This window comes from Emys orbicularis, chromosome 21, assembly GCF_028017835.1.
Source record: "Emys orbicularis isolate rEmyOrb1 chromosome 21, rEmyOrb1.hap1, whole genome shotgun sequence".
Classification (NCBI taxonomy): domain Eukaryota; kingdom Metazoa; phylum Chordata; order Testudines; family Emydidae; genus Emys; species Emys orbicularis.
In genome coordinates this window covers 1,614,162-1,684,282 of record NC_088703.1, presented here as the reverse complement: position 1 = coordinate 1,684,282, position 70,121 = coordinate 1,614,162, and the positions used below count along the sequence as shown (strand labels likewise).

The following is a 70,121-nucleotide window of genomic DNA, read 5'->3' as shown; positions in this document are numbered from 1 at the left end:
TTGGCACTGGCCACTCCAGCAGTGTCATCCCCGAGCAACGGGATGAGCATGTGGCAAAAATCACCTGGAAGATGGGGGTTCAATTCCCAGCTCGGCCAAGACCTCCATGGGTGATCTTGGGTCTGCATTGCCCTGGGCCTCAGTTTCCCCAGCTGTAAAATGGGTTCCTTTGTCTGTTTGGATTGTAAGATCTTTGGAGCAACGACTGGGTCGGGGTGGCACCCGGCCGAACGGGGGCCCTGATCTTGGTTGGGGTCTATGCAGCGCCCGGCCCAGTGGGTCTCTGATCCTGGCTGAGGTCTCTAGGTGCTACCATATTAAAGTAAGATGTTTTGCCAAATCAAAAGCCCAGATCCAAACACTTCTCCCTCGCACTTGGGAAAGGCTTGAAGCTGGATCTGAACTCCCAGGAGGTCTATTCCCTCCTCTGAAATGAACCACACTCTCAGGTCTGGTTCCCTTGAAGTCTGGATCAAAATTTAGCTGCTGGCACAGTCCAAAAGGAAATCCCAGCTCCTGACAGCCATGAATTTTGAGCCCAACATTCCTCTCTCAAACTGCCCCCTAAGTTAACTGGGGGCACAGCTGAGAGTCCAGTGCAAAAAGCCCCCAGATAACTTAGGGCTACATTTGCGGGTGGGGATGCGACTGAGAAATCAGCAGGGAAACCTGTCCTCACTGAGCAGATTAAACCCTTTAATTACCTTGATCAATCTGCCGGGCCAAACTCAGGATCAAACAGCTGCTTCTGCTAATCTCAGAAGCAAAGTCAACAGGGCTTGTTTTCACTCCTGGCGCCACACAGGAGCCTGTCTCTGTCTCTCGAGGGGCTCCCAAGAAGCAAAGCAAACCACAGGCTGACTCACTGGGGGGCGGACAAGGAAGCTGATAAATCAATATTGACCCAAAGCACTCTTGGCACACAATAGATCTGCAATAGATGAGGTCATTACCTCTCCCAGAGTGCCGAGGTGCCTGGGGGTTTGACCCAGCCCCTCGGAAGAGGGGGGAAGCGCCCCGGCCCTCTTGGGAGAGATGGAGGAGGGAAACAAATAATGATCTTTTTGGTCAGCTTCCGTGGTTAGGGGCCGTGGGGGCTGGGATCCGCCTAGATGAAGGGCACTAGGAACTCCAGGGAGGAGGGCTTGGGGGAAAAGGACCCTGGGCCTTTCGCTTCTAGAGGCGCTGGTCTGGCCCCAGACTGGGGCATAGGCTGGCTCAGGGAATAGGAGGAGGAGTGGGGGGGGGTCTCTCCCCTCTAGGGTAGCAGTTTCAGTCTGACCCCAGGTCAGGGAGGGAGCAATTGGCATTGATCCTGGGGGGGGGTTCGCCTTCCTCTGCAACAGGTTAGTTGCAGGTTTAAACTAGTGTAACTGGAGTCACTTGAAGTCTTTAAATCCTGATTTGAGGGTTTCAGTAACTCAGCCAGAGGTTAGGGGTGGGTGTAGGGAGACCAGCAGGGCCGCCTGGGATGGGGGGGGGGGCAAGTGGGGCAATTTGCCCAGGGCCCCCACGAGAATATAGTATTCTATAGTATTACAACTTTTTTTTATGGAAGGGGCCCCGCGATATTGCTTTACCCCAGGCCCCCTGAATCCTCTGGGCGGCCCTGGTGACCAGACAGCAAGTGTGAAAAATCGGGATGGGGGTGGGGGGTAATAGGAGCCTATATAAGAAAAAGACCCAAAAATCAGGACTGTCCCTATAAAATCGGGACATCTGGTCATCCTAGGTGGGTGAGGTTCTGTGGCCTACAGTGTGCAGGAGGGCAGGCTAGATCAGGAGGTCTCAAACTGGGGGTCAGGACCCCTCAGGGGGTTGCGAGGCTATTACCTGGGGGGGTCGCGAGCTGTCAGCCTCTACCCTAAACCCCGCTTTGCCTCCAGCATTTCTAATGGTGTTAAATATATAAACAAGTGTTTTGACTTGATAAGGGGGGTCGCACTCAGGGGCTCGCTGTGTGAAAGGAGTCACCGGTACAAAAGTCTGAGAACCACTGGGTTCAAAGGATCATGATGGTCCTTTCTGGCCTAGTTCACAGCGTCCAGGCCTAGTTCAGGATTGAGCGTGGGGGTCTAGTGGCCAGCACAGGGGACTGGCAGCCAGGATACCTGGGGTTCTCGATTCTGCGTGTGACCACAGGCAAGTCACATCCTCTCCTGGCAGCCAGGATTCCTGGGGCTCTCGATTCTGAGTGTGACCACAGGCAAGTCACGTCCTCTCGCTGTGCCTGGCTCTCACCGTGTAAAACACTTACCTCAAGTGGCAGGATGATTTGAATTCATATTAGGAAAGTGCTTGGAACTTTGCGGACAATCAAAGCGCTCTTGAGGTGCCGCCAGATTCTGTGCGATGCCCTTTACCAGAAATTCAGCAAATCAGTAGCATCAGACCCCAAAACCCACGCTGGGGAGAAGAGATTGCTGACTGTTAAGTGCGTGATAATACGCAAACCCCAGCCTAGGTACATATTTGCCTGCGAGAACAGAATGGTGCAGGTACATAACCTGCGTTATATTTATTTTAAAGACGTGAATAGTATTTACTCAACCCAGCAGCGTGGCTTCTCCAGCAGCCAGCAAATAACAGCCGGTCTTAACACCGAAACACACCAAAATATTTACCTGGCAGCAGAAATTGTTCTGATCTCTCAGCCAGGTAAGTTCCAAGGGCCTGGGCCCGAAGGGCAGCGCTGCCAGCTTTCGTGAGTCTCGCTGCATTTTGTTGTTTTCAGATCCCCAGCTCTTGGAGTCACGTGACTGCGTGAGAATCTCCGCTTTCTTTTTTTTTTTTTTTTTGTTAACCAAAGGTAATTGTCGAGCCCTCCGGGCTGCAGAGAAACGCTTGGAAACGTGGCCTGAGCACCCCAAAAGGAAGTGCAACAAATACAAAACCCAAAATTAATTAAAAAAAAAAAAAAACTCTTGATTTTTTTATTTTTATTTTTAAACCAGTCTCATAATCTTTGACCATTTGGAGTTGATCCTCTGGGGAAGCAAAGTGAGGGTGGAATGTAAATTAGCAGGATTGCAAACGAACATCAGAATGGCCCGAGTGGGTCAGACCAGTGGTCCGTCTAGCCCAGTATCCTGTCTTCCGACAGTGGCCAGTGCCAGCTGCTTCAGAGGGAATGAACAGAACAGGGCGGTCACCGAGTGATCCTTTCCCTGTCGTCCAGTCCCAGCTCCTGGCAGTCAGAGGTGTAGGGACGCCTAGAGCATGGGGCTGTGTCACTGACCATCGTGGCTAATAGCTATTGATGGACCTGTCCTCCATGAATTTATCTAGTTCTTTCTTGAACACAGTTATGCTTTTGGCCTTCACAACATCCTCTAGCAAGGAGTTCCACAGGTGACTGTGCATTGGGTGAAGGAGTTCTTTCTTATGTTTGCTTTAAACCGGCTGCTTATTCATTTCCTCAGGTGACCCCTGGTTCTTGTGTTCTCTGAAGGGGTAAATAGCACGTCCCTAGTCACTTTCTCCACACCAGCCATGATTTCATAGACCTCGATCATACCCCCCTGCCCCTTAGTCGTCTCTTTTCTAAGCACTGTTCAGCAGGGGTCAGAATTAGAGGGGTCAGGTTGGATTTACACTCCTATGGGTGAGGGGCCAGCACATTAGGTACCAGTTATTTCCCACGGGGACAGATTTTACCCTCAGGGCCCCTTGATTTGGATTGATTTGGACCAAAGGAAAACCAGACACCGAAAAATGAGCATAGGGTCACCAGACTGGTGCAAGATGGGAGACGTAGCCTGAGCAGGGAGCCTGGCCTGGGGGTGAATTAGAACTCTCATTGTGCATCCTGGTGACATTTCAGAAGTGAGAGAGTTTTATTTTCAAATTGTTTTACTGAAAACGTGAACATTTCCCTGAAACATTTTGATGAAAACAAAACAATTTGTGTGTGTGTGTTTTGTCTCAATTTTCCATGGAAAAAAGAACATTTTCCAACTAGTTTTAATGGTACAGCCAGACAGGACCACTATGATCATTTGGTCTAGTCCAACCCCCTGTATAACACAGGTGTTGGTACTTATATGCCAGATCTTTGATTTTGTTAATTCTACTAAACCCTTAGCTTCAATGAATCCTGTAGCAAGGAGTTTCAAAGGCTAATTATACCTGGTATGAAAAAGTATTTCCTATGGATGAATGGAGAAATACAACCAGAATAGCAGTTTTTTTTAAGCAAGGGAGCAATATTTTATTTAACTCTTTGCCTTTTACCTGTCTCTAAAGAAGTTATAAAATATAAACACAGGTGTGATTTTAAATATATATATAATATAAGTACAACTGCAAGTGTGTAGACTGTCCCTGATTTTCAATGTTATTCTAAGAAATGAAATTATCAAGTTAAAAAATAACCAATAGATTTTTCCAATCTACATTTTTCTTTAAAGGCGAATAAATAAATGGATTTGGAAAGCATTATTAAGTACAATTAAAAGGATTATGTGATGAGTGTGATCATATTAGAATTGTAATATCTAGTTCTGATGCAGTGCATTCTATCTGTAGATCTCCAGGCTGTTAAAAAAACACAACAAAAAACGTTTATTTTCCCAATAAAAATGGCTTTTAGACCAGAATGAACATTTGAATGGAGAATTTTCATTTAGGCCAAAATTTTCTAGTGGTGTGTTTTTTTGTTTTTGGTTTTGGTTTTTTTCATAGATTCCGCGGCTAGCAGGGACCGTTGTGATCATCTAGTCTGACCCTTAAAACACAGGCCCAAGAACTTCCTCAAGATAATTCCCAGAGCAGATCTTTTAGAAAAACATCCCAGCTTGATTTAAAAAGTGTCAAGTGATGGAGCATCCACCACGACCCTTGGGTAAATTGTTCCAATGATTAATTACTGTCGCTGTTAAAAATGTGCCTTATTTCCAGTCGGAATTTCTCTACTTCATCTTCCAGCCACTGGATCCCGTTATACCTCTCTCTGCTAGATTAAATATTTGTCCCTCATGTAGATACTTATAGACTGTAATCAAATCACCCCTTAACCTTCTCTTTAAATAATTGGTTGAGTTTGTTTTATTTGTTTTTGTCAAAAAAAAACAAACCCAAATCCTGAACATCTTTTAGCAAATATTGTCAGTTTGGGGTTCAAATGTTTGGGTTTTTTTTTTATTTTTTTGAAACCCAAATATTTTTATCTAAAACATTTTTCAAATTAGCTTGTTTCAGGATGAAAAAAAATCCAGAAAAATTTGGCAGAGATTACAAAAGAAAGAACATACCCAGCATTTTACAAAGGTGTTAAGGTGTCACTAGCCCCAGCTGTCCCCCGCTAATGCTGCCACGCAGTGACCAAACCAAAGTGTCTGTGGTAAAAAGAAATGCCTCGTGTTTGTGTTCTTTGTACCCTGGGGAGAGCAGAGTGGAGTAAATGGGATGTGTGTTGTGAGCAGCTCCGCTGGGGTTTCTATTCTCAACCTTTGCAATCAGGCACCATTAGCTACGTATCCCATGCCAGTTCTGAAGGCTCCCTCAGAGGCGGATGCAGCTCTGGCCTAGCCCACTCCAAAATCCCACCCACACCTGCAAGCAGGTAAGTTTGGGGAATTAATGGTGAAGGCTAGAGACTTGGGTTCAGTTCCTGCCTCTGCTGCTCCGCGTGTGACCTTGAACAAGTATTTCTGCCCTCAGATCCCTAGCTGTGAAATGGGACACATCAGGCCGCCTTAGAACTGGGAAAAGCTGGTTTTGACTCAAACTTTTTTCGGTGGAAAAATGGAGATTTGGATTGTGCAAAATTTTCTGTGAACTCGTGTTGAATTTGTGGAATGATCTCAGTTTGGGAAAATAACCCCCGCCCCCCCAAATGAAGCTACCACGACTTGCTAAACATGAGGCTTCTGTTGTTGGCCTTGGGCTGACAGTGTGCAGTAGTGTTGGGGCTCATGGCCAGGCCTTGGCCTCTGAGACCATCTTGCCCAAGTCCGGGGAGGTTGTAATGGGCCTCTGGAGCGGATTTATTCTCCAACTCGGGATCTGCAGAGCCATAGTCAGCGTGGGAGGTGACGGGGCTGCTGGCGCAGGTCTTGTGGAGCGCTGAGATTGGGCTATGCGGCTGCTCCAGGTCCCGCTGCTTGGCTTGCCGCTTCATCTTGTAGCGGTGGTTCTGGAACCAGATCTTCACCTGGTTGGGGGTCAGGTGGGTGACCTTGGCCAGATGCTCCCGCTCAGGAGCAGTCAGGTATTTCTGGAGCTCAAACCTCTTCTCCAGCTCGTAAACCTGAGCCTGAGAGAACAGTACCCTCCTCTTCCGCCTGGACGTGTTCTGGAGAAAAAGGGTAGATTTGGCCACCTCCCCGATATATCCCAGGCAACCAGTGCTGGGCATATTAAATCCAGACGGTCTCATGTACCTAGAGACTGGGAAAGGAACGAGAAAGTTGGGGTCACTTTGGCGCCGAGCCTGTCAATGGGCCCCTGCTCTCAGGCAGATCCCCAGTGAAATCGACGTCCTCCCTATAGAATTAGGTTGGACTGGATGGGGCAATGTGTGTCATCAAGTCTGCTCTCCTGGGTTCCATCCGTGTGGATCCGGAGCGAGGATTGGGCCCTTGGGTTTTAAATGTTCATGTAAAAACAGCTGGTGGCAACATCACTTTCAAATATTAATCAGAATTATTTAGCATAATAATTAACTGCTCCCAGTAGCTACGGAGCAAGGACAATGAGAAACATCCCGCCATTGGTTTCAATCAGGGCTTAATTTGTGCCGAGCCCCAGCACCTCTAAGCTCGGCAGTTCATCGCGCCGGCACCTCTGGGCTTGGTGCGTCAATTACAAAAGTAAAAAAATTGCTTGAGCCCCGGCACCTCTTTCATTAGAAATTAAGCACTGATTTCAATCAGGGCCGGCTCCAGGCACCAGCTTAACAAGCAGGTGCTTAGGGCGGCCAAGGGAGGCGGCACCTGCGGCAATTCGGGGGCGGCAGGTCCCTCACTCCCTCTAGGAGCGAAGGACCTGCCGCTGAACTGCCGCCACCGATCCTGGCTTTTTTTTTTTTTTTTTTTTTTTTTCAATTGCCGCCGCCGATCGCGATCGCGGCTTTTTATTTATTTATTTATTTATTTATTGCTTGGGGCGGCAGAAATGCTGGAGCCGGCCCTGATTTCAATGGAGGTTTCTACTTAAAAATCCACCGCCCAAGCAGTACTTGGCAATTGCATAGGGTAACGCTTTTTATCCCAAGATCTCAGAGCACTTTACAAAGGTGGCTCGGTGCCATTAGCCCCATTTTACAGAGGGGGAAACGGAGGCAAGGAGCGGCAAGCAGGGGATAAGTAGCATTAACTCATGAAGTGAAACTAGCTGATGCATCCGAAGAAGTGAGGTTTTTACTCACGAAAGCTTATGCCCAAATAAATCTGTTAGTCTTTAAGGTGCCACCAGACTCCTTGTTGTTTTAGCTGACATGGTTACTTTCAATCTTGGGATTTTTAAAGTCGAAAAGAACTGCTGGTATCACTAGTCTAAACAGTCTGAATTTTAAAAAAAAAAGCTTTGATGGTAACATTTAAAATATTAGGGTTTTACGTTTTTGTTTTTTAATAATTATTTTAAATCTGTGGAGTAGAAAGGATTTTAGAGCACTCAGAAAAACCAGCTGTTGAACAGCAAAGCTAGTTTAAACCTTAAACTATAGAAGGGTCTCTGCAACAACTTTGGTATCATTAGGGTTTTATTTTAAAGCAAAACATGTGCCCGCCATGCAAATAGATTCAATGTTACGCTGGCATATGTAACTGTGAGAGAGGTGACTGGAAACGTAATTATAGGGTTGCATTTGGGGGAAGTAAGGAAATACACAAGCAAACGTGCTGAGTTATTATTTGACACAGTTTGTTCTCTTGGAGATTACAATGGATTCATGATAGAGTCCCAGGTCAGAAGAGGCTACTGCAATCATCCAGTCTGACTTCTTGTTTTACACGGGCCAGAGATAAATAATAAATAATTCCCCCAAATAATTCCTGTTTGAACGGAGCGTATCTGATGCTCTCCATCCAGTTTCCTCGGCCCACCACCAGAAGGAATGCTCTGAACTGCCTGGCAATTATTTCCAGGTAGCCAATTCGATTCCCTTTTTGAATGTTCCAGATCTGACAAGGAGATCTTAAGTATCGGTTTTAAATATAGAGCCATGATGGGTTTCTATTAGGAGGGGGGGAATGAGTAACTGATTGTTCTTAGATAAACAGCAATAGGTATTAGCTATTAGGTAAACTCTGAGTTGCTTAGCCAGTGTCAAGGAGATTGGGGGCAGATTCCCAGCCCCATTGCACCATTGACTGTGATTTACACCAGTTGAGGATCTGACAGTCACCCTTGTTGGTTTCATGGATGTAAAATAGGACTTTGTTCTGTTGATCTCTTTGAAGTTTGCTCCAGAGTCACACTGCTATGAAGGAGATCGGAATCTGACCCAAATATTAATTTCTGAGCCTGAATCAGCAAGAGACAGAGGCAAACACATACACCAAAATATCTCACCAGTGCCCTAGGAAATCTGCAACAGTCAGCTAGGGAATAACTTGGTCACTTTCCTGTTTAGAACAGCAGCTAGATTATAAACCACAGGGGATAAATTAACCTTGATACGTGCCTTTTAAGCAACAGGATTTTAAAAGCATGAGAATCCAAACTGTGCATCAGCTGATCTTAAATTGTGGCTTCTTTTTTGAAGGGAACACATAATTCTATGGCATGTGTTCTACAGGTCAGACTACATGATCACAAAGGTCCCTTCTGGCCTTGGAATCTATGAATTATATAAATCCTAGTGATGTACTTAGCAGCGCAGCATGTGATCAGAATCAGTTTCCTGGGGATCAGATAAATGGGGAAACACTCGGACAGGAAAAATTCAAAATATTCTAGCTGGGTGGAGTACAAGCTCTTAGCTGATGCTGCTTTCTTTATTTCTCAACATCAGTTTCCCTTAGAATATCAATTTAATAATAATTTACAGGTTGTATTAATTGTGTTTTTATATTTGATTGCTACATATTCCTGGGGGTTTGCTTTATATGTATATGTTAACATGCCACTTTAATAATAATAATAATAATGATTAATAATAAAACCTAGCTCTTGTATAGATTCATAGATTCCAAGGCCAGAATGAACCACTGTGATCTAGTCTGATCTCAGGCCAGAGAACTTCCCCAAAATGATTCCCAGAGCGGATCTTTTAGACAAACATCCCATCTTGATTTTAAAATTGTCAGTGACGGAGAATCTGCCACGACCCTTGGTCAGTTGTTCCAATGGTTAATTACTCTCCTCGTTAAAATTAATATAGCGCTTTTCATCAGTAGATTTCTGCTAATTAAAATGCTAATGTTTGAGCTAGTTTTCCTCTTGAAAGAGGACTTGTTAAAATCTCTTGTCTTCAAATAACCAAGTGAGATCTTCAGTTTTATAATGTAATGTTAATGTGCATATATTAATTTCCATTAAGATTTTGCAGAAACTCGGTAACATAATTAAACGTTCCTTTAAATTATACACAAATCAGCGATCAAAGTGGATTGAATTGGAGAAATCTCACTTAACAGCTGATTGTTTGGAGTTTTCTTTTTAAAAAACTACTGGGATGAAGTCATTTGCAGTCTAACCATTAGAGAAGGGTCTTTGGAATTTTAGATACAATCCTGCAAACTATCCAGTACCCAACATAACACTTACTGCTCAGTAAATCTATTAACGCCAATGTCCAGTCCTCCAACTGCTGTAAATCAAAGTCAAGGCAGCTGTGTTGATTTACGCTCGCCAAGAAGCTTGATTCTCTGCTCATACTGGTGTAGATCATGAGGAACTCCATTTAAACCTTTGGTGTAAATGAGTGGCTTATTGGCTTCAGTGGGGCAACTCCTGTTAGTAGCTAGCCTGACCGTATAGGGCTGAAGTTTGTTTGTTTATTGGGGTAGCGGCACAACTGGGGTGTTCTTAAAAATTGGAGGGCCAAATCCTGACACCCCTACTCAGGGCAAAACTCCCATTGACCTGAAGGGGCATTTAGCTAAATTTAGTCAATCCGGGGTCTTTCTTCATTCGTATTTTTCACATGCCGCTTGAGGATTTACAATTAGGTGTATTTAAGATATCGCTGTCTCTTTAGCTATCTCTCTATCCATCCCCATACACTCCATCTGTCCTAACGCACACACACTATCCAATCTACCTATTCCCATATAATCTATCTATCTATCTAATCTGAATTATAAAATCAATGTGTGTTTTTCAGAGGCAGGTGAATCAAAAGTCCTTTTTTTTTTTTTTTTTTTTTAAACCAGAGGCATTTACCTTGCCTTCTAGATCAAGCAAAATCAGTGCTACAATGGGGCTATTGATTTAAATTGCATGATGTGGCCCCGTAACAAGGGTTCAGTGCGGATTAAGGCTAACAAATAAAACAGTTCTGCGCTCCAGAACCAAATTGTGTTCACCTCAACTCCGATGAGTGGCTCCATTGAAGCCAACTCTCTGGGGAAGGTGAGCTGATATTGATCTGGTATTTCTAATGGGCCACGGGCTGTAGCATCTATAATCTGTGTTTCTTTCACTTACTTGGTGGGTACGGTCCGTCCTGCGTCTGCCCGTACCAATCTCCATTGGTGACCCCATTGCGGTAATTGTCCTGGTGGTAGGCTGGTAGGTCAGCAGGGCCTGGGAACGTCCCAGCGCAGTAACCTCGCATGGAGCTTTGAGAAACGCAGTGAGTGACGGAGAAACCAGAAGAACCCAGCGCAGGCTGAAGACAAGGCTGGTGAGTGACCTGCATGAACTGCCCGAACCCTTCCATGCATGAGGTTTCCATGGCTAAAAAAACCTCTTCGGCTCCTCTGTGGAACTTGGCTTGGTAACTGAGTTAAACTGGCTGGTCCCCAGAGCTCATGTGAAACCTGCCGGTCCTGAGACCTCAGAGGTGACTTTTTCTTTCTTTTCTTTTTTTTTGCTTTGGTGACTGTCATAAACCCCAGACTTTTGCTGGAGGTTTCAGGGTAAACCCAGCTTCTCAGCTTTCATCTTATGCACACACCTTATCAGGGCTTATGGGCAGCAGACGCCACAAGGAGAGGAGGGAAAGGGAGGAGGAGCCTTCCTCTTCAGAGCCTCAAACAATAGGGGTGAATATGCCACAAGCCTAAGTTAATTGCAACTCTGATCCGTTTAAAACTATGTGCAAGGCAGTGGGTAGGGGAGTGCTGAAAAGCAAGGCTCAAGGCAAGAGGAATCAGAGAAATCCACATTTAGGATCCTTGCGCCAGATCCTCAGCCAGTATAAATTGTCGTAACTCCATGGAAGTGAAGTTAGTGGTGCTGGGGATCCGGCTCATTGATTGCAATAGAGGGACCCCAGTTTGCACCAGCTGGGGATCTGGTCCCATTAGGGTGACTAGATGTCCTAATTTTTATAGGGACAGTCCCGATATTCGAGGCTTTTTCTTTTACAGGCGCCTCTCAACCCCCACTCCCTGTCCTGATTTCTTCACACTTGCTATCTGGTCACGCTAAGCCCCATTGATTTAGGCCTGCTGGGGATCTGGCCCCATTGACAGAAAACGTGAGAAGGGAAAGATCATGTAATCAATGCACTCCCTCTTTGATGAGAAGTGGGAGTATGGAGATCACTTGTTCAGCGCAGAGGCATTTGTCTCTGCATTTGTCTCCTTGAAAATGCTGCACCTTCGGGCTGGTCTACACTGAAAACTTGCGTCAGCCTAGCTATGTTGCTCAGGGGTGTGGAAAACCCAGGAGAGCCGGAGCTATGCCAGCCCAACTCCTGGGAGCCAGCGCAGTTCTTCTGTCGACCTAGCTACTGCCTCTCTGGGAGGTGGATTAACGCCCATCACTGTAGCGAGGGTCTACACTGAAGTGCTACAGCAGCGCAGCTGTAGTGGTTTAATTGTAGACAAGGCCTTAGATGGGTTTTGTGATTTTTTTTTTTCTCAGTATAAGGTAAAAATAATAAAAAAAGGGATTAAAGGTTGGCTAAGTTTCCACAGAAAGGGAAGACTTTAATTTTCCACAACTCAGGACTGAATCGGTCTTGTACACTCTGTGCATAAGAGAGCTTGTGGGTGTGAATCTGTTTTGTGATGTGTGTGCGTGAGACAGACCGTGTGTGAATCTGTTTTGTAGTGCATGCAATGGTAAAGTGTGAGTCTGTGTGTGTCTGTCTATTTTGTAGGGTATATGTACCTATGGAGTGTGTGTGCGTTTGTGTGTGAATTGTACCAGAAGCCTCATGCAAAATGTGGGTCAATTAATAACATGTGAAAATAGACACTCTTTGGAGAGTCACGGAGTAAATGATTGAAGTGAGAACACTTTTTCCCTGGATGTGGATGAAACACCCCGTGATCGTCCTTTGACATACACCATAAAAAGTAGCTGTGAACGATAACAAAAGATTGACCAGGTGACTTGTTTGGTAACATCATCCCTTGGGTTGCACCCCGCTCTGGGATGATGTCATTGCATGGGAAGACAATCCTAAATTCTTGTTTGATCTCATCAGAGTGGTCTTAGGGGGCGGTTCCCCTCCCCGATGGGGTTTGTATTTTTAACAATATGCAAATGGCAGTATTAATTAGTAGTTATAGACCTTTCATTTGCTAAAGAAGCCTGTGTTGGATGGGTGTTCAGGTTATCAGGGCTCAGATGATGCAACTGATCACAACTGTTTGTGCACTGTTGTTGTTTGTTGCAATCTTGCTAGGACAAAAACTCTGCTTGTGTATTTAGGCCCTGGCTCAGGACAGCACTTTAGCACTTGCTTAAAGTCAAGCTTTTGCTTAACGGGGATGCTAATCGGATTCACACACTACTTTGTCACTAGATTTAGCAACTTTTTGGTTTGCCTAGCGAGAAAATAAGTGTCAAACAAAGTGACCAGTGACAAATCTAGCGACTTTCACTGCCAATCAGAGTGACATTCAGAGAAAAGTCACCAATATGTATCGTCACAAAATCATTCACAAGCAGCTCAATAGTGTTAATAAAATCCATTCCATGCTCTTCTTACTACTTTCTTTTGCACACCAAGTCCATGTCATTACGTCTCAATTGAGCATGTCCTCGGAAGGAATCGCATTCCAGGGCTTCTTGGTCTGAGATCACTATAATCTGCTGGCGAGGAAAAGAAGTTTGTGGAGACTAATTAAATACTTTGCTAAAACCAGGTGCACTTTGGAGAGAGCAGCACATTAGCCAAATGTTCTTTCTCGCCCCTCCATAGTAGGTAGCGCAGCCTGTGATGCAGGGAAAGCTGGCTAATGAAGTGGGCAGGGTGGGGGAGGCAGGTTAGCCAGCGAGGAGAGCTGCTCAGATGGAAGGTGGGGTGGGATGAGACAGGGCCATGTACCCCAGTGGGGCAGGGGGCACCGTGCCTCCAGCGGAGGAAGCCCTTACTACAGGATCAAAGGTGGAGCTAGCTTGATCTTCGGCACCCCTTTACTCCTTCCCCTGGCTTGGCCTGGGGTTAGCTGCCCAGCTGCTTTCAGAAATCAAACCCTGGAAGCGGGGGAAAGGGGTCCGGCTAGCAGATTTTTGTTTTTAAATCTACTTTCTTGGCTCCTTGCAGTGCCAAGCTCAGGTCAGCGATTGTCCTCTTCCCCAGGCTCTGGGCCCTCCCTTTCACTAACCTGGTGGCTCAAATCCAGGCCGGCAATCTTGCTCATTGTAAGTATTTGTATGAGCTTTTGAGTTACCAGATATCTAGAGAGGTGGCGAATTGGATAAGGGAATTGTTCTTTGCTTTCTGAGATTTCATGAGATTGGCTTAAAATCATGAGATTATTTTAAAAATAGTAATAAATATTGGGCTCTACTTCATCTTCTGCTTTCTCCCCTTTTTGCTCACAGGGTGGTCAAGTTTCCAAGCTTTTTTCTGCTACATTGAGAGCTAGAAACTTTTATTATTATTATTAGTCACGATCACAGATTCTCCTGACTCCAGAAGGTGGGGCTTTCCACAGAACACCTGCTATCCCGAGCCTCATGACCAAAGCGTAAGAGTTGGCAATGCTGATGTAGGATGGTGTAATTTACACCTCCCTACAACGGCAACTGCAAAATAAAAAGGGGACTTGACTGTTTCTTCTGGTTAATATTTGCCCAGCGCTTTGAGGATTCAGAAGGGGCCACGTGGCCATGGAGTGTTATATCAGGTTGAGTTTAAAGGGGGAGGAAATTAATTATTCTCCACAGTTCCACTAGGAGGGGGTAGAATCTCCGGGTTGTTTTATGGTCACTGTTCCAGGTCATTGCAGAAGATGAGGCTATTCCGTTCTGGGGCTTGACATCCTCCTAATCGATTCAGCAACCCAGGGCATCCCATAGTGCAAACAGGGCCCTGTGAAAATTCCCACCGGAGCCGTACATTCAAATCTTTGTTTGATCTCATGAGGCCGTGCATAAAGGCTGCTCTGATTTAGCATAGGACATGGCTAGTCAGATTCCCCCAAGCCCCCTCTCCGCCTGGAGTTGGAAGCTAATCTTGTGACCCCAGGGGCTCGGACGCCACCCATCTCCTGTTCTGTGTCTGCGGGGTGGGTGATATTTGCGTGGCCTGCTCAAAGACTAATGAGATGGCGTCCGTGGGCTTTGGGAATGTGAAACCCATCACCCTCCCCACCGACCCTGGTGCCGGGACTGCAATGTCCCTCTCCAGGAGGAACCTTGCTCCGGATGTAGGACTGTAGCCCCAGTTTCTCTGCAGCATTGGGGCCATGGGGTTCCCTGTCCTCCTTGCTAAAGTCTTCCGTAGGGTGTGGGCTTGCTTGACTGGCTCCACCAGCCTTGTCCCCAAATCTTGCTTCGTGTTACTGCCCACCAGATTGCAGGCCCTGGCAACGGGGAGTTCTCTGCGGCAGAGAGGAAGGGTGGCCTAATGGTTTGGGTGATCACCTGGGACTAGGGGTGAATCCCCTGCTCTGCCACAGCCTCCCTGTGTGACTGTGGGTAAGTTTCTTAGCCCAGATCCTCAAAAGTATTTAAGTGCCTGACTCCCATGGGCTATATAAGTACCCTCTGACAGGAATGGCATTGGCGCTAGTGTCTGTTGAGCTGTATCTGCCCATGGAGCATTTGTAGAGCACCCAAAAGCATGCTGGGAGCTCAAACTTGGTCCCTACCCCAGACAACCTACAATCAAATTGAAGATGCGACGCAGAGAGAAGGCTTGTCTTGTGGTTAAGGCACTGGGCTGGGACTCTGGTGATTGAGGTTCAATCAGAGGCTCTGCCATGAACTTGGCATGCCTGAGTGGGGACTAATCTCAGTTGTTGGGTTTAGCAGGCAGGTGGTGTTGGTGGCCTGATACGCAGGAGGTCAGACCAGCTGATCTGGCGGTTCCTTCCGGCCTTGTGACAAAGATGGCTTTATGTTACATTTCCATCTGCCTTGATCCTGCGGCCAATAACATGGAGCAGCCTAAGGGCTGTTCTCAAATCCACTGGCTTGTAATGGCCAGCTAGGGCTCATCCTAGTCCCCTTGATACGCCTTCTCCCCCCGAATGAAGGTAGAAGGAGGGGGTGGGAGAGAGAGTTGTGCATTCTCTAGCCAGCTGAGGATTCCTTGGCCCTCAGTGGACAGGGGGGTTTGTGGGGTCAAGGCAGGACAGTCCAGCCAAATGCAGGACTGGGTGGAGGTATGTGTGTGCCCAGCTGTACCCAGGCCCTGGCCCGAGAATTCTGCTTTTGCACAAGTCTGACTTTGATAGCCGTGTGGGGAAAGAGCAGGTGGTGTGGGGAATTCATTTACGAAACCTTGAGTTTAAGGATCTGTAAGTTCTGGAAAGCTTTTTCTCCCTTTCAAAGAAATGCCCTAGCCTCTGGATTGTATCGGCTCCTCTCTACAACGCTTTCGTTATGGGATTGGCCCTCTAGCCATACGTTCAGGGCAAAGTCCCAGCTCTGGGGAGGGGAGAGGAGAAACTTCTTTCCTAAACTAATTGCGCGTTATTAAAATGATTCTTCTGGAAACACCAACGAATCTCTCCGCCGCCCCTTTGTTGATTACACCTGTCAGCATCAAGTGACAAGGAGAGCCTGGGGCGAGACCACTGCCCCGAAGGAGAAAGGGGGAGCCTTATGTGTCATTGCCAGACCGCTGCAATCAATTCTATACCCGTTCCCCACGAAACACAACCCTAGTGGTATCGAACCCAGTTTTGGGGGGGAGGCGGGAACAGCTAAGGGGGCTAGATTTACTGTGCGGAGGAACAAAGGGGCTGTAAACAGTCTCCTCCCCTCCTTTGCTTCCTGACAATGGACTCGTCGGAACGTTGGTGTTAAAACGGGCTGCGTCGCAGTGTTCTAAATTAGAACGCCCGAGGTTTCAGCGTTCCAGGCTAGCCTCCCCCCTTGCGCAAACGCTGCTGTCCCGGGCTCCTGCGGAAGCAGTTGTCATGGCTGTCCAAGTCCAGGTGGTTTATTGGTAAGCTGGGGTGGGGAGTAGCTGGCGGTGTTGTTGCATGCGTGGCCACAGCACCCGGCGCCGTGGGAGCGGGCCAGTCCGGGCCTATCAGCCCCTTGGGAGAGCAAGGAAACATGCTTGCGTTGCTGTTCATTGCCAGGGGCCGCTTACCAGGCCAGGAGGAAAGAGTAACATCCCCCCCCCCCTTTTCTTCTCTTGCTGTCATCAACTAAATGATGGGCCTCTCTGGCAGAGCAGCGTGGAATCAACTCTCTTGCTGGTGTTAGATGCCTTAAAGTGGGGGCGGGGGGGGGGGGAGGCAAGGCTCAAATGATAAGAGTGGCCTCGCCCGGACAACCATCGAGGCAGGACAAATGATGCGGCTCTGGGGGACGTGTGGATGGAAATTGCGTAAAACGTTCGGCCGCTGTAGGGTGACCTGATGTCCTGCTTTTGGGGTCCCATTCTTATATAGGCTCCTATTACCCCCCCACCCCCGTCCCGATTTTTCACACTTGCTGTCCGGTCACTCTAGGCCGCTGTAAGTTTTGTTGGCTGGTTGCCTTCTCTAAAGCTCGTCTCTCTTGCCAACAGAAGTTGGTCCCATAAAATGTATTACCTGCCCCACCTTGACTTTCTGACAGAGCAGAGAGCTGTGTCGTTTTTTGCCTGGAGTGACACAGATGCCCACAATCCGCCAGCCCTGCGTTGACCTGGGGTGGGGTATTTTAGAGGATGCTCCACAGGCTGGGGCGGGGAACATGCTGCTCTAGCAAAGTATCCATTAAAAGCAGCGAGACCGGATAACTCTTATTTCTCTTGCCCCAGTTGCTTAGTGGTCCTGACCCAAAGCCCACTGAAGTCAGTGGGAGGTTCTCCGTTGATTTCAGGGCCTTCAGGTAAAGCCTTGTAGGTTACTGGCCAGAAGACCACAGGACAAACTGTGGGGAATGACCCTGTGCTGCCCTCTCAGGACTGGTCTGGCTGGATGCCGGTTTCACGCCCTCTTGAACAGTTGACTGGGTTGGAGGGTATCTGGGCTGATACCTTGGCTGTTTGTGGCTTAAATTGAGAGCTTTTTAAGAAACCTGCACGGGTGTTGTAGGGGATTAAGCTCCTTCTATCCCACAGGGTGAATGAAGCTGCTTACAGCCTAGCACGCACTGGCTGAATGGTAGGTGGACTAATGCCACCTCTGTGCAGTCAGGTGAGTCCTCGTTTATATTTGGCACTTCTGCCGCAAAGCGCCAGCTAACCTCTGCCCACGTTCAGTCAGCCAGAGCTTGACCTGGGTATTGCCACCCCGGAATAGACCGGCATTTCTCTTGCTTAGTGCAAGACACCTTAATCCTGACCTGCTGCAGCCTTTGCTAAGCCAATCCTCGGCCAGGGTGCCTCTGTGCTGATCAGCAGCCCCTCCTTCTACAAGAGTAACCATGGCCTCCCCTATACACAACTCTCATGTCCATCAAGCATGACCCACAGCCCTCCCTGTGCCTATAGGTCCGGCCTCCCCAGGCACGGCTCCCCAACACCTCCTTCTACTCTGACCTGAACTGCCTCACTTTTTGTTCCATAGACTTAAACGTTCTAACTCTCCTCTTGCTGCTTCACCTGTCTTCCAGAACGAGCGTAGTCGTGGTAGCTCTGTATCCTCTGGTTATCTCGGTGTAACGAAATCTCCAGAGCGATACTAAGTCTTGTGTGCTGTGGGAGTGGAGGAGTTATTCCATGTCCATGGGGCAGCAGTGAGAAGTGCTGAAGCTGGGGTGGAGTTTAGGGGGGGGAAAAGGGGGTGGGAATCCCACCTCCTTGCCAATAAAATGGTTTTATCCTGCACAGTTAGTTGCTGTGACTCTAGGGTTTAGCCGACTCTGTAACGGTATTACAGAACAGCATTCAGCGTCTTCTAAGAGGTTTCTGTTCCTGGCAAAAAGCACCCTTCTCCTCTGCATTCCCATGCCTACTAGAATGACTTCTGGAAGCGCTCTCCTCTGCTGCCTGTGCATCTAAAATAGACACAGGAAGGGCTGGTATGACTGCTCTCTTTCTCAGCAGCCAGTTGCTCTCTTGCATCTCTGATAGAGGGTGGTTAGGGGGCCAGTTTGTCCCAGCACCAGCAGGTGTGAGTGCAAAGTTCATACGCGCCCTATTCCAAATAATAGCCGTTAGCGTGGGCGGATAAAGTCAGCGGTTGACTGTTTCTTGACACGATCTAAATGCAATGAAAGTAACCACATGGCAAGAAGGCTCAACTTCAGTCTTAAGTTTCTAATGAAAACAACTAGCAACAATCAGCATCTTTAGTGGGGTTTTACCCTTCCAGTGATTTGTAACTTTATCGTTTCTGTGGACCAACATCGATACTCAAAACCCAGCGAGATGCCCTTAAAAAGGGGGTCATGTTGCTATCTAGTGTCTTGTCCCACAGAGAAGACAACGGGCTACTACTTCTGGAGGCAGCATGGCCTTGTGGAAGAGCACTGGACGGGGTTTCGGGATTCCCAGCTCTGCCACGAACTTGCTTGGGTGACCTTGGACAAGTTCCTTTCCCTTCCGTAAAATGGAGCTACATGCTGCTCCTTTGCAAGGCACTTTGAGATTGGCTGATGGAAAGCACTATAGAAGAGCTAGGTGGTGATGGTATTTTGCAGCCTAGTGTAGTTCCCCTTCGTCTCAAATAGCAGGAGACCAGGTGGGATCTTCAAGGAAGCTCAGCTCCTGTTTGAATTTCAGCCTTTGTCCCTTCTTTGGTTAGAGTCTAGATGCTGAAATAACTCTTCTTTGTCTCCCTACAGCGGGGCCTGAGGCTACCGTCCCAAGGTAAGCGACCAGATTCCTCAGTTCAGTTCCAGTTATAACTCTGGCGGTGGTGGGTGAACTGGACTGATGTGCTCTAGGACCCCATTCCTGTTCCCAGCACTTGGTCCAAGTCACCGCCATTTGCAAAGAGAGGAAGTACTCCTCCAGAGAAAGTTGGGCTGTAGCACGTCATTGGATCTGTTCCTGGAGCATCCCCAACCCTTTTGCCCCAGCCTGACCCAGCGAGCTTTTCCTCCCCCTTCGGTCCCCAGTTGGCTGCCTGGGCTGTCTGAACCTGTGCATGAGGAGGTATAAATGGAGTTAGAAAACTGGTGCGAAGGGAAGCAGGCAGTTGGACTAGAAAGGGCTCCTGTACCCACAGCAGGCCATGTGGCCTGGCGGGTGGGGCTTGGCTCGCTAGCTGGCATTGTTGCCAGCTGTTTTTAGGTGTGTGAAGTAACAGCGGAGCCAAGATTCAGCAGGGGCGAGTCCTGACGAAGACCTATCAGGCATTAATTCCGGGTTCTGCCTTTCCTCTCTCTCCTTTCTAGTATCAACAGCTCAAGAAGGAACTTGAAAAACAGTTCCCGGGCAAGCTGGAGATCGTGAGTATCCTGGGATTGTCCAGTCTATCCAGAGCACTTCGCTTCTGTGTCTGACTCCCAGTCAGTGAATATGCACAGCCAAGGACTAGCCATGTCCTTTCAAGCTCTGGTTCTGTACTCTCAAAACTCCTGTTGCCTTCAGTGGGAATCTGCGATGCAGGACTCTCTAAATAAGTCCCTCCTCATCTGGTGGGACCTGACTGAGAACTGTCAGACTAAAAGCATGTCATGTCCAGCATAAATCTGGAACATAGTTGTCAGATCCATGGTTCGTCTAGTCTAGTCTCTTGTCTCTGAAAGTGGCCAGTGCCACGTGCTTCAGGGGAAGCTGTTAAACCTCTCAGATGGGCAAACGGGCACAGACCTAACCATGGGGAAAGCTTTGACCTGATCCTGGGCTACTGCTGGTTGGCTTACAAAGCGTGCCCCGTGTGGTAGAGGTAAGGGAAGCCTTGATCAAGAAATCATGGAGAGTGGCGTTAAGGTGGAAGGAGGACAGTCCTTGCAGTTCTGCAGGACTGAAGCTGTTTGGACAATCTAGTATCATGTCCTGGTTTCCTTGTGCTCCTCAATCTAGATGTACTCTTATTCTAGATCATAAGCAGTTTGGGATAGGGATTCTTTGATACGTTTGTACAGCACCTGGCACAATGGGATCCTGGCTTCTAGAATACAAATTAACTTAATAGATTCCAAGGCCAGAGAAGGGCCCATTATGATCATCTAGTCTGACCTCCTGTATGACCCCAGGCCAGAGAATCCCACCCTATCATTTCTGCATCAAGTTCATAACATCTGTTTGCAGATGTATTCTCTCTGGTGAGAACTGTAGGGAGCACTCCTATTGGTCTAACTAGGAACTAACATGAAGGGGAGAGCTTGCTGCTTAAAATAACCCAGACCCCCTTGGGGCTCGTCATTCTCAAGGTGACTGACACCTCTTCTCTGCTTAGAGTGGCGAAGGGACCCCTCAGGTCACAGGATGGTTTGAAGTGACAATCGCAGGCAAACTGGTGCATTCAAAAATGGTGAGTGGTCTCTTCCTCCCCCCTCATCTAGTTCCTAACCGAACTGCTCAGCTGATTGTCACCAAGGCGGGTGATATACATGAGACAGGAAGACTCCATAGAGATGTGTTGTGAGCACAAGGCTGGGAGCCTTGTCTGGGCTCTGACATCTGTAGTCAGAGTCTGGTATCGAAGCTGGAGCAGTGGTCCTGTCTACAGCTGTACCAGCCTGTACAATGATCCCCTTAGAATCTGCATGCTGAACGGGGATCAGTTTGGTGCGGCCTTCTAAGGAGCAGTCACTGTGAGTCAGTAGGTTGGTACTCTTCCTTCGGTGCTGCTGGAAATGAGACCTAAAACACACACCAGCCACTGACTCCTACTAGCCCACTCACTGGGCATGCAAGTGTTAACCCGCTGCCCTGTTCATCTTGCAATACAAGTAACTTATCTTGACTCCCTAAACTTCCTCTGCAGTTGCAGTAGGATATAGGCTGTGGTTTTTGTTTTTTGTTTTTTCTCTCTTCTTCCCTGCCCTTCCCCCCACAGCTGCCATTTTCCACCTCAAAGATAGCTGCATTTCAGTGATGGATGAAACCTGCATCCTTTATCTCCAGGATGGCAAACTGAAATGGCTTATTAGCAGCCACTGCTGCCGGCCTTCACAGGAGGGAAAATACAGCTCCTTAGAAAACGTCTTTGATGCTAAAATAGCTGTTGGCTCTTACAGCTGCTGGTGCTGCAGGTCCTGGGGGGTGGGGAGATTAGAGCTGTCGGTCCTACATTTAGGGCTGGTCTACACTAACCCCCCCACTTCGGACTAAGGTACGCAAATTCAGCTACGTTAATAACGTAGCTGAATTCGAAGTACCTTAGTCCGACGTTACCGCGGTCCAGACGCGGCAGGAAGGCTCCCCCGTCGATGCTGCGTACTCCGCTCGCCGAGCTGGAGTACCAGCGTCGAAGGCGAGCACTTCCGGGATCGATCCGGGATCGATTTATCGCGTCTTAACCAGACGCGATAAATCGAACTCAGAAAATCGATTGCTTACATCCGGACCCGGATGTAAGTGAAGACGTACCCTAAAAGTACTTCCACTGTCAAGTGTCTCTTTGAGGTGGCAGAACTGTTGAGCTCTGTGTCCTCAAGGACACTCCAGGAGCCTGCTGAACTTTGACTGTCCTGTATGTGGCACCTTCTAGAAGGGGTCGTGTTTGCCCATATTTTTTGGTGGGGGAAGGGGCTGTAAGTTTCACCCACTCCTTTTTTTTAAGCTAATATTTTGTCTGAGATCTTGGTGAGCCAGGAAGGTCCAGCAGCAGAAACAAGCTTTCTATGCTCGCTGCTGTAGCCAAGGAGTAGCCGTGAGGTTTTTCCAAGGCCGCTTTTCAAACACTGCATTGTCCCTCCGGTCCTGCCGCTGCTGTCTTGTCACAGCTTCTTGGCAGTGATATGAGTGCCGAGTAGAAGGTGTCTTGCTGAGGAATGCTCTTAAATAGGAGTGGAACTCTCTGGGGGCATAACTCTGGACACCATCAGTGGCTGTCACCCTGGAGAATTAAAAAAGCCTTAAAACATAACGGCCAGACTGGGTCAGACCAAAGGTCCATCTAGCCCAGTATCCTGTCTTCCGACAGTGGCCAATGCCAGGTGCCCCAGAGGGAATGAACAGAACAGGGAATCACCAAGTGATCCATCCCGTCACCCATTCCCAGCTTCTGACAAACAGCCTTCTCATGCTCTGACTTCTTTGAGCCTTATGGGGCATGCTGGAGGGGGGGGTTCAGCTGCCCCCTTGCTAACTGGTTGCTCTCTGGCAGAACGGGGATGGATTTGTGGATAATGGCATCAAGCTTTCCAAGATTGTGGCAGCCATTAAAGAGGCGTTGGCTTTGGGATAGGAACAGCAGAATGCATCGGTGCCTCCATACATAGCACAGGTAAGGTGGTGGGTCTGGCTATCCCAGTAGTGCTGTCTCAGCCCTTCCTCCTTGGATAAACGGAGCCTTGCTGCATGTGGCTTTCTAGAAGGAGACCTTTAACTAAGGTCCTATTTCCCCCTCTGCATGGGTATTATAAATATGATGGGGCACCCAAAAGAGCAAGGACTTGCCATGTTACGGTTGGTCAGAACTTCACCTTTCCCCCCCTAACTGCAGTATGCTGAGTGCTGGAGCAGCTGTTGCGCTTCACCCCAGAGGTGGCTGCATTCCAGCCTATATACATAGACGAGGAAACACTTGGGAAGGCTCTGTTAAAATGCTGTAATGCTGCAAATCCTAAAGCTCCCAGCCACTCTGGTTATGTTGGCTACCACCAGCAGGGCAGAGCATTCATGGGAGGCAAAAAGAGTCAGACTCCTCCTGGAATTAACTTGGCAAAAGGGGTCAGAAAATGAGCGTGGTTCTGGTGGGCTGAGGTGCTGTGAATTCAGACACGCCTGCTTGGTAAATCATGCATGCAACCTCTGGAACCATGGCTAGAATCCTGGTCTGTTGGATCCCAAAATGCACCCTCTTCCCCCCCCCCCCCCCCGCCCCTGCACTTGTGCTTGAGGACTGTTCCTTAATTAGTTCTAGGAGGTCTCTTGTCCTCTGTGTGGGCCATTGAGTTATGTTGGGTTTGTCTAGAGTGCTTTTATTTAAACACTAGAAGGCACCGTTACACTCACGCTGTAACGGGTTAAGAGCAGTAGCTGCTGCTTCAGGTACATCAGACTGGAAAGGCCCTTTCTGAGCCTTCAGTCCAGTGCTGTCACAGACGGCTCCAGGCATAGAATTCTGTATGTAAATTTATCAGTCTCCATCTTCAAACTAGCTCGCGCTCACTGCTCAGTTTCGGAGGCTGTTCCAGACCCTCGCTCCTCTGACGGTTAGGAACCTTCTCATTTCCAGCCTAAATGTATTCACGATCAATTTGTAGCTGTTTGTTCTTGTGCCAATAATGTCCTTGAGCTTCAATAGCTCTTCTGGTGTTTTTGCTCTCTCTAAATAGGTCAGGATGTGGTGGGGAATCAGATTTTTTCCCCTCTCAGCCTTCACTTGGCTAGGCTAAACAAGCCAAGCTCTTTCCATCTCCTCTCCTAGGATGGGTTCTCCAGCCTCCTGATCATCCTAGTAGCCCTTCTTTGCACCTAGTCCAGTTTTATTTTTAAATTTCTAGTTCGTTAACGATATACGTTCCTTCTCTTCCTGTAGCTTGATGAGCATTTACTTGGTTCAACTCGGCCGAGCGCTTGATGACGGGAGTTGCCAAAATGTCCCGACGCGTGGCCATTCCCAGAAGTTTTTGCGCAGGATGCCGGTTTGAACAAAGGCAGATGAGGATCCAGCTCTGTGCTTTGGCATGCTTTATATCTGTACGCAACGCCTGTCTAGAGTTGAAACGGACCCTCTAATGTGCCATTAAGGTGCCTCTAACTTTGAGTAATTCTTGAGTGAGTTTCACTGTTCAACCTTACAGAGAAATCTAGTGCTGATATCCCAACAACAAGCTCTTCATCTGAGGTTGCTGGGATGAAGGCTGTCAAGTAAAGGAGGGTCACCATCTGGGAATCCCATCAGTGTGGGAAGAAGTATTAGCAGCTCATTGTCGGATATGGGGGGAACTGGGCGGGAAATGAGATAAAATGTTTTAACAAATGACTCAATAGTCTGTTTTAATTTGAACTCAGGATTTTTATAAACTCCCAACATTTTCTTAAACTGGTGTCGAAACAGTTTTCCCCTCTTCTGCAGAACCTTGATGCAGTCCTGACAAATCGCATTGAGATGTCCCAGCTAGGCAGTGGAGTTTGCTCACAAAACATAACCTCTGAATCTGGGTATTTCTGAATAGTGATAATGCACTTCCTCCTTCCAGAATCACCTAGTGTTACAAAACTGTCTTTCTGGGTTTTTGTTGTTGTTGGTGTTGTATGATTAACTTTTGTTGCACTTCAGAAAGGTGTCTGTCAAATAAAATAATGAAAGTCATAAACTGGTTGTGTAGTGGCTTCTTTTCTAGTGCTTGCTAACTGACCAAACACACAGCAAAAGCAGACTCTCCGTTCCCTTGCAATATGGGGTATAATTCTTCTATACCAGTACTTCGAAACAAGTGGCGAGTGGTCTAATGCTTCATTGCAGTGTGAATATCATGAAAGCAGCATTCCAGGTCCTATATCCAAACCTATCAAGCTCCTTCCATCTACACACACCACTCCAGCAAGCCTGATGCAGCCTTTCATCTTTTCAGACTTCTTTGCAACCTCAGTAGTGGGGCTCATATTGAGATGTCCCAGCTAGGCAGTGGATACTTCTAAAGCAGGCAGGACCTTGCTTTTTGTGACATCAAAATTCTCCTCCTGCCACATCTCCAGGGTCTTGTTACAATGGCTTTGAGCCACAGTCCCCCAAACCTTGAAACAAAGGAAAACTGGTGGCATTTGCAGGCCAATTCTGTATTTACTTTTCCCCCCCTCTCTGCTTCAGGCTACGGTAGCATAGGGTGCTGCAAGTTAAGATTGTGGAGCAGGGCAGAGCTGGGATCGAGAGTGGGAGGTGTACTAGCAGAGATGGTTGTAAATGGGGACTGGAGTACATGAGCTGTGTGCACATATGCCAATATGTTCTTAGTCTCCTTTTCATGAATGCTAAAATAAACCTCCATTTAAAAGAAAAATTAATCAGCTTGGCCCAAGTTACCCTTGTAATTTGTACCTATTATGAAACAACTCTTGTAAGTAACCAGTAAAGGAGTAAATCCTCTGTCTGGTGAGGCCAGGCCAGTAAGAGGTCTCTGGTGCATAGGGTAAGACTTATTTAAAGCTCTGACCTTCCATTGCCATGACAACTTGATGCCCTCTCCTTACCTCTCCAAACGCTGCTTTTTGTAATAATTTTACCCTTTAATCCAACAAGCCTGTTTTTGTTCTCCCACAATTGACCTGATTTAATATGGAGCCTAGGAACCCATGACCATCTCTGTAGTGCTTAGGGATTAGCTCAGAGACCCCAGATTTCCAGTAGAGTGGAGCTAGTTGTAAATGATTTCTCTCACATCACCAATGTCTCCAATATGAAAATAGTTTAAGATAATGCACCTTGGGGGTGGTCTTAATTCAGATCTATTGTCAATCAGAACTCTCCTTTTTAAAAAGAGGTCTTAAAAGGAAAAAAGGTGGTCTTGTGGTTCAGGCCTAAAACAACAGAGGTTCTAGTCCCACTTATGCCAGACTTGTATTGTGACATCACCTCTATCTCCCATTCCTCATCTGTAATATCTACCTTGCCAGGAGCAGCTGAGGTCAAATTTCAGTAGGATTTGTAGTTTTCCAAGAGTTGGGGGGGAGAGGATATAGAAGGACAAAATATCTATTTTATTAAAAATTGATTAAACTACATTTAGTACTTTGTCTAAATATACATTTTAGTACTTTTTTTTTTTTTTTTTTTTTTTTTTTTTTTTTTTTTAAGCAACTCTGGTGAGGGTGAAGAGATACAACTGTGCCCTCTGGTGCCCACAATGATAAATGCAAGTAGTATAAATTAGCGATTTCCTGGTGGTGGTTTTCTGAATATCCTTGCAGGACAAATCTAGGAATTCATGGTTTATTTCTATTGGGGTAGTGCCCTGGGGAGCCCAGGCAGCATCAGATGCCCAACTGTGCTGGGCTACTGTAGAAACACTCAGGGAGAGATGGACCCTGCATTTAGGACTCCTATATCTTTGAAGAATGAGGCATCAGAGTGAGTTTTGAGTTGTCTAGTAACAGTGGGCCTTAGTCCAGTATGAGCAGAACTGGATCACGCAGCCGCTCCCCTCCATCCTCTGCTATAATTGAGTTTGTACTGGTGACCCCTTAGAAATTATTACAAGAAGGCTGCACGCTTTGTTGCTAATGTAGGCTGAGCTTTGTGGGTTATCCAAGTGCAAATGGAGGCCCAGCTGGATGGGCTGCCCAAGAACAGGGCCCCGTTATGTTGGGCATTTCACATTCACACAGTAGGAGACATTCGTACCCCAAAGAGCTTACTTATGTTTCACACCATCTACAGTTGAACATCTTTTGAAAGTGATCCATTGTTCTTCATAACCACTGAGGGTAGGACAAGAAGTAATTGGCTTAATTTGTAGCAAGGGAGAGTCACATTGGATACTAGGGCAAACTTTCTAATGCTAAGCATAGTTAGGCACCGGAGCAGGTGACCCAGGGAGGTTGTGGAGTCACCATCACTGGAGGGTTTTTAAGAATAGGTTGGACAAATCCCTGTCAGGGATGTTCTAGGTATAATTCAATCTACTTTGCAGGTGGGTGGGCTAGATATGACCTCTTAAGGTCCCTTACAACCCTACATTCCTCTGATCATGCTTCCAAGGCTCCCATCTTGCAAACGCTTCACTAAAGCAACTAGTAGTTGAAGTTGAGAGGACTGCTCATGGCAGCAAAGTTAAACATGGCTGCAGGATTGGGCCTTAAGACTGAAGATTTCCCCATGACCCAAAGTAAATTCTTGTGTGTCCTACAAATTGCCCCTATGGGTGTCAAAGTTTATGGACCTTCAGCTATGCAGTATTTTTTGGATAGTTAACTTATTGCTTAAGAATGGTACCAGCTTGGCAGCCTAAAGCGCTGTGTTTATCCCCAGAACCAGTACAGCCCAGGCAGTGGCAGGGTGAACAACCTCACCACAGCCCTGGAGGGACAAGTACTAAGGGTTAGAGGAGAAGTCAGTCTTCACAGCCCATTCTCCCTTTGCCCCTTGTTACTGAGCCTCAGTGAGGGGATGGTCACAATGCGGACACTTCTCCAGCTAGCAGTCGATGAAACCATCAACTCTTTTTCCCCATAGGCCACTGGAAAAGACCTCAGTCCATTCCTAAAGGCTGTAATGATTTCCCTATCCGGCCAAATTTTCCCGATCTTTAACCATGCCATCACGTGTTGGCATATTCTTTGAGGTGGATCACGTGTCAATAGTATTTTCTGCTCAAAGAGAGAGAGCCGAGTGTATGGGAAAAGTGAAATACTATCTAAAAACCTGTCCAAGGGTACCATATACAGGAGGCCTCTTACCTGAGATAATAGGGTGGCAGTGACTAGTTAATTATCCTCTCTAAAGCGCCTAGCTGTCTAGGTACTCATATAATGTGATTTTGGCATCAGCACCAGTTGATGTGACTTGTGATAGGGAAGGCTGGCATAACGTTGACAGTGGCTGATGTGGGGAAAACTGTAAAATTTGCACCAGCCCTACTTGACGTGACTGGTGATAGGCTAGTGACGTTACATGGGTGTCAACCCCACTGGTCATGGCTCGTGCAGGGGGTAGATGTGACTTGTGTGAGGGTTTTATAGTGACATTTGTGGCTAGTTGGCATCGGGGAGGTTCATATGGCTAGTGCAAAGGGCTTGATATAATTTGTGCACTGGAAGGCGTTGCCAAAGCTTCTGCAAGGGCCTTGACATGTTATATATTAGAAAGGTTGGTGTGAGTATGCAGGGGGAGGGGTTAGCATGTTACATGTAGGGAAGGTTGGCATGACACACATGGGGGAGGCACTTGGTGTGACATGTGCCAGGGGTTTTGCATGTTACATGTAGGCAAGGTTGGCAAGATGCATGCTGGGGGGCGCTTGGTGTGACTTGTAACAGGTTTACAGTGTTACATGTAGGCGAGGTTGGCATGATGCGTTCCAGGGCTTTGGCGTGTTACACATAGGCACGGTTTGGTGTGACGCACGTGGGGGGGGCACTTGGCGTGACTTTGTGCCAGAGATTTTACGTTACACATAGGCAAGATTGGCACGACCCATGCCAAGGGTTTAGCCTGACTCGAGGGAGGTCTTAACGTAACTTATGCAAGGGGCATAAAATGCAGTAGGGTCTGTGGTTAAAGGAAGGCTCCCCATTGCCAGCCCTGTGACTGGGGGGAGGCAGGGGCAGCCTGGGTGGCACTCACAAGATGGCGCCCACACAGCCAGGTTCACCTCAGCTGACCTCCCCTCCCCTCCCCTCCCCTCTGCCCCATTGCATGATGGTTAAATAGCCCAGCCGGGGAACCCGCCATTTTCTGCTGGGGCTGGCGGGAAAGGCGGGAAGGGAGCGAGAGCTGCGCGAGCGCCGGCCGGGACTCCCAACGGCTCCAACGGTCGCTGCAGTGAGGGGCGCGAGCCACACACACAGGTAACAAGTTGGCGCGAGACACCCCCGTACCCGGGCTTCCCCCTCCCCCCTTGTTCGAAAAAAAGGGGGGGTGAGTAGAAACCGAGATCGTCTGAGGAGCCCCTTCCACCAAGTAAGTCCCGCCTTCCGTCTGTATCCTGCAGCTCATTGGTCGGGCGATGCGAGAGCACGGTGGCCGCGCTGATTGGCTGGAAGCCCCTGAGGCAGCCCCGAGGTCGATTGGTCATGAGCCTCGTCAATCACCGAGGAGGCTTCGCGGCTCTACCCCCTCTCTTGTCAGGTTACATACCGGTTGGCTGGCGACGCTGGCCAATCGGGAGAAAGCCTCGGTTAGCCTGGGGAAGGTCACCTGACTTTAGTTAGCCAATCAAACCCAGACTTCGCGCAAAGGCTTCTGGAAGATGTAGTTTTTCTTTAAAAAAAACACACTTTATGTGGCTAAAGGGGGCAAACTGGGGCGGGGACTGGGAGCTAGGACTCCTGGGTTCTCTTTAAAGCAGACTCTGGTGGCTCTACAGGGGCTGCCGTATTGGCCATGGAGGTGGGACGCCATGGTGCAATTTGGTGTAGGGTTGCTATTGTCCTTGGCTCCATCGCCATGGCACCTGGTTGCCGCCATGGCAGTGGCTTTGGCCTGGTGCCCATCGTGATGGCACTGGTGTGGAACTGGCACCTCGGCGGGGTCTCACGTGGCACCGAGCCGGCTCTGAGGCCAGATCTCTCCTTTGCAGGGATATCGCTCGTTTCGGTCCCAGAGCAGCTTCCGCTCCATGAACGGTTGATGGCCCCTTGCTTTTTGTAACCTTTCCCCCGCACTGCATGTTCGCTCCCAGCTAGGATGACCCTCCACACTCTCCTCCCCACAACAATCCCTTTTCCAGACTCTCACTCAGGCCATTCCCAGCTGGCTCCCTCCGCTGCGTTCACTTCCCCAGCCCAACATGTCTCCCTGCCCTGTTTCTGAGCGATCGGGGCAGCAGGTTCCTTCCTCCCCGCAACTGGTGCCACTGATCGGCGGGGAACCTCGGGGGAAATCGGTGACTTTTTCTTACTGTTGGGAACTGTCACCTGTGGGTCTGTGCAAAAACTGGCAACTGCAGAGGGAGGAGAGGAAAAGAACCCAGGAATCCTGACCGTAAATCCCTCCCGCCTCAATCCACTAGACCCTAGTCCTTTGCCAGACCTGGGACTAGAACCCAGAAGGAGTCCTGGCTCTCAGACCCACTTCCTAATGTAATCACTGGATCCTGCTGCCTTCCCACTCTGGGACTAGAACCCAGGAGTCCTGGCTCCTAGTTCTAACCACTAGACCCCATCCTCCTCCAGAGCTGGGAAAACAACACTTCTCCTCCTCTTCCATGCTGGGCAAATCAGGTTACTGACTGAAATGATCATTTTATATTACAGCAGAAACAAAACACAGGTTCATCTGTGACACTCTAGTTATAAACGAAGTAATTCGGAGTGAGCAGCTGTGGAATTAACAAAAGCTTTTCAGGGATTTTCTGGTACTATCCCCCCCCCCCCCCCCAATATAGTGCCGGAAATGTTCCTAAGCATTTATATGGCGACCTCTAGGGTTACCATAGCATCTGAGCATCTCCGTCATCAATATATTCCTCCTCCCAACACCCTGGGAAGACAGAGCCATTTGACTAGCTCCATTTTACCAGTCGGGAACCATATTGCCTTAGTGACTTGTAGGTCACACAGGGAGTGATGGGACGCGACCCCAGGTCAAGCTGTTCTTGAAAAGGTTAAACTGATTTCTTCCCCTTCCCCTCTTTTTTTTTAGCAGATTTCTTCCGCACTAAAGACCATCCAGAATGGCCCGTACCAAGCAGACCGCTCGTAAATCCACTGGTGGGAAAGCCCCCCGGAAGCAACTGGCCACCAAAGCAGCCAGGAAAAGTGCACCCTCCACTGGGGGAGTGAAGAAACCTCATCGTTACAGGTACTTGGAGTCACGCTTTCTCTTCTGGTGTGCGTGGGAGACGTAAAGGGGAGTTTTGCAATCGTAAGAAAAAAATAACGTGATATAGATCATAGCCTTAATTTTTATGTACTATGTCTGAGGGAGCATGGGCTAGTAGTTAGGGATTCAGACTCCTGAGTTGGAGTTCTTTTTGCCAGTTATGCCACTGACCTGCTGATGTGACCTTGGGGAAGTCACTTCCCTTCTCTGTGCCTCAGTTTCCCCTCATCCTTTGCCAGGCTCATCTGCTTAGCATGTAAGCTCTTCAGAGCAGGGATAGTCTCTCCCGATGGGTACATATGGGGCTGAGCCCAAAGAGGCCTCGACTGAGATCAGGGTTACGAGTGGCTACTGTAATTACAAAGAATAAATAATGATTTGTAGTGAATAGTTTTATAAAATATTATCCTTTCGGCTGGCTTATTAAAACAGAAGGGACAAACACATGCATACAAAGGCACTTGTAGCCAGCTCAGCAACGCATGTTTGATAGGGCACCTGCACAAAGGTTGAGATTTCATCATTGTTCCAGTCCTTGTTTGGAAGGAGCTGCTAAAGTTCTTAAAAAGCCACTTAAAAGAAAAAAAGCTTAGACGTACCCGCGGTCTAATATTAGGGGCTGTCAACGTTGTTGATCCCCTTTAAATACTGCGTTTTGTTTTTTAACAGGAAAGTTGGTGAAATTAACAGCAGTGCAATAGGCCAGCTTAACAACCATGGAGTTCTCTTTGTCCCCAGAGACTGTGGCAGGGCAAGCTTCTTCTATGGGGGTGTGTGTGTGTACGTGTACACAAAACCCCTCCTGGATACACCTGAGACGCTTACAGAGGAGAAGGGAGTTCTGTCTGCAGTCCTTGGCACTCTGATGTCTGAGCGTGGTTGGGAGCATGGGGGTTAAATTCTGAGCCCTTGTCTTTGAAATCTCTTCCAGGCCTGGCACTGTGGCCCTTCGAGAGATCCGGCGGTACCAGAAATCCACCGAGCTGCTGATTCGCAAACTCCCGTTCCAGCGTCTGGTCCGTGAAATCGCTCAGGACTTCAAGACGGATCTGCGGTTCCAGAGTGCTGCCATCGGAGCCCTGCAGGTAGGCAACTGTGTCTCTTCCCTGCTGGGCAGATAGAATGAAACCTATCTAACTTGCCCCCAGACAGTTGGGAAGTACCTTTCAAAGAGTGAGCCCGACCTGCTTTGCACTCATCAAATCTGTAGAAACTAAAGATCGAGGCACGGGCTCATCTCGAGAGTGACCTGCAGAACATACCTCTGCTGCTCAGAGCCTCTGGCTTCAGAATGTAGAATCTAAATGCCCCGTTGATGTCCACAGATTACTGCTTTCGCCCCGAGAGGCGACTGCATCCCAGTGATGTGTGTGTACAGGCAGAGGGAAGACACTGACATCAGTGGCTGCTGCAGTGCTCAGCTTCTCTGTCAATAAGTGCTCCCTAAAGTGCTTAGAGTTCCATGGGGACAAAACATGCTTATGATGACTGTGCTCTTAATCCACTCACTCGTGGCAGGAGAAAGCATCCACGTCTCAAAGCCGCTGGCGTGGGGGTGTTGAGCACGTAGCGTTAGAAAGAGCTGCCACGTTTGAGACTGTGCTGCTCGCTAGTGTAAATGGGTGGGGGGTGAATTTGGGGGCTCTGAATTGGTTTCCTCACCTGCCAAGTGGGGTTCAACTGACACTTGGGAAGCCCTTGAGGCACACGCAGCTGGGTAGGTGCTAAGCATGTAGGGCCAGTTTTTCAAGAGCACTCAGCCCCCCCCTTAGACATCAGAATAAACGGCCAAATAAACGGCACAGAGCAGTAGGAAAAATCTGGCCCTCGGTACAGTGGGAGCATTTTGATGCCTCCTAAAGAGACTGTTGTGAAACAAATGGAGCTGTTACTTCTGTTGTGGTTTTTCCTTGGTAGGAAGCCAGTGAGGCTTATCTCGTGGGTCTCTTTGAAGACACCAACTTGTGTGCAATCCACGCCAAAAGAGTCACCATCATGCCAAAAGACATCCAGCTGGCACGTCGTATCCGCGGCGAGCGGGCTTAACTCGTTGGCGGCTGATATCCGCTCACACAGTGTATTAGAGTAGACTCTAGGTTTTTTTTTTTTTCCTACTCCTGTTTGTAGTGGCTAGGACACGGGGAGATGTTATAAACCTATCTTAGTAAGATGTAAGCGATCAAGAGAGTTGAATCCGTTTGTTCATAATGTACAAGCAAAAAAAAAAATTTAGAAATTTACAAGACTTGGATTTTTTTGTTTTGTTTTTGTAAACTTTTTTTTCAGAATTGCAAAAAAAAATATATAAAACAAGGGGGAAACATTTTTGAAATATCTGGTTTTATACACAAAACTTAAGTAGATTTAGGCATAACATAAGGAGCTTTTGGTCTTCAGTTTGTAAAAATATATCTGCAAAAGATCACGCTACACTATATTTTTCATTATTTGATTTCTTTTTTTCCTTTGTATTTAGAATGGGCATGATATTTAAACTTGTTTTCTTATTTCCATCTGTCTCGTGAAATGTGACTTGGACCTTTGTAACTTTCAGGTTTCTTCACCCTGTGGTGGGAACAAAAAAAAAAGAAATAAATGTTGAACAATAACCTTTTTGCTTCCTTAATCTTGTATTTGCTGTCGCACTAGGATAGATGTGTATGTCGTGCTCTTCAGTAAATCAAAGCAACTTGCCTTGTGCTGACGCGATAGCCAAAGTTCCGTAGATCCTTTAAGGATCTCCAAGCCCTTCTGGGAGCATTATTTAAGCCTTTCAGACCCCTGTGGGGAAAGGAGTGTTAGATCCATTTTGACAATGTGGGAAACTGAAACTTAAAACTGTTGTAAGTGACTGGCCCAAAATCACAGCAAGGCCAGTGGCAGAACCAAAAATAAAACCCAGGAGTCTGGAATCCCGGGTCTCTGCTCCAGCTAAGAGACCGCATATCCAGTTGATGTGACACTATATCCTGCAATTTGGCTTCAGGATACAGAGGAAAGAACCCCCACCCACCCTCCCTTTTCCTGTTGTAGTGTTTACTTCATGCAGTGGGCTACAGAAGGCGGGGACCCAGGACTCCTGCGTTCTTGGGCTGACTTGTCATGACCTTTGGCACAGCGAAGCTATCTGTTTATCTCCTCACTGGTCACTCTGAGAGTTGCATATTTGTGCCGCTTAGCTACTATTTCTGAAATGCTTTGGGCTCCTCAGTTTGAAGGGTGCTATCTAACCGGTAAGTGCAGGGGTTATTGAACTGTGATAGATAAGCCCTCATTTTAACAGCCCTTTGAGAAGATGGTGATTTAGAATTGCAGTGTACGTTTAAACACCTCTACTATTTCAGCGGTCATGTTCCATGCAGGCCTGGCTGTCTTTTGCTCTGGGGTCGGCTAGGGGGGTGGATTATCTATGCTGATAGGAGACCCCTCCTGTCAGCATAGGTAGTGTCTACTCTGAAGTGCTACAGCTGTTCTGCTGTTGCATTTCAAGTCCTGACAAGCTGTTAATTTCACTGCCTGCTATTCCTGCCCTGGAGAACTCTGATGGCACGCAACAGGGCCCTACTTAAACTCGCCGAGTCAAATTCTGCTCTCCGTTGTACATGACAGTGACTTCAGTGGAGTTACTGCCGTTCGACATTGGTATAGCCAAGATCAGAATCGGGGCCACTGCATGTTTCCAGCTCATCTCTGCTGGTGAAGGGTCTGGAATTTCCCATCTGTCCTTTCTTGAAATGCCCTCAGCCACCCAACTGGATATTTTGTACTTGTCTTCCAAGAGGATTTGTTCTGATTGGAGCAGTGTCTCTCTTTGCCTTTAACACATACTGCCCTTTAGAAAAGAGCAGCGTGTCTCTTGCGATAAGCCCGGAGGGAAAGTCTTTTTGTGGGTTGGGTTGGTGGGTTTTTTTTTTTTTTTGCACTGACCTACTTTTTGCGTAGGCGTTCTGTCCTCTGTAGGATTCGCTTTGGAGTCTTAGCATCTGACTCCATAAGGCACCATTAAAAAAGCACTTTACTCCCACACACAGTTTTGGATTGCTGCTGCCATTCAGTGCCCACTTGCTTAATGTCTCGGAAAACTCAACCGCAAAATGACCGTGGTGGGTGGGTCTGTATCTGAAAGCATCATAAGCTGAATAGAAAACCTATCAAGGGTAAAACACTGTGCCAGTAAAAAGTTGGAACATCCATAGCTTTATTTATCTATTTCAAGCATCTCTTCTCTTACAAATGCTAATGAGTTTATGCCTGGCAGTGTGCCTGGGAGGTAGATCTGTATTACAGTCCCTGTTTTTAAAGAGGGGTGTACAGAGAGATGAGCGTGAGTGGCAGAGCGAGAGAGAACCCAGGAGTCCAGACCTGCTGTCCACTGCCTGGAAGTGACAAGCCAAGCGCAATCCAGGCCTGGATTCTGTTCCTTGGCAAAGTAGATGTAAAATGCTCGCATTCTGCTGTAAGTGCTTTTCATTCACTTTGCAGTAGGGTAAATAACTGCAAGGTAGCATCCATTCAGGCCCAAGATTTCTGCTGCAGGCTCTGACCTGTGTCTTGTACATTTCCTGCCTCACTGCTCCCACTTGCTTCCTTTCAGCTGGGGCATGGAGGACCTTGGTACATCTGTTCTGTCAAATCACCACGGTGCAGGTGCTAAGGGGACTGAGCGCAGATTACCCCGCAGCGCTGACTTGATTGCACTTGACAAGTTTGCATTAAATTTAGAGACTGTGTGGTAGAGCGAAAGCCCTGTTTTAGCCACCTTAAGTGGGATTACAGTGGTGGTGTGTCAGGACTGCTTTATTTTCTCTGGGGTAGCAGAGGCAGATGGACCTTTGAGGACATGCAGTCCCCTCTGCTTAAAAAGGACAAGTGTGTGGAGTTTGCTGGTGGTGGTTTGTTCTTTTTTCTTGTTTGCAAAGCTTTTAATATCTCTGTATCTTACAGGGAGGCAATGTGGGCTAGTGGTTAGAGCAGGGGAGGCCCGGGACTCAGGATGCTAGCGGTTCTATTACCTGCTCTGTGGATATTGACTACTGATTAGAGCAGGAGATGGGGAGGCAGGACTCCTGGGTCCCGGTCCCTACTCTGGGAGGGGCGAGGGGGGTACAGGTTAAGCAGGGAACCACAGAGTAGGTTTTCTGCTTTCTAGTCCTGAGCTGGCCCCTGACTCATTCTGCGTCCTTCAGCAATTTGCATCCCCTCCCTAGGGCCCTTTGTAAGAGGAGGATAAAAGTGCCTACCCTCCAGAGGGGGTTGGCCCGGCTTTGTTGTTCGAGCACTTTGCGAGCCTGGGTGACAATGCTACTCAACAGCCGGGTATTTATTATTAATAAACAGCCTTGTCAAAAGGAAATGCACAGCACCATTAGGAATTCAGCACTTATCTCTCTGCATCCCAACGGACCAGCTAACCAGTTCCTTTCCACTCTGCCTTAGGAGCTGTGTTGAGCGGGAGGCCCCCAACAAAGAACATGCTGTTTATGGGGAGCCGGCGCCAGGTGGTGGGTCAGGACTCTGAGAGCAGAACACAAAAGCTGATGAACCTACAACCCCTCCTCCAAAAGCCTAGGCCTGGATCTAAAGGAAATTCCCATTCGCAGTTAGCCATATAGGACCCACAGCTGGGAAGTTCTGATTCTAGCCATCAGATGGCAGTAGTACACACACACCCCAGCAGGGGGCAGTGAATGTCGGGTGATATTTCCCTTCTAAAATACCCAGGCACGTTCAAGCCCCTGGGTCTGCTTACTGTGAGCTGCTAAAACACTTGGCAGGATATTTGACTTGTCCCACTGATTAGCTTTGTATAATCAGTATCATTCTTCCCAGCCCAGTGAGGACCTAGGGCTTTGTGTGTGCAGTGAGCAGCCTTGTCAAATTCAGCCAGGCCACTGAGCAGAGTAATGTGTTAAGGCCCAAACAACCCTCCTGGATAAATATTGGTAAAGGAACTAATTATATCCTCCCCTTAAAAGGGGGGAATGAGGAGCACCAGCCCCCCATTCCAAACATCTCCCCCTGTTGTATGGGATGGGAGAGCACCGGCTGGTCTGATGTGCTTAGGGCAGACGGGGGTGAGTTAAGGAGGCAGCTAGAGGCCAGTCTAGGCCGACAGCAGACTCTTGGGAGCTACCGGGAGAACAGACCAGGAGACTGGGAACTGAGGGACTCAAGTTCTAATCCTGAGCCCTGCCCCTGGCCTGCCGGAGCAACCCTGGGATTAGAATTCCAGTCTGAATTGGTTTAGCTTCAGTTTCCAGCCACTGGATTTTGCTAGACCTTTGTCTGCTAGATTGCAGACCCTCTGGTATCAAAATGTTGTTCCCTCTTTAGGTACTTATACCCTGGGATCAAGTTACCCCTTCACCTTCTCTTTGATAAGTTAGACTCCAGGAGCTCAACCTGTTTATCACTATAAGGCCTGCGTTCCACTCCTTTAACGACGCTTGTGGCTCTTCTCTGGACCCTCCAATTTATCAACCTCTTTCCTGAATTGTGCGCACCAGAATTGGACACAGGATTCCCGCAGCGGTCACACCAGGGCCAAATAGGTAAATTAACCTCTCTGCTCCTATTCGAGATTCCCTTGTTCTGTGAGGGGATCCCAACCCTTACCATGCTGCTACATGCAATGGGGGAGGGATCCCTGTATGCAGGTCATGGCCTGGAAAAAGTTGAGAGGCACCGATTCAGATTGCAAGCTCTTTGGGGGCAGGGACTGTCTCTCACTCTGTCTATGCCACACCTGGAGCAATGGGGCCTTGATCTGATGTTTTTAGGTGCTACCATAATTCAGATGCTATTAATTTCTGCATAAGAATTGCAAACTTATGGACATCGCTTGCGTCCCGTTGGGAACGGATTTTGGGTTTTTCCCCCCACCCGAAGGAGTTTCAGATTCAGAAATGTAAAGAACAAATCGTGTGTGTTTTCACCAAGAGAGGATTGTTTCAAAGAAGGAGAGTTAAAAACACACTTGGTTCTGGAGACCCTTGGTAGAAATTTCACGGCTGGCAAATGAAACCAGTGTCTTGAATCTCTGGAACGTAATCTGACAGGCATAATTTCTAGTCCCCTTGTAAAGAGGCTTAGTGACCATAGGAGGGCAGTGGTGTGTTAGCTAAGAAGTGTATCCTCGATCCTCAACTCTAAACCGAGCTGTTCACTATCAACTATTTGCTGTCGGAACCAGGTTTAAATATCTCTGGTGGGAAAGGAACTTTGGAAGATCTAACGTCCCTGGGTTGGAAATTCTTCAAGCGACCAGCCCTAAAGTGGATCCTTTGCCTTCCCTTTCCAGGTGGTGTCTTAAGAATTAACAGGATCTTTGGACTGAATGACTGTAATGGGAGCTGCTCTGTGTCCTGTTCTATCCAAATGTCTTTTTAAAATAGAAGGCAGAAGTTGCTCAACACCAGTCCGTAGGAGGAAGGGTGATCTAGTGGTTAGAGCCAGGCCTGGGGAAGCCAGCCTCTATTCCCAGCTCTTGGGGGGGGGAGTGGGGTCTAGTGGCTAGCAAGAGAGAGGGCTCCTGGACTCCTGATTCTGGGGAAGGAGTGTAATCTAGTGGTTAGAGCAGCACTATTCCTGGCTCCCCGTGTGACCTTCATCTCTGTGGGCCTCGGTTCTGCTGTCTGTAAAATGGAGATAAAGAATCCTTTTTTTTTTTTTCCCCTCAGTCCTGGCTCTTTTGCCTGTGAGCTCTTCAGGTCAGGGCCTGCCTCTCGCTGTGTGTCGGCACAGCGCCCGTCATGACAGGGCCCCACTCTTGGTTGGAGCTGCTAGGTGCTGCCATAACACAGATGAGAAACACACTAGATATTTGCAGCAAACTACACTGGTGGCTGAAAGTTTGACGCGGGCAGGCCTCATGTGGGTATAGGAGGCTAACAGGCTGGGAAACATTGGCCTATCCAAGAAGGACGTGGCTTTCTCCCCAGGGACTTTTCACCTTTAATTTGGCTGCGATTTGTTTGTGTTCCTTCTCCCCCTCCCCTCCCGCACTCCGCAAATGATTCCCAAGTGGCTGGAGATGCGCTGCGCCATTTGAGGTTAGGAAGTCAGTCTTTTAATTAGGGCCGCTCTGCCATGTGGCCACTGCTCAGGTCTGGCCTTTGACCCCAGGGCAGGATTTGAATTAACGTCTTAAAGGTTTGGAAATAGCTGCGCGTGGCGTGGCTTCCCACTGGGCTTGAAAAAGCACTTCTTGATTTCTTCCGCCCCTCTCCCCATCCTCGTCCTCTCTCTGCCAAATAGGACAGATCCAGGCTGTAAATATGCCTGGAAGAAGATGCTACTGACTGTGCAAAAAGAACTAATTTGCTTCTCTTGCTTGGCTTTAAATTCAGCCTGTGCTAGGTGAACACAGAGTCCCCGTGTGGCTACATACAGAGGACGTGCGGCTCCTAAAGAACTGATTGGATGGAATCATAATGGCTTGGCTGTGTGTCATACCCCCTCTCTGGAGAGCAGTGAATGGGGATTCTCCTTTAGCTCAAGAGGCAAGGGCCTGAGCTTTCGAAGTAGAAGCAGCGGGGTTCCAGCCCTGTTCTCAGCAGCCAGGGCTGTGCTGCTTTGTTACGCTGGCAGTACGAATCACATCCCCACTGCTGAAATGCAGCCACTCCCGGGGTAGGATGCAGCAGCCGCTGGCTAGGACAGGAAGTGAAGACTGCTCTCCAGCTGAGGGCAGAGGAATTTCAAATGCCTCGAGAGGGGGAGTCTGGCGCATGAGGTTGAGAGGGCCTGGCTTTCTGGAAAATGGCACACCAAGCTGCATAGCACCACTGGGGTCTGAGCACTGACTGCAAAGGGAGAGCGCCTCCTGCTGACTCCTCCACCCCTCTCCCTGCAGCATAGCGCCCCACAGCACCATGCTGGGGCCTGGGGTGGTTGGCACTGACTCCTAGGGAAGAGCACCCCTTATTGAATGGCAAGCCCTGCAGCACCCCTGGATTTCCTTTGCACTCTCCCATCCAGGGGCTGGCCAGACTCTCCCCTGTGTAGCTTGGCCAAGCTGTATACGCTACAATTTAGGGGTCAGGGGAGTGTCTCTTGAACTGGGCTGTTGGTGCAAGGGGGCTTGACCTGAGCTGCTCCGGCCCCTGTTCATTCCTGGCTGTGCCTCTGCATGGGGACGCAATCGACAGGAGACCAAATAGAAGCGCTCCTAGCGAAGCCGGGCCCAACACTCCAAGGAAGCAGGGGCCGTGTCCCTGAAAAATAATCCTCTTAGCCGAGCAAAGGCTGCCTTTGTTGGGCTTGGGTGCAAACCCAGAGCCATGTGCTGGGCTGCAGACATGGGCCCAGAGCCTGGCTCTTACACAGGGCTGCCTTCTCTCCTGGTACGTCCATTCCCCTCTGCCACAAACGCCCGACGGCTTAGGCCTCTGGCCAGTGGCAGGCCTGTCTCCTGTGTCTCTGGGGACCGGCCGGCATCATGCGGCTCTCATATACTTGAGCACGGGCTCTGCCGAATGGGGCTTGTTTATATAACGGCTGTAAGAGACCCACTTCTGGATCCTTCTAACGACAGATCCAGCCGTCTGGAAGAGCGAGCAGACGTGTGTGTGTGTGTGTGTGTGTCCGCGACGGGCAGAGTTGTAGGAGAGAGATCTTGACTGAGCACACCGAGAGGCCGGTGTTAGATACTGAGATGTCTGTGTTGGCCTGAGAGCAGCCTGCCCACCAGCTGACACGCTCAGCTAGGGCCCCACTGAAATCAGACCCTCTTGTTTCAGCCCCACAAGTCCCCCTCCAGGGCAATGCTGGCCGTGTGGATAAGGCACCGGGCTGGGCCTCAGGAGATTTGCGTTTGATTTCTGCCTCTGCCGCAGCCACCCTGCATGAACTTGGACAAGTCACAGAACCAGTCTGGACTTCGGTTTTCCCATCTCTACAGGGGGGAACATCACCCTTTGTCTATTTGGACTGGGAGCTCTTTGGGGCTGGGAGTGTCCCTCACTCTGTGTCTGGGCAGTACCCGGCCCAATAGGGTCCTGATCCTGGTTGGAGTCTGGGCAGCGCCTGGCACGATGGAGCCCTGATCTCGGTCGGGGTCTGTGCAGCATCCGGCGCGACGGGGCCCTGATCTTGGTCAGGGTCTGGGCAGCGCCCGGCGCGATGGGGCCCTAATCTCGGTCAGGGCCCCTAGTTGCTGCTGTTTTAACGATACACTGAGTAGCAGCCCAGCTGGCTCGCCCTGGCCTGGCAAATCCTTCCTTCTCTTGAAGCAGGTGGGACTAAAGGAGCTGGATGTCGGTGCTGTAGCAAAGCGGAGCCGCCCGAAGGGGACTATAAGGAATAATGCCTGGAATTACTGTGGTAGTGGCATAGGAGTCCTGCCTCTCGGGGCTACCACACTGCTGTGGCGTTCTGTCAGCGGGGCTGCATGGGAAGGGAGGGTCCCTCTGGCTCAGTCCCCATGAGCGTCCAGCACTGGCTGCTTGGTGTGGCATCAAGCCAACACCTCCCATCTTCAGGACCTGATCCCCTTGTGACCCAGATCTCCCCAGCGCCCCCACAACGGGGGCCTGATTCTGAGGCGACCCCGAGTTTGGGTAGAACCAGAGCCAATTAGCGTGGGACTCGTGCGAGTCGCTTCGCTGCAGATATTACGAAACAGCGTCGAGCCGCACCTGCGGTCGTTCGCGATGTCAAGCAGGCGCGCCCCCGCCTCTGCATTTGCACCACGGGATCTCGGCAAATCTGGCCTCTTTTGTCTTTCTAAGCTCCTGCAGCAGTGAGTCCCCCAGGGGAGCGTTTCTTCGAAGGGCGGGGGGGGGGGATCTAAAGGTGACGTGGAGCATCAGGATGGCGGCCAGCTCTGATGCCTAGGTCTATTGGGAGAAATCGAGGGGGCATGTGTGTGTGTGTAACTCTGGTGCATATGGGCTTCCATCACACTGAAAGGATTAGGGCTCACCAGCTCCAAATCCCTGCGTCTAAGAAACAAACTAATCATCAAGATTTCAACACTCTCCACCCAGCTGCTCCCCGGAGCCTGGCGACAGCCTCCGCCTGGGATGGGCGGTGGGTGAGGGGAGCTGGCGGTGGGCGAAGATGCCCCCGGTAATATTTCCTGAGCAGAGAGATGGTGGCCGCCTGTGGCAGAGAGCAGGACGGACACGTCCGCTCTGCGCACGTGAGGCCCGCTCTGCCTAGCCACCGCTCGGTCTCGATTCAGTGAGGGCCCGAGCCTGCCACGGCCGGTGACCCCTAACGCAGGCGTCTCCCCCGCCCTGCCGGGAATGGCCAGGAGGGACCCGCCGCCTGCGGCACATTACCCAGGGCATTAGCAGCCGCTTGGGATTCCGCGGGGGATTTGCCAGCCTGGCTCACAAGGCCCACTTTGTGTGCTGCACTCATGTTGAAGCACTCTCCCGCCTGACACACTGGCCCCAGGGCCCCCTGCGAGGGTGGCCCTCCGGCACCCAGCAGCAGGCTCATGCCACTAAAAACCAGACACGGATCCAAGCTGGGAAGGTCAGAGTCCAGACTCCCCCAGGCCTCAGGGTGGGGAGAGAGTGGGGGGGCAGGATGAGGATTAAATTTGGGGGGTGCCAGCTCCCTGGCCCCATGGGGTTGTTCCTGCTTCCCTAGCAGCAGCCTCTGTCTAGGAATATAGGAACTACCAGAGTGGATCAGACCCATGGGCCCATCTAGCCCGGTATCCCGTCTCCTGCAGTGCCCATCCGCAAGAAGCCCTGCACTCGGCCGTGAGGAGAGAAACTGCCCCTAGCTACGGTTGCCTCTTGACCCTGATGGTGCAAGGAGGTTTATGGGCCCCCCACTTGTTCATGCCGCGCTGGCTTGTTCAAGCGAAGCTGGAGTCGTCTGAGCCAGCAAACCAAGTACCCAGTGGGGTGCACGAACCCCCATGCTCCAGGGCGTAAACCCAGCTTGAGCCAGCGGGGGTCAGGAAGGTTCAAGCAGCTGGTGCTGGCCAGAGATGGGATCCTGTTCTGATCCAGCCTCGCAATTGTGAGGCTGCAAAGTAACCGAGCGTGTGAAGCGACGGAAGCTCGCCGCTCGCTCCTCCGCAGCGCGGGGGTGTGTGTGTGTGTGCTGCTCAGCCCCCCTCGTGGTCTGATTTGGGGCCGGTGTTTGGGAGATGGAGCAGTTTGATCCATCAGTCTGGTGCCCCATCTCCCCTGCGTCCTGGTGGCTCTGTTCTCCGAGAGCCTGGTGAGCCTGTGGCAGCTCTGCTGCCGACTCCAGGGGGCTGCGGGGGGTCCCCGCTGAGGTTTTCCCCTTGTGAGAGGCCCACCCCCTTTATCGTCCCTGTCCTGCCTATCCCCCAGACCCCACAGTCGCCCTCCAGCCCTGGGAGCGGCGAGGGGGCTCCCCACCGCGGACAGACAGGTAGCATCCTTCCCCGGCGCGCGCAGGCCTGGCCTCTCAGACGCAGACAGCTGTCCCAGGCAGATTAGCCTCCCTCACGCTTGATCCCCTGCTGGAGTGGAAATTTCGTTTCCTTTGTTCAGGTCTTTTCCAAATCCCCTATAAACTGTTCCCCCCCCACGCCCCAGTCATGCCCAGCGGGCGGGGGAGCATGGCACAGTGGCATCACCGGATCCCTACAGGCCCGGGTGAACCCCTTTGTCCAGGAGGGCAGTGCTGGCTTGTGGATAAAGCCCAGGACCTGTCCTATTCCCAGCCCCCTTCCCCTTTCTCTGCCTCAGTTTCCCCTCACACCCTTTGTCCGTTTAGCCTGCGTTTGTGCAGCGCCTGGCAGGACGGGGCCCTGTGATGGGGTTCCTACCCTCCACAGGTGGTGAAAGGGTGAATGTGGGCCCATTACAACACCGGGCTGCACCTGGAGGCTGATCAGAGATGACGCCCAGCTGGCTACTGCCAGAGAGACAGACAGTCTGGAGCAGAAGGGGAAAATTCTGCAGCCCCTGCTCTTGGCAGTAAAGTTGGGGGGGGGAGGGAAGGCTCCAGGGGGTTGAGGAGGAAGATACAGGACTGGAGCAAGCCCCTGTGCGACCCGGGGGAGCAGGCCGGAGAGGGGGAACAATGGGGACAGGCCTGGAGAAAGGCCAGTGATAGGAAGCGGTCTGATGGATCGGCCTTTGCCGCTCACGTGAGGGTCCCTGGGCTAGAGATGGGCGTGAAGCCCCTGATGGAAGGGGATAAAGACGACTTAAAGCCCGGAAGGGAAGGGTGTGAGGCCCACGGGGCTGGGCGTTTGGGGCCGAGGACCAGCTGTAAGAGCACTGGATTGTCTGTGGGACTTGCCGTTACCCCTGGAAGGAGTGGAACGAAAACATGAAGGACCACCCTGGGACCGAGCGACCGTCTGCAGGGGGCGTGAGGGAGGAAAGAACTGCTCTGCCATGCCCTGCCGCGCCTTCGGTGAGTCCTCCTTTCCATGGGCTCCCTGCAGCCTACCACAGTATAAGCGCTGCTCCATAGTCTCTCACGGAGTTGCAAAACTGGTCAGTCAGTGACGATCCAGCCTCCCTTCCGCTCTCCGTGCCTCGGTTTCCCCAAGTGGGGAACTACTCTGGAAGTAACCTGTGCTTTGAGATCCTCTACTGGAAAGTGCGGTGCAAGGTTTAAACTAGTGTAAATGGCGGATTTCTCTTGTCACTTGTGGTCTTTAAATCCTGATTGGAGGGTTTCAGTGTCAGCCAGAGGCAAGGCTCTGTTACAGGAGTGGGGGGCGAGGCTCTGTGGCCTGGGATGTGTGGGGTGGATTGGCCATTATTTGCGGGGAGGGTCGGTAGATCAAGACTGGGTGTCTTTCTAAAGGAAACGCGTGACTGGATGATCACGATAGGTCCTTCTGGCCTGAGAGTCCGTCCTCTAGCTTCCACCTCCTGTTGTTAGTCACAGAGGGCAGAGCAGAGAATGGAACCCAGGAGTCCTGGCTCCCAACCCCCTGGCTCTAACCACCAAACCGCACTCCCCTCCCAGAGCAGAGAATGGAACCCAGGAGTCCTGGCTCCCAGCTGTTGGGCTCCTGTCTGCTCCCCTGCCCCTCACCCGAATGAACTCCATCTCAGCCAAAAAAGTGCAAAGAACAAACCCCACCGCTGCAGCGAAGAGGCTGGTCAGAGAAGGCCCCTGCCCAGGTACTGAGCGAGAGTCCAGGCTCCTGGCTGGCTTTGTGCTGGGTCTGTACAGCGCCTTGCACACTGGGAGCCTGGTCCTGAGTGGGAGGCTCCAGCCACTCCCCAGATCTGGCTCCAGCCCTGGCTCAGGCGCCAAGACACTTCCCGTTTCTCTGAAGGAAAACAATTCCTGTAGCTTCCCTCCCACTCCCACCTTGTTCCTGCCTCCCAGCTTCCACCCCGGCTCCCTGTAATCCGGATCCCGGCTTTGACAGCATCGGGGGAGCAGGGCCTGCAATGCTGGCGTGCTGCCTGGATGGGGAACCACTTAATTCGACAGCCTCTCCAGGCCATGGGGCAAATTAGGGGGCTGCCCCCCTGCCTCTTCTTGCTGGTTCTCTCTGTCTGTCCACTAGAGGGCGGTAGACACAGCACTACTCCCCCTCATATTTGATGTGGTTGTGGGGTGTTGTCGAGTGCCACAAAACCGGCCTTTGCCTTGGAAGGGATCTAGCGGGGGTCACGGCCAGCGTGTGAAACGCACACAGGTTTTGCATGCCTGTGCACAAGTGTCTGCATCGGTGCCAGCATTGGCTGGACTTGCGTGTCCAGAATCATGCATGTCAGTCTGGTCACGCAAACACAAGCACCTGCCCAACCTTTCACACACCCGCTAGATCACTCAGTCATTTGCACACACATGCAATCGCACGTGTAGACATAGACACAAGCACATGCAGAATTGTGCCCTCACAGCTGGCCCAACACCAGGAGTCCTTGGTTGCGCCCAGAGCTATGCGTGTCTCAGAAACTGAAATACTCCTGAGAACATACTAAGGGTGTTAAAAGCAGGGGAGACCGCTGGTTGCGGCTTTGGGGGGCTTTGTCCCTTTCACCCAGGGTACCGGCGTTCTGAAATATCAGCCTTATTGTCGGTCCGAGCGGGAATTTTCCGATAAAAGTTTTGTTTTCGGTTTGAAGCGGAAGGGTTCATGAGAAAAAGCCGGTTGCGAGGACTCTCCCATTCCGATTTTTTTTTGGGGGGGGGGGGAAATAAAACCACTTTGGAATGGTCAAAACAGGCCAGGTTGATGCTTTTGGAACAAAATATCAATCGAAAAGACTTAGGAAACTGGAGTTCTTTTATACTAAACAGTTTTTTAAAAAAAATTAAAGGTTGCAATTGAAATGAAATGTCTCAGTTGAATTTTTCCCCCCTGGATGATTGGTTTGTGAAAATTTTTGAGAGGTTTTTGTTTTTCTGTGTGGGACAAAATCCCCCAAATCTTGCAAGACAGGAACAAGCTCTGCAGTGGTCTGGCTTGGTGAGTTTGCTGTTGCTCTCTAGCACTGGATAAAGGAGCTACTCCAGATTCCTGCAGCAGACACAGAAAAGCTTAGTGCGTTTGGACACCAGAGCTGGGTTCTCCTCCCAGCACCCCAGGCTCTCAATGATGCAAGCTGGTTTGCTCTTCCATGGGGGAGAACATTGCAAATTTCCGAAGTCACGGGTCAAGGCCTCCCAAAAATCTCAAGATTGGTGTCAAAATTGTGAGACTTTTTTAATGGCGCCTTTTGATTTGTTCTTTGCGATTCTGGTTCCCTGCTTTTTCTCTGCAGTCGCAGAGGCAAGACACACTTTTATTTATTTTGTTTGTTAACAGATTCCCAGATGGTCCCATGATTCCAGGAACTGGGGCTTGGAGAAAAACAAGCCTCTCTCACCCACCCCAGCTTCCCCGGGATGGTGCATCAGGTACGTTTGTGCTCCCGTATTGAGCTCAGGAACCCCCTGACTTCTACCACGGCAGTTCAGAGAGTGGGGAAGCGGGTGTGGGACTGACTGGGGGGGTTGGGGGCGGCAGGCACCACGGATGTTACCGTGACCCACTGCCCCAGCTTCGCTACCCTGCGGCGATTCAGATCTCACTGCCCACGGCCTGTCGCGTGAAAGCTGAGGACGAACAATGGACGTCTTCCAGAGATGAGGCGAATTGTGACTCTCTTTAGGAAACGTCGCACAGCCTGCCTCTTGGAGACCGCCTTTCCACCATCAGCGGCGCTCACGATCCCAACACCACGCCCCTCCCACGCTGCCCCTACCCCCAAAAAAACCCTACCCCAAGCTGAGTTCTGACCCCTAAAGGGAGAAGAACCAGAGCCTCCATGCAATCCACTAGGGACTTCGCTATTGCTCTTGATTGTCCACAGAAGACACCCAGATCCTACGGTGATGGGCAGCCATATAAAAATAGGGAATGATCCAGTGGATCACCGTAGCAACTGAGCCAAGGATGCATGAGCATCTGGAGGGGAAACTGAGGCCCAGAGAGAACTATAGTGGCTGGCACAGGGAAATGAGCGGAGATCTCCAGCATCCTACGTCAGTGCTTCGGCCTCTCGTCGACTGTTCCGCTGGGGCCCAGGGGGAGGTCTCTTGAAGAGGGAAAAATGTGTTGCTCTTAAAATGTCAATTTCATCTGCTGTCGGGGGTGGCGGGGGGAGGCTGCCATAAACCCCACCCTCGGCCAGGCTCTAAACACCAACCTTGTCCTGCCTGTCTCCATCCGACACTTCCAGCCACGACACGACCCGAGCGAGTCCTAACCGTCCCCGGCTGTGCGGCGAGCACAGGGTGGATCCAGCGCTTGTAGGAACACGCCGGCGGCTCGGTTTGTAAAAAAAAAAAAAAGCAGGTGGGGAATAAAATGGAGACCAAGAGTCGGACCGGGATGCTTGTCTAGGAGCAGCTGCCGGGGAAACGGGTCGGCGGCGGGGTGTTGGCGTGCCATCGCTGCTCATGGTCTGTAGCTCGTCTTACTGAGGCAGATTTGGGGGGTGTGCGCAGGGGCTGACTCTCCCAGGATCGGGGCAAGAGTTTGGGGTGGCAATGAGCCCCAGATGTGATGAGAGTTCGTTAATAACGGGGTCTCTCCCAAATTGTTGCCAAAGCAGCACCAGAGCCGTCTGCAGATGCAAATGCAGATTAGCAATAAGGTGTGGTTGTTTATTTTGTTTGTTTTGCTTTTTTTTTTTTGAACGTGGAGTGGGCGTAACATCGGAAGACAGGACCAAGGGACTGGGTGGATTGGCCATCATTTGTGTGGGGGCTTTAGATCAAGACTGGGTGTCTTTCTAAAGGAAACACAATGGTCCCTTCTGGATTTAAACCTGAATGGCTGCAAGGTGCCAGCTCTTAGCCAACCCTCCGTTGGAGAGGGGGGCCGGGCTGGAGGATAACAGAGTTTTATCCAAATGGTTTTTCCATGAAAAATGCCGAAAGATTTGGGGAAAAACACGTCAATTTCGAAATTTCATTTTGAAATCTCCTGCTCCCCTTCCCGAAACGAAGCGATTGGGTCGGGCCAGAACCCCCGGCGCAGGACGGTTTGATGCAGAGATTCGCTGGTTTTGTATTTTAAAAAATAAAAGGTCAAAATCAGAACAAAACATTTTGGTTCAACCTGAAACGGTTTGGGGTTTTTTTCCCCCCACCCTCAGAATTTTATGGGATATTTCTAATTGGTGTTTGTTGGTTGCTTGTTTTTTCGTCCGTTTCGGAATAGGAAAAGGTTTGCAATGGCAGAATGTGACACGAAACAGACTGCGTTCTCGCCCGCGGCTCCGATGGCTGAACTGAGCCCCTTGCCCCGGGAGGCAGGGAACCGGACCGAAACGGGCCAGAGGCTCGTCCCAGCCAGTCTCTTTGCCACGGGTTAATATCGGCCGGCTGTGCACGGGCCTGGCGGGGGGAAGGCGCCTTAGCGAGGGGTGCTGCGGGGAGCAGGTGAAATCGACGCAGCCCCATGCCCCCGAGTCGCCCAGGATGCGTGGAGAAGGGGAAGGAACTGATTCCTGGGACTTTAACCCCCGGCTGGGGGTAACCCTCCTGGTGCCAGGGGAGGGCACTGCAGGATTGGGCCCTGGGGCCATACATGGGTAGGGGCTGCTGAGCTCTGTTTGCATTCGGTGACTCACCCTGGGGGCGGGGCTGGGCTGGGCTGCACCCCCGACCCCGCCCTGAGCCCCCCGGGGCGAAGGAGGGTGATTCCAACCCGCTCAGGACAGGGTGGCAGGGAAAACCCGCCATCCCCCACCCCGCCCTGTTGCTGCAGGGGTTGGCAGGCATGCAGCATGGCCAGGAGATGAGTTAAAGCAGCAATAAAATTCATAGTTGGTTTCGCTGGGAGACAAAGGAACAAACCCCGCTCCCGTCCCATAAAGCAGCAGCCCAGCCCAGCTGTAAAAGCAGCAGTTCCAGGAAGGGAACTGGCCCAGGTGCCCCATCCTGCGCCCCGGGGGCATAGAATAGAGCTGGTGCATTAGCCACTAGGCCACGCTGTCTGTAACCGGGGGGGGTTAGTTTAGGGATGAAGGGCTGGCCGGATGGATAAGGAAGGCGCTGAACCGGGGCTCAGGGAAATCTGGGCCCAAGTCCTGGCTCCCTAAATGAGTCACGTCATCGTGCCGTGCCTCAGTTTCCCCCATTGTGTGTGAGCTGAAAGGCCCCATTTAAACAGGTATTTGGAGGGGGGCGGGGGGAGTTTTCTCTGCTTAATAACTAAAAAGACTTTAAAAGCCAAGTTCACTGTAGATTTTTAGCTCTGTCCAACGTGTTCTCGTTACCGACCCAGAGCAGGGTCCCCGTCGTGCCGGGTGCCACACGGACAGTGGAAGGAGACCAGGAGGGTGGGGGGTGCGTAACCCAGCTCCATTCTGCAGGGAGTTCTGTCCTGGCTGCTGGCTGGGCCACGTGAGCCTTCTGCAGCCTTCACTCTCAGGGCCTGGCTTTTAGGTCAGGCAGGAGAGACGTATGCTTTAAGATCCAGAAAGCCCATGTTTGATCTCCTCTGCCCACACCCAAAGAGGGTCAGGGACGCAGGGAGACCCAATTGGCTTCCCTCTCACAGCCAGGAACAACCCAGCAATCCTGACGCCTTGCTGTAACCGCTAGACCCCACTCCCTTCCCAGAGTCGTGGAGAGAACCCAGGAGTCCTGGCTCCCAGCCCCCCTGCTCTAACCACTAGATCCCACCCCCCTCCCAGAGCTGCATAGAGAATCCTGGCTCCCAGGGATGCACAAGGTCCTGCGGGTGCCTCCTTGGGGAAGCCCCCTGGCTGGTGATAGCAGCCCCCCCCCCATTGTCCCCTGCCCCCCTGCCTAATTAGGGAAGCCATCAGCAGGCCCATTGTGTGGGAATGAGGGTCATTGATAAGAAACTCTGCCCATTGTCTGCTAATGACCATTCTAATGAAATCAACACCCCCTCCCCCCCAGGGATAATTGCCCCCCTCCCCAGCCACTGGCTGCTTCCCTGCCTGCCCCACACAGCCCCCCCCTCCCCCCCCAGGTTATTGTGTTGCAGAATCTAACCTCAGCTCCCCTCTGTGTCTGTTAATGATACAGTGCTTAGGGTCAGGATCTTTCCTCCTGTGCTTTGCAGAGTGTGTGGGCATCACCGCCTGAGATGCAGCCACCTCTGGGGTGGGGCTGTTTCAATGCGTTCTAACCGCGACGTTGCCAGTAAATCTCTTGCCTGTTCTGTGCCTCGGTTTCCCCATCTGTAGGGTACTGACCTGCCTTTGTGAAGCGCTTTGAGATCTAGGGCTAGGGAGGGTGTAGGCTTGTCTGTATGGCGTCCACCCAGTCCATGGCCTCGACTCGGCAGACCCCCCACCTCCTGGCGGCTGCCAGATTAGCAAATCTGAGGGGAGAGGCGTGGACATGGGTGGACAAACCCCCCTCTGCCCCTCCAGGCTACGGCGGGGGTGGGCAAACACGTGCCAGGCTGAATGGCCTTCCTCTGCCTTGGGCTTGTGCTTGGGAGCAGGCGAAGCCCAGAAGCAAGGGTGATGGGCCCTCTGGAAGCCTCTGCCGGCTAGGTCATGAGAGCAGCAGCTGCAGGGGGGTGTGGGGGTAAGTGGTATGATGGGGTGTGGGGGGGATGGGGTAGCAAGTCTGATGGGGGGAATGTGTAGAGTGGGTGTGTATAGTGTACGGTGTGTGCATAGGGGGTGTACTGTTAAATCAATAATAAATATATTTGTTAGTTGCTAAGGTGCCACACGGACTCCTCGTTGTTTTTACTGTGTGTGTACGGCGAGAGGTGTGTACAGTGTGGGTGGGTTGGTGTGGGTGTGGTGCGTGCATATCGTGTGTACTGTCAGTGTGCGCGATGAATGGTTTGTGCACGTGGTCTGTACAGTGTGCACGCACAATGAGTGGTGTGTGTGTACAGTGTGTGTGTGTGCGCGGTGAAGTGTGTGTGTGTTGTGTACTGGGGGTGCGTAGGGGGCTGTGTGCGCAGTGAGGTGGTGTGAGTGTATGTGTGGCGTGTGTTGTGTACAGAGGGTGCATAGGGGGCTGTGTGCGCAGTGAGGTGTGTGTGTGTACAGTGTGTCCATGTGTGATGAGGGGTGTGTGTGTATGTGTGTGCGTGTTGTGAGGTGTGTCTGTGTCTACACAGCATGTGTGCATGCTGTAAGGTGGTGTGTGTGTAAAGTATGTGTGCCTGCAGTGAGATGGTGTGTGTGTATGTGTTGAGGTGGTGTGTGTGTGTACACAGCGTGTGTGCATGCAGTGCAGTGGTGTGTATGTGTTGAGGTGGTGTGTGTGTGGTGAAGTGGTGTGTGTGTTGTGTACAGAGGTTGTGCAGGGGGCTGTGGGCGCCATGAAGTGTGTATGTACATTGTATGTGCGTGCAGTGAGGTGGTGTGTGTGTGCAGTGAGGTGGTGTGTGTGGGTGCGTGTGCGTGCGGTGAGGTGGTGTGTGTGGGTGTGTGATGAGGTGGTGTGTGTGTGTTGTGTACAGAGGGTGCGTAGGGGCTGTGCGTGTGGTGAGGAGTGTGTGTGTGTGTGTGGTGAGTGGTGTGTGTTGGGTGCGTAGGGGGCTGTGCGTGTGGTGAGGTGTGTGTGTGTGTGTACAGTGTGTGTGTGTGGTGAGTGGTGTGTGTTGTGTACAGAGGGTGTGTAGGGGCTGTGTGTGTGGTGAGGTGTGTGTGTGTGTGTGGTGAGTGGTGTGTGTTGTGTACAGAGGGTGCGCAGGGGGCTGTGGTGTCAGGTGCGCAGAACTCGGGGGGTGTGCTCGTCCTCCCTGCCCCGGTTCCCTGGCCTGTCCATTAGGGGCCGCGTCGCCCCATGAGCAGAGGGGGGACACGCACCAGCGCGTGTCGTTAGTGAGCGGGTTTGCGTGAGGCCCAGCGTCATGTGAGGGGCCCGCCCCCCCCCCCACTCCCCGTGCCCTCCCACCTGACGTAACCGGAGATTTACAGACACCCCCCCCCCAGGAAAGCTTTATTCTATGAGTATTGTTAAATCGCCTCCTTTGTTCTCTGTCCCTGCTGGCCACATGATGGGCACATGGCCTGGCGGGGCGAAGCTTTTCCAGGATTAGTGCATTCCCGGAGCCAGGGGTGCCCCCTGCTCTGCCGGCGACGCCCCACGGGGCCGGGGGGACGAGTCCTCGCTTGGCTTCCCTGCTTTGCCGTGGGCCTGGCATCACGGACAGTCCCTCTCCCGGGGGCATCCGCGGGTCTGCCATGGCGCTGGGCTCCCACCTCAGCCCTCCCAGGCCCCGGGGAGCAATCCGGCTTCTGCCGGTTCCTGGCTGGGGGCCTAGTGTGCCCTGTGAAGCCAGGGCTGGGGTGGGGAAGGTGTTAATTGGCTGGGGGGGGGGAGTGTGGAATTAGCCCCTTGGGTGTTGATTCAAGTTAATTAGCAGGGAGGAGCCGGGTGACAATAGCAGCTTGTTTGGAGAGGCCACCCTGGTGCAGGGAGCCCATTAAGGGGGACAGGGAGGAGGGTCGGGGTCCCCCCGGGGCGTGATTGGAGTTTGCTGATGACTGGCCAGGTGGGGGGAGGCTTTGCTTAGTCCAGATTCAAAGCTCAGAGCTAGGGGTAGACTTCCAGTTATTGTTTATTAGGTGGTTTATGGTAGTGCCTACTCGCCCCACTCAGGGGCTGGGGCCCCATGGTGCTAGGCACTGTACATTTTTATTGCTATTAGATGCATTATGGTAGTACCTAGGGGCAACAGGCAGGGACCAGGGCCCCATTGTGGTAGAGGCTGTATATTATTAGGTGTATTACGGTAGCACCTACAAGCCCCAGTCAGGGACCCCGTGGCGCTAGGTGCTGTGCATTATTAGGTGTATTGCGGTAGTGCTTAGGTGCCCCAATCTTGGGCTGGGGCCCCTTGGCGCTAGGAGCTGTGCATTATTAGGTGTATTACGGTAGTGCCTACGCACCTCCGTCCTGGGCTGCGGCTCTGCGGCGCTAGGTGCTGTACATTATTAGGTGTATTATGGTAGCGCCTACCCACCCCAGTCGTGGGCCGGGGCCCCTCGGCGCTAGGCACTGTGCATTATCAGGTGTATTATTGACAGCCCCTTGCGCTGGTGGCACCATGAACCTGTCCAATGCCCGCTCGTTTGTCTCGCCGCGCTGAACGAATTCAGCCCACCATGCCGGACGGCTCAAAGAGACTGCGAGGAAGGGGCTGCAGCGCTAACCTGGTGACTCGGGAGACCTGGTTCTGATTCCCTGCTGTGCCACTGACTGCTTGTTGGATCATGGGCAAGTCAGACCATTAAGGGGCACAGGGAGGGGGGTGGGGAGCCCGGGGTGATTGGAGTTTGCTGATGACCGGCCAGGTGGGGGGAGGTGCCTCAGTTTCCCCATCTATACAGGGGGATCACAGCCCTGCCTGTCCCTGAGGATAAATACATTTACAGATTGAGAGGCGCTCGGACACTGCAGTGATAGGGTCGCGGAGAGCTGCCAATGCTAAGCCTCCCAATCAAAGGAGCTTTTCTTAAAGCCTCAACACCTGGAGTCATGTGAATCTTAACTTCCAGTTAAAAAAATACATTGCTAGCCTCATGGTCACAGAGAGAATCTTAAAGGCTCCAGACCCAGGCAGCAAATAAAAATAACCCTAAAATGTATTTTTAGAGCGAAATCTCATGATTTGCAGCCAAATCTCATGATTGTTATGCCAAATCTCAGAGGTTTTACACCAATCTTGTGATTTTTTTTTTTGTGGGAGGCCAAATTTTGTAATTTTAGCAGTACCTGACTCCTGCTTCGCTAGTGTTGCTAACACACTCTGGGTCCAAAACGGCCAAACCTGGGCCTCGCTCCCAGCCTGCTCTGTGTAAGACTAGATACTTCCCAAGGACGCTTAGTAGGGAAAACGCAACCGAACACCGGCTAGTTCCAGGCGGTATCTTTAAGACCTGAACCAGGGCCCTGCCCTGTGCCAGGCGGCGTTTTAAACATCCTGCTTCGGTCAGTTTCCCCTGTTTTTCTTTTCAATTTCCTCTAAGCCAGTTGGACAAATTAAATTGTAAGTGTCTAATTGCAGAGGGTCGCTCCGTGCGTTGTGCCTTTGCTGGGAGGGATTGGCAGGGGGATTAAGGACGCTGGCAATCCATTTTCATCAGCGTTTAATACCTTTGGACCTGCTGTTTTAGGGACCGGCTTGCCAGTCACCACTGCCACTCTGCGCAGTAATTGCAATTTCTGTTTGGGGTCAAAACTACCGTAATGTCAGGCTGAAGTATCCCCCACCCCGGATTTATTCTGCGTCGGAGCCGCATTTCTTTGCTATAGGTCTCCGGGGTGGGGGGAGAAAAGAGGCAGATCTCTAGGGCTAACTACACTGCCCGGGGCAAAGGTGAGATATGGGGACAAATCTCGTAGCTGGGGGTAGAATTTAAGAAGCCCAGTGGGATTTTTCGAACCATGCTGGGGTGGGGCCTGGCCGCCGCGGGTAACCAAGCCTCTGCTCCTGCCAAAAGTTCCCACCAGATCTTTGATGGCTGCAAAGCGGCCCCTAGTCTGGCCTCATCTGCAAAGGGCAGCTCCTTCAGCACCGTGCCCCCTGGCACTACAGCGTGGGCAGCAGGGACAGCCCTCCGAGCCGTGCCCTCTCACCCGCCCCCTACAGCACAGCGCCCCCTAGTGCCACGCTGGGGCATTGGGGCCAGCACTGACTGCGAGTGGAGAGCGCCCCCTACAGGAACCCCGCCCCGCTCCCTGCAGCGCCCCGTAGCACTGTATGTGGGTAGCACTGATTCTCAGAGTGAATTCTCCCAGGCCGATTCCCTGGTCCCTTTCCTCCGACGCCCCCTTTGCCCGCTTTTAAATGAGACCCTGGGCGACGCCAGATTTGGGCCAGAGGCCCAGGGGCAAGAGACGATGCGTCCACAAAGCCATTTCAAAGGGGCCTCTTCCCATCCAATGGGGCTTAGCGCAGCCCGGCTGTGTCCACTTGGCATGCGGCGTATATAACCCGACCGCTGCTCGGCCCTATGGTACGGCATGTAATCTCCTCCCTGCTTCTATTCCAAGACTGGGGATTTTCAATTAAGAATACTTACGGCCTTCCTCTCCTCTCGCTGCTATTTCCCTAATGAGCAGTGGCTGGTAACAAATTAATAGCCCTGACAGTGTGACCCTAATCCTCCTGTGTATTATAATTAAGAGAGGGAAGGCCTTGCTTTGTTCCAGCCCGCTGTGTGTAATTAATCAACACGTGGCCGGGGCAAGGCTGGGGATTAACGAAACCCTTTAGTTTAACTTTTCTCTCTCTGGACTCATTAACGCAGCCCCCCCATCCCCGACCCGGGGGGAATTATTAAATACAGCCCCGGGCCCAGCCCCGCTTCCCCGGCCCGGCTGCCTTTCTGCGAGGTGGCAAATCCCATTGCTTTGTTTTGTCTTGGCCGGGAATTAATGGTAATTAAAAGTGCATTGTTGTCCCGGCTTCCCGGATTGATGACAATGGAATATTCCTTTCCCCAGGCCTCATTTTAAGTGCATTAGCTAAAGGGGATAGGCGAGCAAGAGTCCAATTAAACAACGGGCTTGGAGCTGGCAGGGAGCGAGGAGTTAAAGAGGAGGTGGGTGGTGAGGGCAGGACTCCTGGGTTCTGGCTCCGGGAGGGGAGTGGGGTCTAGTGGGTTAGGACAAAGGGGACTGGGAGCCAGGACTCCTGGGTTCTATCCCCAGCTCTGGGAGGGGAGTGGGGTCTAGTGGTGAGAGCAGGGGGCTGGGAGCCAGGACTCCTGGGTTCTATCCCCAGCTCTGGGAGGGGAGTGGGGTCTAGCGGTTAGAGCTGGGAGCCAGGACTCTTGGGTTCATGCTGCGGGCAGGGACCAGGCTTCACCGCTTGTGGAAAGGCTTCCGTGGGGTGGTATTTGGGGGGCGGGGGGTGTCATCCCCTCTCTGCCCCCACCCCCCAGATTCGAAGCGGATGGAATGAGCCTTCTAATTACTGATTGCAAACAGAGTATTGGGTGGGGCCATGAATCCCCACAACCAAATGCCCCCAAATTGTCACCCCACACCCTGCCCAGAGCACCGAAGCCCCATGCTGAATCTCAAGCCAAGTATCCAGCCTGGGTGTTGGCTCTGACAGAGCTCCCGCTTGCCTTGGGGTCCTTGGGTGCGACCTAGACTGCGCTGGGTGGGCCCTTCTTCCCGGGCAAGAAAACACCCAGCACATGGGGGGAGCTGGTTGGCGGGGTGACCCCAGGCCCTGCCACCCCTGAGGCACATCCAGGCAGCTGATCCTTGCAGGGTATCATCCCCAGAGCTGCGGTCAGGGCCTGGGCACCACCCAGCCCGACGAGGCCCTGATCATTTAGTGCCTAGGTGCTATTGTGGCGGTCTGTAGTGATAGATCTAGCCCGGGTTTTCCCCCAGGGGCAGGCTCGGCAGTTCTAGGGGTCGCTCCCTGTGACTGGTTCGTGTGGCGTGGCTGGCCGGGAAAGGGGGGGGCTGGGGATGAATGGAGATGGGGCAGCTCGCTGCTCCCAGATGAAGAACCCAGCCTCGCTGGGGGTCTGGAGCCCTGGGAGCCCCTGGCTTCAAGGAACGGGACATGGGGGGCTGTGGGGAGAGATTGGGGTGCAGAGCTACTGGGGAAGTGCAAGAGAGAAATCACAGCATACGCTCAATCCAGGGATGCACCCCAACCCCATTGACTCCAACAGAGCATAGCACGTGAGTCTGTTCTGTCCTGAATCGGGGCCCTCCCAACTAGGATCCTGACTGGGGACACAAACTCTGAAGGTCTCCCTGCCGCCTTGGGACAGGGACAGCGTCCAAACACAGGTACTGGCCCCAAGCACAGTTTGTAGGATGGAACTATTAATAGAATTACGGTAGCACCTAAGGCGTCCCAGGCAAGACCGGGGTTCCCATTGTGCTGCGTGCTGCACACCCACACAAAGGGTGGGAGGGGAAACTGAGGCCCAGAGAGTTGCAGTGAGATGCCACAGCAGGTCAGTGGCAGAGAACCCCAGAGTTCTGAGTCCCAGAGCAGTGGGGGGCTGGGAGCCAGGACTCCTGGGTTCTATCCCAGCTCTGGGAGGGGAGTGGGGTCTGGTGGTTAGAGCAGGTGGGGCTGGGAGCCAGGACTCCTGGGTTCTATCCCAGCTCTGGGAGGGGAGTGGGGTCTGGTGGTTAGAGCAGGTGGGGCTGGGAGCCAGGACTCCTGGGTTCTATCCCAGCTCTGGGAGGGGAGTGGGGTCTGGTGGTTAGAGCAGGTGGGGCTGGGAGCCAGGACTCCTGGGTTCTATCCCAGCTCTGGGAGGGGAGTGGGGGCTGGTGGTTAGAGCAGGTGGGGCTGGGAGCCAGGACTCCTGGGTTCTATCCCAGCTCTGCGAGGGGAGTGAGGTCTGGTGGTTAGAGCAGGTGGGGCTGGGAGCCAGGACTCCTGGGTTCTATCCCAGCTCTGCGAGGGGAGTGAGGTCAGGACGCAGGCCAGAGCTGGCTCTAAACGATCCCACAAGGTTGGGGGGCAACGGAGATTCAGGTCCTGATTGCCCGGGAGGTTCTTGGGGTGGCTGGCTCTGCCACCCAAGCAGCTGCCCCTCTCCCCGCCCGTGCCACCCGCTGGGCCTGCAGAGAGACCCCCTTTCGTCCCGGGGGATCACGTTTAATTGCGTCTGGCATTTCGGCAGCGGATTAGTGACTCGCTGCCAGCCGGGTGGACTGTCTTCCCCAAAGTCACCTCGCTCGAGTCCACCTCCGACCCCCTTCCCTGCCACCCTCCCAGGATTAAGGGGTGAGATATAGACAAAGACAGCTGACATCACGGCCTCCCTTACTTAAATCTTCCACATGTAGGTGGCCTCTTCCTCTTCTATTCCTTTTCCCCCCTCTCTCGCTCTCTCTCTCTTCCTCCCCCTCCTCAAAGCGTTCACCTCCTGGAGCTCCGCACACCCAGGTGAGTTGCTGGAAGAGAGATCAGCTAGTCTTTTGATTGTGTGCGACCGGGAGGTATGATTATTTGCCGCTGATCCAGATTTAGGGGGGGTGAGGGGGGAGTTAGCGCTCTTGATAAAATTATATCTAATGATTTAAAGTCTTTACATTCGTAATGCCACTCGGCTGGCTTTAGCGCGCTTAATTCAAGAGCCGTTGGACTGGGGAAGGCCCACATGGGTCCAGTTCGTCCTCCAATTGTTTTGGGGTGGTTCTTTTTCTGGAGGGGCGGAGATGCTGGGAATGTATTGGTAGATGCCGGTGGCGATGCTGGGTGTGAAACGTACGCGGAGCGGGGGATCGGTCTGGGTTGGGTCAATTATTGGGATCGAATTTTAAAATGGGAAGCGAAGAACTATTGCGTGACATGGCCATCAGACACTTGTGCCATCTCTGGAGCTGGTTTTGTGCCACTGGGCGATGGAGAAGGGGCATCTGCCTTATCATTTCAGAGAGGGACTCGACTTGTCATTAGGAAACTAACCACGAATAACATAACGTTTGGCGTTAAAATCACACTGGGCTTGGAGGTGAACCGAGCATGTGTGTCTTTCAAAGTTATTTTTGCGAGATCAGGTGACAAAGAATTCTAGGGATCTGTGCCGCCGGGAGAAATTCAATATTTGTTTCTCCCTGTGGGTGCCGTTCTGAATAGCGAGCAATTTCCATCATTTGAACTGATCGGCTTTAAAACAACCCCGCCAGTAATGTGGAGCATTTTAGACTGGAACAGGAGACTAGGTTAGTCTGTGTAGACAAAACCGATGTTCCTGCCCCGGCGTTCTGACTCATTGTGGGACAGCACCGTCCGTGTGGCGAATGAGGGAAAGTAGCAGGTGTAAAAGGACTGTCTCTGCGTGGAGTATTGCTATTCACGAGAGATCTGCAATTATACATGGCCAACAGCGGCTTCTCTTGCGGCCACAGGGCGCAAAGCAGCAGCCTCTCTCCTTCCTGTTGCTCCTGGATGTGCCGCCCGGGTGTTGGTTGCTGGGGCCGCTGGCAGGAGTCGCCCTGCGGCCCCCCTTGAGACATGGGGCACAATGCCGGGGGAGCAGGTGGCAGGTGGCCGATAGGTTCCTGACCTAACTTCCTGGGAGTGGCTTCGGGCACTGGCCCCAGGGCTTTGCGCCTGGCCTGGTGCTCAGGCAGTGGGGCTCCCCCCACATCACCCCTGGCTCCCACTGTGTCCCCACCCACCCATCACCACTGATCTAGAGTAGATTTTACTTTGAAACTACCAAGCCAGCATTCCGTGAAACTTTACTTTAGAACCAATCAGTTGGGTGATAATGGATTTAAATCTTTAGATTTAAAAGCGCAGATGCACTGAAATTTCTCGCAGCTGGAATTCTCTTCCGTTCTGGTCTTTACAGAGTGCACCGGGGCGGGGAGGTGGGGGCGAGATGTTTGCAAGGCAAGGCCTTGGGCAGGCGTTTGCAGTCATCTGCAGAGTGTGACCTGGGTCAGTGACTGGACAAGGGACAGGATGAGTGAGTCTCTGCCAAGGGTTTTAAGACATCCACCAGGATGGGTTCCTGGTCCTTTTAATCCAAAAGTTCTCAACCATCAAATGGCAAAACAAGCAAATGGATCCACGGAAGCCGCTTGGCTCATAGTCTGGCTCCCCTGAGACAGTTGTGTTGCAAAGGTGCAAAGTCGATCCCCAATTTCCTCTTGATTTTACTGTGCAATTATTTTTTTTTCTATTAACATTTTATTAAACACTTTAAAATCTGCCTCGAAAAAACCAGTGTCACCAAACAAACTACTCCGAATACGTCCACGTCTCATGCTAGCGTCACCACTTGCTACCTAACTTTAAACATTTCATGCTGTATAATACGAAGGAGTTAAAATGGAAATCAATTGTTTGTATGACACCATTTACAAACGCACACATTGCACTTCTAAAAATCCCCCTGGTTAAAGGCCAGTGATTACAAGAAGCTAAAGACGAGAAGCAAAGTTAAAGCCAAAGGAAATCGGAAACGTTTGGAAATGGTGTGAAACTAGACAGAGTGCTGTCGTCTCTTTGTTACCTTGCGCTTTGTCCGTCTGTCTCCACCTAGTGCAGCGGCTCTCAAGCGTTTGTACTGGTGATGCTTTCACATGGCGAGCCTCTGAGTGCGACCCCCCTTATCAATTCAAACCACTTGTTTATATATTTAACACCATTAAAAATGCTGGAGGCAAGCGGGGTTTGGGGTGGAGGCTGACAGCTCGTGACCCCCCCCCATGTAATAACCTCGTGACCCCCTGAGGGGTCCTGACCCCCAGTTTGAGACCCCCTGACCCATTGTCTCTCCTCTTACCCTTATATTGTAAGTTTCGCGGGCAGGGACTGTCTCTTTCAACATGCGCCTGATGCTACCAGACCCTTGGTTGTTAGTAAAACTCCAGACACAACAACTAGACTTCTGAAGGATATGCACGCCATCCTTTCACGCTCTTTGGCCTTTGCATTTTCTTAGCTGCAAAGTGAAACCTTAATCTACTGCAAACCCCCTCGGTTTGCAGATAAAATAAGGGGAAGAAAGTGCGGAAAGCCACGTATTCTCTCTCTCTCGGGTAGCGAACTGTATGGAAATGAATCCAACTTTCTCCCTGAATTTTATTTTTGCCTCTAAGCTTCTTAGGAGAGTAATTTCAGCCGAGCAATCCAAGCGCTCTTGAATGAAATTTTTGGACCTTGTCTCTAGTCTCATCAGCTTGCTCAAAAGATTGTTAATCTCCTACAATCTCTCATTTTGCTGCCTTTGCAGAGTGTCTTCATTTGGGTATTTGTTTATATGTATAGCTAAAGAAAAGAGATTGGAGAACGGGAAAGAGGGGGGGGGGGGAAAGGATCCTATCTTCTTTGAGGCTGCCCACCTCTGCAGAAAAGAGCTGGTCTCTTCTGCTTGTAGCAATTTGGACCTTCATGATTAGAGACACAATTCAAATATGAATATTGGTTCCTCTTTAGAGGCATGCAATGATTTGGTTAAAAGTTGTGCCTATAGATTGCAAAGAGACCTTCCTTCCCCAAAAGCAATACAAACTTTTTAAACCAGAACTTTTATATTTTTAATACTCTAATTATTTTTTTTTAATTAACACAGCTTTAAATATTAGGGGGAAGAACGCAGAAGTGAAATAATCCTTCAAAGGTTGTTTGCTATCTAAGCACATTTTATGCAAACTGCATTAGCCTGAATGTAACAAACATGAATGTTCTTTCTGCTAATATGTTATTTTCCTCTCTTAAATGTTTTTTAATCTAAGTAACCTCAAATATTAGGTTGCTGGTCTTAAAAATAAACACAAGATTGCTTTGTATCTTTCTTTGAAACATGAGGCTTATCTTTCATGCCTAGATTTGCGATCTTTTAAAAGCAATATATTTGGGTTATCGTTTTTTGAAATATTAGGCCCTAATCCGCAAAGATTTCTGCGTATGATTAAGTAACAAGGAGCATTCCTACTAGATTTGATATTTTCCAAACGAAATATTAGTCCGCTGCTACAGTACAGTGTCTTCTCATTTTTATTTTTTGTTAGAAGTTCCACCTGTTGAAATTGGACAATGAATTAGATGAATTAAAATCCAACACAGCTGTGATGTATAGTTTCCGATTGTTGTTTTTGATCACAAGCTACCCCAACATACACCCACTCCGATCAAAGTAAATTTCAAGCCAAAGTGAAACTTTAAAAGACAACTCCCCATTCCAGACATGGACCTTCTCCTTTGCCATGTTCTCCCTCCAGAAGGAGAGCAAAGACCTCCCGAGCCATCTGAGAAAAACAATTCCCCCTGGACATTAATCTGCAAGAGGTCTGTTGTTATAATTCCTATCATGTGAGATTCTTAAGGCAACAGCTGAGAATGGACCTAGCTCACACACAAAATTGTTTTGAGCAAACACTCCCCCCCCTTCCTACCCCCACTCCTGGGGCTTAGAGGAGAAAATCCCAAATCTTCAGATCTGAAAGCACAGAGAGAGAGGGAGAGGAAAAGTCTGCTGAATCTACTGCACCGCTCTAAATCTGCTCTCCGATCCAGGTTAAGCTTCTCTTTTTATTGCAGATTATACAGCTCGACTCCTCTATCTCTTCTCAGTTATCCTTTTAACACATTTTGCTCTTTCTCGCTGCTTTTTTGGGGGTTGGTTGGCATGGCATGGGTTTGCTAAAGATTTGCACATCCTCTTCTGGTGATCCAGCAGCAAACCGGTCTCTGTTATGTTTTCTTCCAGCGCTTCCCGGCACTGTTCAGTCTGGACCCTTTGGAAAGACATTTGCTTGGGCAAAAAGGTAAGAAGACGTATGGTAAAGGAGGGTAGGAATTTTTTTTCTCCCTCCAAAGCAGAATTTGCACCCCTCGCTTGCTAACCCCAGAGCTGACTTTGCTACTATGCCATTCGAGCCCTCTGGTCGCTAACCTGGCTCGGGCAAGAAGTAAATCCCCAAAGAAAACCCGAAAACTTTCTTTCTTGGCATTACCGAGGTAAAGACAGTTCAAAAAGAAAACTACACAACTACCGCAAACGTGCAAATCTTCCTTATTTCTTCCAGCCAACAGGATAGATCTAAAACAAGGCATTCTTCTTTGGTTTATTCTTATTTCTTAACTTCCTTTTATAAATTCTCAGCAGGAAATCAATTTAGAATAGCATTTCCCTTATATTTTGTTTGCATGTTGGAATTTTAAGTCAAGTGTTACAAAATATATCTACAGAGACAGATTTTTTGTTCAAAACCACCTATATATTTAACAGCCACGCAGCATTCTCTGGGATTGGAGTTGTTTTAAATGGAGATAATTTTAAAACGGCACTACTTATGCTTTTGCAAAAAATTTTTAACTAATTGGAAATTAAGTTTTGCTTTTTCCTGTTGCAAAGATTGTAACCTGGCTGGGGACAAGGTGGCTTAAACTGGCACCAAATTAGAACAAATTGAAAATGAAATTGTGATTTAAAAAAAATCTGATTTTTTCCCTGCAGATTCAAACATCTGATTAATGGAAATGGAGTCCGATTTTTTAGAAGGATCTTAAACAAAGTGGTTCCTATAATTATAATGACAAAGTAATAACAAAGTTGGTGTGAAGGAACCAAGGTTTTGTACTGAGTGACAAGAGGCTAAAGAATTTTTTGTAGGGTGATTTGTCATATTCGCACAGCCTGGGCTTAAATCCACAATTCGACCCACTGTGAACAGATCACACTGAACTGGGAGAAAATTTGGCCAGTCGTAACCACAGCCAAGTTGCGGGTCCATTTGTATATTTCACTCAGCCTAAGAAGTTGACAACAATATAAGTTTCGTTACAAAATGGCTCGCTGACGAATTTCACCAAAAAATATTAAGGTTGGCTACAGCTCTAGAAAGCACTTATATTCCTTTTCAACATGCGAATGCCAGTGCAAAATGATTCAGGGTAAAGCCTGTATCTAGAGAGGATGGGAAAAAAGATTTCTCTTTTGTTTTGCTATGATCAACACTGTAAAAGAACTACTTTCAAATGTGGTAACTTCCCTTCAGAAACGAATCCAACCAGGAATAATCTTGTTGGTTTCATTCCAACGCAAAAGAATAATAATTCACGTTTTAAGTCATCACCATTAGCCTTAAAAAGGACCCTTCTAATTCTTAAGTTACCTCCAATACATAAAACGCAAACGAAAAATGATGCATAAAAAGCTCTTCAAAACTAAATCTTTATTATTCTGTTTTAAGGTCTAAGTTTAAACTCTCAGGGAGATGTGATTTATCTAAATTCCTATTAATTAACTGAGAGAAGGGGAAAGAATGATCAGAATATTGGTTGTACTACAATTGCATTGCTATGAATTGTAACAATATTCTACAGTTCAGCTCAGTTATTTCGTTTGCTTCCTGACAAAGGATGCATGCATCTTGCTTTGTTCATTTAAATAATAATTATAGAATTCCGGAGAGTATATTTCAATATGCATATTTAACATAAACAAAACTGATGACTTTCTAATAATAATAAAATAATAATGTGTCTATATATAAATATATATACATTGCGATCCATCTCTAGAGAGAAAAATACATTCCTACCTTTTGGGATCAAATTCTGGCATTCTGCAATTCTTCAGCGATTCCTGGCTTGTTTTGTGCCAGAAACAAGCTAAATGCTACCAAAACATTTCAGACACAACACTGCTAAAAGGTCTTTTATTCAGTTGTTCCTTTGGGTAAAGTAACCTATTCTCCCCTCAAAGAGGAAAACTTGATTTCGCAAATCACGTTATGAACTAGGAAGAAAAGAAAAGATCTGAATGTAATTCATACAGGTTTTGCAAAATCATCAAAACCTCTTTCAAATGCTTTGAGCTATTTAAAGTGTTTTTTCAACACTCAAAACCATGTTTTCTGTTTCCCTGCCTGGCCATTCTGCAAAATCCATTCTTTTAAATCGATCTCCAGTGCTTTCCCAGATTATCTATCTCTAGTGGTTTTAGTTAAAGTGGATTTTGTTGGCTTGTCAGCGAAATCACCAGAATTATTTGTATAAAAGATTTGGAAGAAAAAACATGGGCATTTAAACTGGTTCTGTTTGGGGGGGAAATTTATTAACAGAATCACCTTAGATCACTGGTTTCAGAGTAGCAGCCGTGTTAGTCTGTATCCGCAAAAAGAACAGGAGTACTTGTGGCACCTTAGAGACTAACAAATGTTAGTCTCTAAGGTGCCACAAGTACTTAGATCACTGTCATTTCAGATTTGAGAGCTACTGATGAAAAGTGCTATAAAAGAACTAGGTAATAATATAATCATCCATAACTCAGGGTCACATTTTCAATAGCACCCAAGTGACTTTGACTTTGGAGGCCCTTTAAATTCCTCTACAGTATCACTTAGACGCTTTTGCAAATTTTACCCTACGTCTGTCAGCCAAAAGGAGAAAAAAAATGGGTTTTTGAAAATACATTCCAATGCATGTTAAGAAAATAAGAACCACCAGACTCGGTCAGATCAAAGTCCATCTAGCCCAGTGTCCTGTCTTCCGACAATGGCCAATGCCAGGTGCCCCAGAGGGAATGAACAGAACAGGGAAACATCAAGTGATCCAAAGAGTTTTCCCCTTAATACATCAATTTGTTCTAAAAGGCTCTTTCTGGATTTCCCTCCTCTAATGGGCTCTATTTTTGATTTATTTGTGTGTGTGTGCGGGGGTGGGGGGGTTGTTTGGTTTGGTTTTTTGCTCAGACTAGTTTTTCCTCTGATCGAATCTGGAAATGCAAAAATTCATCAATGCCCTGTTTACAGACTTCACTCCAGAGTCAACATGCAGCATTAGAAGCTGAAGGCTGCTTAGTAAGGTGCAAATGAGTTGCTAACTGTCCGTCTATCAGTTCATTCCCCCCCACCCCTCCCCTTGTTTACAAGTGCCCTCAGAAACTTACCATGCAAGGCAGCTAATGACAGCGGATGGCAAATTGCAGTCAAGGGGCTGTTTTAGGAGGAAGATTGGTTTAACCCTCACTATTTTTTGAGATTACCCACTGTTTGTTTTCATGGAGAGAATAAGGAATTAGCTGGACCCCTCTGTCCTCACCCAAAATCAGCACAGACCAGAAATCCTGGCTCAAGGCAAAAATAGCAGCCCCCAGATGAATAAAAACCCATCTTCGTGGCATTTCGGGATTTATTCTGATGAATAAGTTTTAAGGCCAGAAGGAACCATTAAGATCTTCCCTACGCTTCCCCGAGAAATTCAAACAGCAATTCCCGCACCAGACTCCATAACTGGCGGGCGTCTTTTAGAAAGACACCCCAGCTCGATTCTGAGGTTGGGTGGAAAATCCCCCAGTCCCTTGGGAGGGTGTCCCAGCGTGGCCAATCTGCAGTCGCGGGGCCCCGGGAATGAGGTGGGTTTTCCGAGTTCGGCTTGCTGGTTTTGTTTCTTGCTCGCAGGGCTGTGGAGAACAGCCTGTAAACGTGACCTGTAAAGGCTCCAACCCCAGAAAATGAAATAAAAAGGCCCCCACATTCTGTGAGGCTTTGAAGATCTCGTGATTTCTTAAGCCAATCTTGTGATTTGTTTTGGTTTTTTTTGGAGCCTGACGCCTGATATTTTTAATGCTTGGGCTTGGCAATGGTAGGTTAACTGCTCTTGCTGTTAAAAAGGTGTCTCTTGTTTCCAGACAACTTTCAGCCACCGTATCTTTCTTTTAGTTTTATTGTGATAGCCCCTGGGGCACCAGGCATGGGTCAGGCCCCCACTGTGCCAGGCACTGTACATTTTTGTTTCCATTAGGTATATTATGGTAGCACCGTGGTCCAGGCTCCATTGTGCCAGGTGCTGTACATTTTTGTTTCTATTAGGTGTATTACGGTAACACATAGGCGCCCCAGGCATGGGCCAGACCCCTACTGTGCCAGGTGCTGTACGTTTTTATTGCTTTAGGTGTATTATGGTAGCACCGTGGTCCAGGCTCCATTGCGCCAGGTGCTGTACAAATGAAGCCCAGGATCTCATTTTATCCTTGTCTCCTAGATGAAAGAGCCCTCTGCTCTCAGAAATCTCCCCCTGTGGGTCTTTTATAGACCCTCCCGATCCAAACCAGAAAGAAGTGAAAATCTGGGATGTGTTTTGACTTTTCAAGTCCAGCTGAGCTCTGGACCCGGGTTGATCCGAATCCACAACATTTAGGAAGCTGGGAGGAGAGGGAAGGGGATTCTGTTAAATGGCTCTTCTCCTATGGAAACTTCCCAGCAGGGCTAATTTTGTTTTATTTCATTCGGTTTTGCTTGTTGGAACCCATGTCTCGGGGCTCTAGTTCGGCAGCCTCAGACCTGGCTAAGGAAAGGCATCGAATCCGTTCGTGATTTATGAGCGTTTTCTGGGCCGTGCTCATCACCAGCCCTGTTATTAACCAGAATGAGTGCAATAAAATGTGGCTTGGCCTGGCACGAATTCTCGTGTTCCCCTGGAGGGAGTTGGAATGGTACAGACAGAGCGGTGGAGGAGTGGCGCGGTTTCCCTCTCCTTTCCTGAATCCGTCTGGGGATGGAATGGCTCAGACAACAGCAGCAAGTGAAGGCAAAAGGAAACAAGAAAGCAAGTTCTTGTCTACACTAGCAAAACAGCCTCCTGGTTTTCAGCCGCTGTTCGGTGCTCAAACGATCGTGAGCCGTTTGCACGAAGTGCTCGCACCCTCACGCCATGTCCGTGACAGTGTGACTGGGTGAGGAATTAGACCAAAACCGCCTATGTAAGCAGCAGCATTGCCACGATCAGATCTGCTCCGAGCAGCTGACTCTAAAATGCTCAAGGTTCAGCCGCACGAGGGCTCCCAAAGTTGCTACCTCTTGGGGGGAAATTAACGTGGGGTGGGCCAGGATGGGCATTTTGGCAATATTTTCTAAGGGAAGGCCAGCGGTAGTGGGGCCTTGTCTATAGCCTGACACCAGCTGCCTTTCACAGAGAGCTCTTCTTAGATTGATTGCCCAAGGGTTCTTTGGCATGGAACTGATTTATTTGTATTATGCTGGCCCCTAAAGGCCCAGACCGAGATCGGGGCCCCATTGTGCCAGGCGCTGCCCAGACCCCGACCGAGATTGGGGACCCGTCGTGCCGGGCACTGCCCAGACCTCGAGCGAGATCAGGGCCCCGTTGCGCCGGGCGCTGCCCAAACCCCGACCAAGATCAGGGCCCCGTCGTGCCGGGCACTGCCCAGACCGCAGCCGAGATCAGGGCCCCGTCGTGCCAGATACTGCACAAAGAGTGACAGACAATCCGTGTCCCAAAGAGCTGACAATCACAATAGACAAGGAGTGGGAGGGGAAACTGAGGCACTAAATGGGGCAGCGACTTACACATCAGTTCACTGGCAGAACTGGGACTAGAACCAGGTTTTCAGCATCTCCATCCAGGGCGCTGTTCCCTAGGGAACTGGTCCCACCCCACAGGGTCTCGCTCTGGTCACCTGACCACATGAAATTATTCTGTTAGTAAAATCCTGGTCTTCCAACTTTGTACATTTCTTCACTAGCCTATGCCCTGGAAGCCCTGATGATCCTGGGCCCACACCCCCAGCTGGCCTAAATCGGAACAGCTGCATCCCAGTTCTAGACCCTCAGCTGGTGTTAACGAGCAAATCTGGTCTGGTTCACACCAGCTGAGGATCCGGCCTGATACAATCAGCCAAAAACCCAACCCGCCCCTACGCTTCCCCCACACTTCTTCAGCAGATCTGTGATTTACACCTCAAAGGAACTGGACTGTGCAGAAGTTCCCACCCTACTGAATGGAAACTGACCAGAGTCCTTCTTTCTTATAGGGGTCGACTTAACTGGTGCTGTATGGACTGATGTTCCTTCACCTTTCCAGAGATGCCTCTTTGTGTCTCTTGCCTGTAGCCACCCCCTTCTCCTGCCCCATGCCCACAGCAGTTTGTCTTTGGCCCAGTGCGGGGGAGGGCGGGGAGATTTGCTGGGCTTGATTGAGTTAATGGGAAGGGAAGTGTGGATTAAAGGGTTAACCAAAGTCTCCTTCAACCCTGGTCCGTTGAAGGTGTGAAGTCCCCATGCTGCCTTCTCACCATTGGATGAGCTGTTCCCTCAGCTCCCCCTGTCCGCTTTTAGAGGAGGGTGCCCACAATTTCTGGGTGTGTCTTTTCCTCTCCCCACTGTGCAGCGAGCCTGGGCGGCTGAGCGGATTGGAATAACCTAGTGTCCCAGTCCTCCGGGGTGGGCGACAGGAGAAGGAGCCCCTTCGGGATCGCCAGTTCCTGAGCATGATGTCCTATATGAAGCAGCCTCATTACGCAGTCAATGGGTTAACCCTAGCGGGACCGGGCATGGACCTGCTCCACTCCGCCGTGGGATACCCAAGTAAGTGCCTTTCCGCGATTCCCCCGTGGGCGCTCAGAGACTAGGGTCCCGGAAGCCACAGAAGGACCTACTGTCAATTTCAGATCTGTCAATTTCTGGGGAGTGGGTTGTGGATTAGGGTGAGCGGAGGACAGCAAGTGTGAAAAATCGGTGGCGAGTAATAGAATCCTATATAAGACCACGTCCCAAATACCGGGACATCTGGTCACCCTGTTGTGGTTGTTGGGGGAAAGAAACCAATTATTGTAGAGAGAGTGAAATAAGCTAGTTACTATACCATTGCCAGCAAAAGACCCTGCTTCTTATCGCACAGAGCTGAGGACACCAGTTTCTGTTCAATCGAATGAGTGAAATAGGCCAGTTACAATTATTTCACACATCAAAGAAATTCATTTTTCTCGGCGAGATGTTAGCGTTGTCCTGAGCTTTATCTTGCGTGAGTGAAGGAGACTAGTTATTCTATAGGCACTGGAAAAAGCAAACAGCTGTTGTTATAATTCTAGAGAAAGAAAGCAAAATCATTTGGTTATTATTATAAATACAGCTAAATAAACCAGTTACCGTGACACTGGCCGAGTCAGCTAGCCCAGTTATTCTATAGCGACTGAGATCAGCCAGTTATTCTAGAGAGTGTTTTGCTCACTGTATAATAATTGGTTTATTTCACCCACTCTCTGTGATCCATTTATTTTCCCTTTTCATTATGATTATTGGAGAGTGACCAGTTGTCAGAGTGAAATAGTCGCCTAGAAGAGATTGGGGTTTGATTAATAGAATATGATTCAGAGATACTTTGACAGAGGTCACCTGAGAGCCCAAGGGTTGCCTGTGGGAATTTGTGATCAGTGGCTTTCTGCTCTCCTTGCATTCATGTCCCCCTCTAATTGAAACTCTGAACGCTGGCCTGCAAGCAGTTTA

At 50.0% G+C, this 70,121-nt stretch overlaps 2 protein-coding genes and 1 long non-coding RNA gene across 4 annotated transcripts in view; all 3 read left to right on the top strand.

The window, feature by feature from the left end:
* The first annotated feature begins 16,308 nt into the window (after positions 1 to 16,308).
* Positions 16,309 to 24,843, top strand: LOC135892972 (uncharacterized). The gene is made up of 6 exons (XR_010562321.1): positions 16,309 to 16,471; positions 19,249 to 19,273; positions 19,804 to 19,857; positions 20,811 to 20,885; positions 22,686 to 22,805; positions 24,063 to 24,843. It is a non-coding gene; the product is annotated as an uncharacterized LOC135892972 (long non-coding RNA).
* Positions 24,844 to 28,884: 4,041 nt separating this feature from the next.
* LOC135892970 (histone H3.3A) lies at positions 28,885 to 33,616 on the top strand. Its single transcript, XM_065420752.1, has 4 exons — positions 28,885 to 29,032; positions 30,828 to 30,986; positions 31,939 to 32,092; positions 32,925 to 33,616. The coding sequence occupies exons 2-4, from the start codon at positions 30,859 to 30,861 to the stop codon at positions 33,051 to 33,053; spliced, it is 411 nt and encodes a 136-aa protein (XP_065276824.1). The 5' UTR covers positions 28,885 to 29,032; positions 30,828 to 30,858; the 3' UTR covers positions 33,054 to 33,616.
* Positions 33,617 to 69,106: 35,490 nt separating this feature from the next.
* LOC135892962 (homeobox protein otx5) overlaps positions 69,107 to 70,121 on the top strand; it is an 8,682-nt gene continuing 7,667 nt past the window's right edge. The window contains exon 1 of one of the 2 annotated variants that reach the window (XM_065420746.1): positions 69,107 to 69,203. In XM_065420746.1, the coding sequence (XP_065276818.1) occupies positions 69,107 to 69,203 (97 nt within the window). Of the gene's footprint in view, positions 69,235 to 70,121 lie in introns of both variants that reach the window. The other variant, XM_065420745.1, reaches the window with a different exon arrangement.

What these genes read in the sequence shown, in the direction of transcription:
- LOC135892970 (XM_065420752.1), top strand. Translation starts at nt 30,859, where the DNA reads ATGGCCCGTACCAAGCAGACCGCTCGTAAATCCACTGGTGGGAAAGCC. An exon ending in AAGAAACCTCATCGTTACAG is followed by an intron (nt 30,987 to 31,938) that starts GTACTTGGAGTC and finishes AATCTCTTCCAG; the next exon opens with GCCTGGCACTGTGGCCCTTC. An exon ending in CTGCCATCGGAGCCCTGCAG is followed by an intron (nt 32,093 to 32,924) that starts GTAGGCAACTGT and finishes TTTCCTTGGTAG; the next exon opens with GAAGCCAGTGAGGCTTATCT.